The sequence below is a fragment of the Cricetulus griseus genome, chromosome 4 (assembly GCF_003668045.3).
Source record: "Cricetulus griseus strain 17A/GY chromosome 4, alternate assembly CriGri-PICRH-1.0, whole genome shotgun sequence".
NCBI lineage: Eukaryota > Metazoa > Chordata > Mammalia > Rodentia > Cricetidae > Cricetulus > Cricetulus griseus.
Window position 1 is genome coordinate 166,531,222 of NC_048597.1, and position 71,401 is coordinate 166,602,622.

Genomic DNA, 71,401 nt, shown 5'->3' on the forward strand with positions numbered 1-71,401 from the left:
CCACAGCGCTAAAGCAAGGTTTTGAAAAATGGTCAGCTTCCCACTGATTGGGAAAGATCATCCTGGGGTTAGGGTTTAGGGCAGTTGTAGGTCACATGCCTAGCAGGATCAAGGCCTTGTATTCAAACCCCCTGTGTTGCCTCCCCCAAAAGCCCCTATTCCCACTGTTAGTAGCAACCTAAGTGATTAATTAAAACGGCATTCAGGGCTGGAGAGATGTGTAGCATGATTAATAAAAACCCAGAGAAAGATATTGGGGTTCAAACTGAAGATCAGAAAAACGAAGCAGCCAACCACTGTAGAGTTCTTAACCACTACCAAGGCTCAGACCAAAGAGGGATGATCCCACAGACTGCAGACTGCAGACTGCAGATTGCAGTGCTCCCCACCAAATCTCAGACTCTCTAGTGTTGGGATTAAAGCCGTGTCATCCCAAGTACTGAGATCAAAGGTGTGAGCTGTTTCTTTTTTTTTAGACTGATTAATCTCATGTATCCCAGAAAGGGTGGCCTTGAACTCACAGAGATCAATCTGCCTCTGTCTCCCAAGTGCTGGGATTAAAGGTGTTCCATCCACTGCCTGTCTTCAGGCTAACTGGTGGTTCTGGGTGTGTGTTTGTGTCTGTGTCTGTGTGGCTTAGCTCTGCACTCTGATCTTCAGGCAAGCTTTATTAGATTACAAACAAAATTACACTACATTGATGGCTCAGAGATTAAAAGCATTGACAGTTCTTCAGAGGTCCTAAGTTCAGTTCCCAACAACCACAAGGTAGCTCACGCCATCTATAATAAGATCTGATGCTCTCTTCTGGTGTGTAGGCAGAACACTATATATAATAAATAATCTTGATATCCAAAGGCTAAAATGGTCACAATTTCAGATTCGAGGATAGTATTACAAAAGCAAATACCAACATAAGCACATCCTGATAGTTTGAGTATCCAGACTTCATGGAAACAACAGCCTTGGAGCACTTATCACTTGATACCAGTTGTGCTTCCTAATTACCAACCACTGCTAGTCTTGCTGTTTTGAGGAGAGTTGTTTGGATAAATTTTACAATCTAGACTGCACACTGGTGTTCAGGATATGTTTGGGCCACATATAACATTTCAGTCAATGACAGACCACATGTAACCAGTTCATAAAATGGCACCCAGTAGCCGTTTGAGTTTGTTTGATTACATTGACATTTGCACAATGAGGTCACCTAAGGATGCATTTCTCATAACATGTCCCATCAGTAGCATATTAGTACCTGAAAAATGAATCATCTGTTGCAAAAGCAGATGTATATGTATTCACTGTGTTGGCACTAAACTTTGCCTATTATGTAAAGGAAATACAAAACTGTAAGATTGCACCAGTGAGATGGCTCAGTGGGTAAAAGGTGCTTGTTGGAAAAGCCTAGTCACACAAGTTCTATCTCCAGAGCCATGCAAAGGTGAAGGAAAGAACTGACTCCACAAGATGCCTATGACCACCTAGTCCTAGAACATGCTTTGTAGACCAGGCTCTTCTCAAACTCAAAGAGATCCACCCCCCCACCCACCCACCCCCCCCCCGTCTTCCTAATGCTGGGATTAAAGTGTGTGCCATCATGCTCAGCTTTAATATATTTTTTAAACTACAAGATTATGTTTTCTAGAACACATTCTCTGTTGAACCCAAAGCGTTATACATGCGAAATACTGAGCTGTGACATTGAGTCAAACAATACAAAATCGTGTAATTCTACAAATTGTTTCTGTTTCACATTGGAGGTGTTTGTGTGTTATCACACACACACATGTATATTAAAATGTCCAGTGTTGAGGGAAAAATGGTTTGGCAGCATACATTAGGAATCTTAGAAGACTGAATAGTTCATCCTAAAGACACTTTGAAGTACACAAAAGTTGGGCAAGGTGGTGCATACCTATCAGAACTTGGAGGTGGCAACAGGAATCCAGCCTGGGCTACATGAGATTGTCTCAACCAAAATCTTAAGATGTACAAAAAGTGTATGTAATAAGATACCCTTAAAATGGGAAAATATCTACTTAAAGTGAAAATGGCAAGTTGCAGAAAGCATTTTTTTCCCCTGGTTTTTCTCCTCTACAACAGGGTTTCCTTATGTAGTCCAGGCTAGCTGCCCTCAGAATCCTGCCTCAAGCTCTCAGGTGCCATTACACACCCATCACTATACCAGGCTATGCTTTTCTGAAGAATATCCCAGGAGATGGCTCAGTTTAAGAGGCCTTGCTGTCCAAGTCTGAAGACCTGAGTTTGGATCCTCAGAACCCATGTAAACAGCCAGACATTACTGTGCATTTTTGCAACCCTCGTGCTGGGTCAGGGAGTGATGGGATGAAAGGATCACTGGAGCTTTCTGAGTGCCAGTCTAACTGAAAAAATAATGAGCTCTGGGTGAAAGACCCTTCCTCTGGGGAATAAGGCAAAGATCAGTTACCAGAAAGGCCTTCACATCCTTTTCATCAGTGTGTGTGCATGGAAACATGCATACCACATATGTACACACAAGCAAATGGAACATCCAAAGAATGGAAATGGCTACAAGCCAAAGAAGGTGATTGTGGATTCTGTTGCCCTGCGCCTTCAGTTCTCACAATTTTTATTTTCAATCCTCATTCCCATTTTTTTTTCATCCTATGAGAAAGAAAATGAACCAGTAAAAGTAGACTAGTGAGAGGTGGGAAGAATTCAGATATTGCAGAGGAACCTTAGAAAGCCCACAAGATTCCATTTCTGGTTACAGGAAATCCAAGCCAAAGTCACTGACATCCTAAAGTGCACAAAAACACCCTTGCTACTTGAAGATTAGAAATGAAACAGATAAGATCCATTTATCTAAAGGAGGGGAAACCTATTTCTCCTGACGGTTGGTGGGGATTGGGGAGAACATCCAAGTTAACAAGGAAATCAGAGTAACTATCAAACTCATGAGTGTGCCCTGACAGGGAAAAAGTGGGATGTGCATACACCAAAACTACATAAGGAGACCAAATTTGCAAACCCGAGTGACAGATGTACAGGACTCTTCCAGGAGAGTGCTCTGACCTATTAGGGAAGTCCCGCTTAGCTGGAGAAGGGCATCCGGTCTTGTGTCTTGTCCCAGAACCCCAGGCAAGCTCTTGAGCACTTTCCCGTTGACTTAACTACCCTACCTCGATAGGGATTCTAACCCAACTGCCAGCTCTGTTCCTCGGTATAAAAGACCTTCATCACCCCAGATCCGAACCGTGGTGCTTACAGCCCAGTTGACGTCGCTTTCTCTTCCTCCGCTGTACTGAGTTACACCTAGCTTGAAAACGGGTGCGCTGAGGCCGAGGTCCTGAACCACGGTCTGATTGCTCTGTGCACTGTAGACTTCGGTTTTCCCGCCAGCACAGACAGTGTAGGTCTGTTTATACAGTCGTTTCGGGTTGAAGCATTTCAGTACCTAGATAGCGAGCCGGTTCCCTTAGAGAGGGGGACTGACGCTTGCGGTTTCAGGACCAGGATTCCCTTCTAGGGAGAATGCAGCTCTGGCCGCACTTTATGAAGATGGCTTCCAGGATACGCGCTTCCAGAAAGATTGGGAAGGAGTAAGGAAAGAAAGCCAAAATGCGAACTCTCAGGAGGCAGCTTTCTGACAGACGTGCTCCAAGTATCTGCCGGGACTAAGCAGACCCGTTCAGAATTGACAGATGCCGCTCAAAGGCCCCAAAGCCTACTAAATGGCTACTCGAGGGCCAATCAGAAACAAGAGTTCCGAATCCTGACTAGAGAGCCGAAACTGACAGGTTCGTCGGGTTGCAGACAGCCAATCAGAAGCTGGGTCTCTGAATTCTGTTGGGGGCGGAGGAAGGGCTGGGTATGGGCGGTCAGTAGCGTGCGCTGATTGGTCGGCGGAATGTGGGCGTGGCCAATAGGAAGGTGGGGACAACGGCACGGTCTGGCCGCGTCCCCGACACCGCAGCGTCTTGCTTGCTGAGCGAGGAGAGCGGGTCGGTCGGTCGGCCTTGGGAGGTCCAGTCGCGGCGGGTGAGCCGAGATGGGGGAGGCTGAGATGAGCCCGGGGTCTCCGTGACGGGACGTCCCTGAGAGCGGGCGGCGGGCTCCTGCTGCCCTCGCGCTCCTCACACTCGCTGCTTGTTGACCTGGCAGCTGTCTGTCCAGCCCCAGGCGGGCTGGCATCTCAGAGCTCAATCTCGAGGGTCCCACCCTCCTTGGGCCTGCACGGTCCGGGGTGGAAGCCATCCCAAAGGCTCCCCTGGACCTAACCGGCACAAGGCCGGAACCCGGCTGTGGGTCACCTCCCTTCATCGCTGTCTTTTCTCTGCAGTTAGACCCACTGGAGCAGCGGGAAATGCTGCTTCCAGTCGCCCTTGGAAAACTTCTGTGTAGAGTCCCTGCAGCCTGTGAACTGTGTGAGTGGTGGCAACCACTGTCTCAGCGAACAGATGTAGGGAATACAAGTGCCTGCTTCACAGCCTTGGGAAGGCATAAACGGGTCCCTGAAGACCGACTTGGAAGAAGCACTAGGTCAGAGTTCACGAGACTTTGTAACACTTTAGGAGAGGATGAGAGGAAAGACTGGTTTCTAGGGTTTTGCTGTTTTTTTTTTTTGTTTTTTGTTTTTTTTTTTTTTTCTGGTGTACCTTGCACAAAGTGCGGAGTACAAGGTTCACTCCCTCTTCATTCCCCTTTCGTTCAGCAAAGATTATGGAGTATGGCGCCAACCTCCCTTACTGTTTGAGGGATTTTTTTCGGGAGATAAATATTGTTGAAAAGAAGTACACTAACACCTATATAGGATTTAGATTCGCCCTCCATCCTCTACACACTCGTTTGGTTATAATGGAAATCTCTGGAAAAAAAAAAACATTTCTTTGTGTGTATTTACTTTCAGTAGCAGGTTTCAGTGTGTGCCTTTTCTCTCGTGATGTGGAGTTCTTCGTGTGTACAATGAAAAGGCAAATATAAGCTAAAACAGGAACTTTTAACAGCTTAGAGACTGGTGCCAGAAGGGACTTTTAGAGATGGCGTGGCTGAACTCTTAGAGCCCATCTGGCTCTGGAACAACTGTCTGCAGCTCAGCACCTGGTTAGCACACCAGGTTGCTTTGTAACCAGACCTGCCAATAATACCTTGCCCTGCTTTAGCTCTGCAGAAGGATGCTTAACAAACCCCATTTAAGGTCATGGGAACGTTTTCTGGGGATCGACCTTCACTAATTGCCTTTAATAGTCTTTTCAAAAAAAAAAAAAAAGAACTTTTTCTTTTTGAGACAAGTCCACTGCCATAGCCGGGCTAGACTGGAACTCAGTAGGTATTCCAGACTGGACTTTAGTAAGCAGCAGTCTTTCTGTCCCTGTCTCTGGAATGATGAGACAACAGATGTGTGCCACCACACCCAGCTCCCTATCAAATTCCTATCAAGTTCAACACTATTTTAATACCCTTAAATACTTTTGGAGTTGAAAGGATTTCATCTTGGAGTTAAAGGGCTTCAGTTCACATTACATTATGAACACTGGTCTTATATATGTTCAGAAAGAATGTTTAAAATTCCTTGTAAAGTCTTAAGGCCAAAAGCAATGTGACAGAAGTTTCAGGTGCAAAGATTGTTTTGAAATCCTGTTTATTTAATCTTAGTGACAATATGTTTAGTGAACAAAACCTGAAGAGCTTAATTTGCTTTCTGAAAGCAAACACTAGAGTCAGAAGGTAAACATGAGAAGTGAGAAGGGATTGTCAAGAATACAATTTAAGCTGGGCGGTGGTGGCACATGCCTTTAATCCTAGCACTGGGGGGGGGGGTGCAAAGGCAGTCAGATATCTGTGAGTTTGAGACCAGCCTGGTCTGTCTGGTCTATAGAGCAAGTTCCAGGACAGGTTCCAAAGCTACACAGAGAAACTCTGTCCCGAAAAAACCAAAACAACAAAAACACAACTTAGCTGGAGACTTAGTTCACTTGGTAGGATTCTTGCCTAACATGTATAAGGCCCTGATTTTGATCCCCAGCACCAAATAAGCCAAACAGTGGTACATACTGTACTCTCAGCTTTTGGGAGGTAAAGGCAGGAGGATCAGAAGGTCAAGGCTATATGATGAGTTCAAGACTACCCTATGCTCCATGAAATTTGTCTCAAAAAACAAAATCATAAAAGAATGCAACAATTTAGAATTATAGGCACATACCACCAAACCTGGCTTTTTATGGTTGCTGTGGATGCAAACCTCATGCTCACATATTGGTCACTTTACCCTGTGAGCCACCTTCCAAGCCCCCTGAGCTGAGTTCTCAATGGAACTTAGTACTGGTTTTGGACACATCTCTTAATTTCTTTGGACCTACATTCCCATCTAAAGTTGGTCGACAAGAGGAAGGATTGAATTAGATGATAACAAAAATGCCTCTGTGACCTGTGTTTGTCCTTAGAACTTTACCTTCAATTTGGGAGGGAAATTTAAAAATGATTTATAACACAAGAATTCAATTGCCAACACATCTGTTTCTGTTTTGTTTTATTTGAGACAAGGTCTCCCTATATAGTCTGGCCACCCTAAAACTTGCTAGGTAGACCAAGCTGGTCTGGACTGAAAACAGTCCTACAGCCTCTGCCTTCCAAGTGCTGGGATTAGACACATGGGCCATTATGTCATGATAGAACATAAACTTGTTTTTCTTTTAAAGATTATTTTCATTTTAAATGTCTCTGCATAGCTATGGTGAACATGTAACTGCAGATGCCTACAGAATCTAGAAAGGGGTGTCAGATCCCCGTGGAGTCAGAGTTACGGGTGAATATGAGCCACTCACTGTGAGTGCTGGAGACCAAACTCAGATCTCCTCAAAGAGCAACGAGTGCTTTTAACTGTGGGGCCACCTCTCCAGCCCTGGGACATCTTCATGATCTTATTCAGTAATTTGATTTTTTAACTTTATAAATAAAAATCTAGAAGCATAGACTCACTATAGAGAGTCTGTCTTGAGTGGTCTGTCTTGAGAATAATGATTCAAATAAATATCCATCATTGTAATATGTCTCTCTTCTGGCTGTTATTTTTCCCCTAGACATAATGTCAAGTGGAGATGGCCTGCCGTCCCAGACTTCCAACAAGCCCACTTTTACTGAGATACAAGCCTCTGCACTGGTAGAATCAGTATTTGGGTTCAAAGTTTCTAAGATCCAGCCACTCCCTAGCTATGATGACCAAAACTTTCACGTTTGCATTTCAAGAACCAAAGACTCTACAGATGACCCCGTCGAGTATGTCCTCAAAATAAGCAACACAGAGTCTAGCCAAACTCCAGACCTGATTGAAATGCAGAACCATGTCATCATGTTTCTGAGAGCAGCTGGATTTCCAACACCCTCTGTGTGCCGAACTAAAGGGGACAACACAATCTCGCTCATGTCCATTGGTAAGAGATCCCTATACCATCATATTACTGCATTTTGGCTACAGGCTTGGAAATGATTTGAGTTGAGATCTAGTATAAATTCAAGTTTTCTGTTTATAAATGTCCTGATAAATAGTAACTGAGGGACCTGTGAAAATCAGGAGGACATGTTCTGTTCTTTCTTAACACAAAAAGATTGTATGTGTTGCTGGGGATCGAACCCAGATCCTTACATATGCAGGCTCTCATCTGTGCAACTCGAGCCTTTTTAAAATTTGTATTGCTCCTAAAGAATAGATAAACAAGAGAAAAGAAGATGGTGAAGACCTCACACTTTAAAAAAATCCCAAGAAACTGATCTCAAGCTGCTGCTTACTGAGGCACACCTCAGCACTCTTTAAAGGGAAAGGCTCAAGTCCCACAGATGAAAACCTGCAGCCTTGCGTTTAATGCTGTGCCTGAGGTCACATACATAGTAATGACAACCCAGCTTAAAATGCCTGGTTGCTTGCTTCATGTCCTTCCTACTACACCACAATACCAGCATATGCAACCAGTCTAATAAATAAAAACACATACTTGAGGCTGGAGAAGTGGTTTTGCCGAGTGCTTGCTTAGCATGTACTCTATTGTTTTTTCAAGAATGATTGACAGGATGCGTCATTTCTTCAATCCAGATAGTGGATCTGAAATCAAAAGCTACTTGGTGAGAATGCTCACTTACCTCCCAGGAAGACCCATAGCTGAGGTTGCCATCAGCCACCAGCAATTATATGAAATAGGAAGGCTAGCTGCCCAGTTGGATAAAACATTGGAGGTAAGATTTGGGGTCTTATTTTGTTTGTAAGGGATTTTTGTTTGTTTATGTTTTGTTTTGTTTTGTTTTGTTTTGTTTGCTTTGAGATAGAATCTCACTGGGTAGCCCTGGCTGGCCTGGAACTCACTATGTAGACCAAGCTGACCACAGAGATCTACCTGCCTCTGCCTTGAAAGTGCTGCGTTAAAATGCACCACCATGTCTGGCTAGCCATGAGAATCTAATGAACAATATGCTTTATTTATCTATATTCTTTGAGACAGGTCTCTTAAAGTACAGGGTGGCCTCAAACTCACTGTATAGCCAAAGATTACCTTGAACTTCTGATCCTCCTGCCTCTATCTCCTGAGTAATGGAATTATAGGCATGTACCACCACGCCTAGTTTATATGGTCCTGGGGATTGAGCTTCCTGCATGCTAGATAAGCACTCCACCAATTGTGCTGCCTCCCCAGCATATTTATCCATCTTTTATTCTTGAGGTCTAGCACTGTACATGTGACATCTTGGAAGACTTAATTGTTCAAAAGTAATACTTAACTGGTTCTAAAGTTAGGAGTGCATTGGTCAGAAAGAAAAGTAGGAAGGAGGACATTCCAGGTGAAGGACAGGGCACGTGAAGGACAATGAAGGGCTATATTCAGGAACCTCTGGGTAATTTATTGTGGCTGTGATATATAAGGGTTATAAATGAGGCAGACAAGAGATAAAATTGAAAATATAAGGTGGAGTCAGATAATAAGATATGCATTCTGTGATCGTAAGGAGTCGGTTTGTCCCTAACACTGGGAGTCTGATGCAAGAATCTCTTCAGTTTGTGCCACTTAGACTACATTGTAAGATCCTGCCCTCCCACCCTCCAAAGTAAGGACTGAACTGTATCTTACAGGCAGGAGGAATCCTTGGCAGGTTTTTATTAGTGTGAAAACTCTAATTATAGCACTCTGGGAGCCAGAAAGGTGGGGAACATCTAGGAGGCTAATTCAGCAGTCAGATAATCAGTAGTTAGTAAAAACTGATTAAGTACCTGAGTTAGGGAAAGGTTGGATGTGATGGTGCACACCTTCAATCCCAGCACTCAGGAGGCAGAAGCAAGAGGATCATCACAAAGCCAGTCTGGTCTACATAGTGGAGTTCCAGGTCAGGACTCTATAGCTAGACTCTGTCTCACAATAAACAAGCAAACAAACAATTTTAAGATTTCGAGAGGTTTAGAAATATTTGGTAGTTGTCTTAGTGTTAAATTCATGGCCGGGAAGACTTGAGCAAGGCATGGATTCTAATCTAGGCTTATTGTGATACAGTCCCATTCTAAAGCAAGAAGCAATTAAGTAAGAATTAAGAGAGGAAAGGGGTGGGCTCATTCTTTCATTCTCAGAAACATATTTGTAGTCTGCTAGAAAGTAGCAAACAGAAAACAGAATGCCGCTCTATGTGGTAATCATTATACTTGAAATGTTTCTCATAGGAAGAATTTTTAGGGTCTTATTTTTGTTTGTTTATTGTTGTTGTTGTTTGTTTTTTATGCAATCTGACTGTGTTTACAAGGCATGTGTATATCTGTAGTCCCAGCTCTTAGGAAGCTAAGGGAGGAGGATTGATGAAAATTCAAACCCAGCTTTGGCTATATTTTGACTCCCTGCTGAAAGAGAGAGAGAGAGAGAGAGAGAGAGAGAGAGAGAGAGAGAGAGAGAGAGAGAGAGAGAGACTGGGAGTCTTTGTCATTTAAGTGACATATTTAGGCTCTTTATTTTTTTCCCATTGGGGTATGAGTGACCATGCCCAGCTCCCACATGTTTCTTGTATTTGATACTTCCTGGAGTAGACACAGGTCGATTGAAAGCCATTTGACTCTTTTGTGTCTTACTTGTAGCCTCTCATAGGTGGAGTCAGGCCTGGGTTTACTCTAAGAATTATGTAATACAAAACCCCTTCTGAGTTCTCTGCCCAACATCCTATAAGCTGAATGTTTGCCGGAGTGGTCAATAGCCATGGACACTGCTCCCAACCTTGTGTATGTGCCCCGTCTAATCCCTTCCAGACCTTTCAGATGGTCCTTTCCTCAGAGTTAATATGTGGGTCATTTACTGGTGCATCAAATTCTCAAGGAGGACTTGGTGTTCTCTCTGCAGCTCTGACCTTGGGAGTCTGTCCTACAACCTCTAGCTGCCTTGGTCTTCCTGGACTCTCAGCTCTCTCTCTTCAACTTGATTGAGCATTCTGGGCTCTTCCTGGGTTTTCCCTCTGCACTGAGTCTTCTGTCAAAGTAGTGAGTGAAGACAAACTCATTTTACTTGTCTGTCTTCATTACTTAATGCTAATGATTTAAATTTTATTCAGTGGTTTAACTTTTATAACTGGGCAAACCAAGTTTGTTACTCCTCTTGGCCAGAAAGTCAAGGCCATGTGACCATCTAATTTACCCTGCTATTTCAAAATAGAAGCAACTAATTTCTTTTCTGGTTAAACAAAAACCCTTTAGTAACTCATTATTTAAGAAAAACCAGTAAAAATACAAAGAAAAATCAAAAGTAATCAGTAATCCCATCCTCTGGAATTGATGTTCAATAAGTGTTTATAAACTTTTTCTACTACACTCTGTTCATATCATATATTCAACAAATTGTATTGCCCATAACTTTGGGTAGTAAACATATTAAGCATTTTAGTCAGAACACTTTTAATTAAGTTTGAGCAAACCCATTTGTGGATGTTCATTAAAATGTTCATTTATGGGGCTACAAAGATGATTCCATTGGTACAAACACAAAGATGTGAATTAGGATCCCAGAAAAGAATGGCAGCATATCTCCTAGCACTGGGGAGGTGGAGACAGGAGATTCCCTGGGGCTTCTGGACAGCCACTCTAGCCAAATTGGGAAGTCCCAGGGTCAGTTAGAGACCTTGTCTTAAAAAATAAGATGGAGGATCTGGCAAAATGGCTAAGCAGTGAAGATTCTTGCCACCAAGCTTGAGACCCACATGGTGAAAGGAAAGACTTGACTCTCATAAGTTGTCCTCTGACCACCACACTCATGCCATGGCACACATACATACACAAATAATCTCATGTGTGGTATGTGTATGTGTAATGTACATCCATGCACACATGTGCATACACATACACATGTAAATAAATAATTTATAAAAGAAAAATAAAATGAAGAGAGCAACTGAGGAAGATGCCCAGTGCTGACCTCTGGCCTCCAGGTATACACATGTGCATGTGGACAGGTACAAAAACACACACAATATCCACTTACGAATATCAATATATTTGGAATTTAAGTTGTTATTTTACTTTTATTTGCTTATGACAGAGTCTTTTTGAAAAAAAAGATTTATTTATTATATGTGTATGAGCATTTTCCTGCATCTGTGTAAGTGTACTGCATGTGCCAGGTACCCAAGGATGCCAGAAAAGAGTATAGATCCCTGGGAATTAGAGTTGGTTGTGAACCAGTATGTGGATCCTGAGAACTGAACTCCAGTCTTCTGCAAGAACATCAAGTGTTCTTAACCACTGAGCCATCTCTCCAGTCACTGTTGCAGGGTCTTTATATCCCTGGCCGACCTGGAACTCACTGTGTAGACTGGGTTGGCCTTAAACTTGTGGTAATCCTCCTGCCTCTGCCTTCTGAATACTGGGATGACATGTAGGCCGCATACCTGGCTTAAGTGTATTTTTAGAAGATTTTTCTTCATGTGTTAATTTTATTCAGAAAAAAATCTTTGTAGTGGTTATAATACTCTGAATTATATCTATATTGTCTCTATGATATCTTCGAAATATCTCCCAAATATGCTGTTTCAGTAAGTGTCTCCTACATCTTTATCCTTTATCATTTAAAAATAAATGTAATGTGATATAATTAAGGTACACAACATGTTATAAGATACATATACTATGAAATAGCTGCTATAGTGCCTATTATCAGATCTCTGCACTGACAGAGCAATTTCCCAGTCCCTGGGATTGTTGAGGTTTTTTCCTATGCAGCTTTTAGATTGATATTATTCCATCTCTTTATTCTCTCTCTAGATATGATAGGTAAGAAACCATTGACAAGGCCATTGTCAAGGAGTTTTATAATTTCAAATCTTGGCATTTGGGTCTTTTGTCTATTTTGGGGTTGGTTTTTGTATACAGTATAAGATAAATGTGCAATATCAGTGCTTTTCATGTTGAAAGCCAGTTTTCCCAGAACCATGTTAAAGACCCTTATCCTTCCCCTAGTCTGGTGACACTTATTTAATCCTGTGTTTCAGCCCTTTTCTCCCATGTCTCACTTAGCAAAAATGCTGGCTGAGGACATTAGCAGCCTTGGTATTCCTGTTGTTAGATCATTCAAATTGTTAGTATTAAACATTTACTACTTTGTGCTCTCATTTCTCTCCAGAGGCTGTAAAAGTTTGCCTTTTGCTAAATATTTGCTACCATGTAAACTTTGACCTACACATACCCCTCTTTAAAAAAAAAAAAAAAAAAAAAAAAAAACTTGGCTACCTGGCTACTATAACTACAGTGAATATAATAGTAAAGTTTTTTTTCTAGATAGGGTTTTTTGTTTTGTTTTGGGGGATTGTGTGTGTGTGTGTGTGTGTGTGTGTGTGTGTGTGTGTGTGTAGTCCTGGAACTAGCTCTGTAAACCAGGCTGACCTCAAGCTCACCTACATCTGCCTGCCTCTACCTCCTGAGTACTGAGATTAAAGATGAGCACCACCATTGCTGGACTAGTACAAATATTTTTTATGAGGTTTTAACTTCATTTCCCTTAGGTATGTGCCCCAAAAAGGTTGAACTGAGGGGGTCACATGGTAGTTCTGGCTTTAATTACTTTAATAACTTTCCATGCTGTGTTCTATAGTGACTGTACATTCTTGTCAACATATACACAGGTTCTCTTTCTCTATACCCTCCCAACACAACTCATATTTCTGATAGTATCTGTCTTCACCGGTGTGAAGTGATATCTCATTATTGTTTGTAATTTTTTTTTTACTCCTTTTACTCTTTAGCCTTTTTGGTCTTTTGAGTAACCCCCCCCAACCAATTTCCCAAATAAATCACACATCTTATTATTACTTATAAATGCCTGGCTTTAGCTTGGCTTGTTGCTAGCCAGCTTTTCTTAAATTATCCTGTCTACCTTTTCCCTCTGGGCTTTATCTTTCTTCTGTATATCTTTCTCTCCTTCTTACTCCATGGCTGTCTGGGTGGCTGCCCTTGATGTCCTCCTCCTCTCCTTGTTTTCTTGCTCCTCTCTCCTTCCCTGTTTCTTCTTGTATTTATCCTCTCTGCCTGCCAGCCCCACCTATGCTTGCTCCTGCCTTGCTATTGGTCGTTCAGCTATTTATTAGGACCATCAGGTGTTTTAGACAGGCAAAGAATCATAGCTTCACAGAGTTAAAAAAAAAAGGCAGCATAAACAAAAGTCACACACCTTAAAAATAATATTCTACCACATCTCTTGGTGCTTCCAGTTTCTATTTCCCTGGGGGTTGTTGATGGTGATCACCTTTTTGTGTGCCCATTGAACATTTTTTTGTATTGTCTTTGGAAAAAATATCTGTTCTAGTCTTTTGTTCATTTTTTAAATTGTTATACTGTTTTTCTTGTTATTGAGTTTACTAATTCTTTACAAATCTTGCATACTAGCTTTTTCTCTGTATCTTTCTCCTGAACTATTGATTGAGATTAAAACTGCTTGTTAGACATCCCCCCCCCCCGGAAAACTCAGGCCTCCAGGGTCTCAGCCCACGACCGGGGTCACCCCAATCACCAGGCGGATTCGAAAGCTTGCTGCAAACTGCATGAGGCTTTATTGTTGTTTAACGAGCTAACCCCATGTTAGCTCGGGTCTTTCACCCTCCTGCCATGGCAGATGGCTAGCAAAGACAGCTCGAAGGGGCTGCATAGAGATCTTGTAGGGCAGCGTAAGGGGAGTGTCTAGGGGTACCAACAGGCTCAGGATTGGTGTGCCTCCAGGCTTGGAGGGCTTGCCCTGTGTTGATTGGCCAACTGGTTGTTATGGCCCATAGGCCCTCCCAGGGTGGTTGCTATGCTCTGCGTGTCATTGCTGTCCGCTTGTCCGTAAAGCACACCCAGAGCCGTAAAGCATAGCACCACCAGCTAACTTCTGATTGGTTCCTTGCCACGAGGCAGGGATCTGACTTTCTAGTGACTAGGACAAGGTCAGACAAGCACGTGTTACTGTCATGGCTGCCGAAATGGGGAGCTGGTCCCTTCATGCCGAGTTTGTGTGTGAATATATTCATGCATGTACATGTTGTGTGGGTACTGGCAAGTGCTTGTCAAGGGGAGAGGTTGACGTCAGTGTCTTCCTTGATTGCTCTCCATCTTTTTTCTTAGTATTTAAATTTTCCCATTAATTTAGAGTGTGTGCAGGAACCATTTCTCTCCTTCTGCCACACTGGTTCCGGGAATCAAACTCGAGTCATCAGGCTTGGCACATTCTTTTCCTGGTAAGCCATCTCATGAGTCCTCCACCTTATTCTTTGAGACAGGTCTCTCACTAAGCCTGGAACTTTCCAATTGGCCTCACTGGCTGGCCAGCAAGCCCTAGGGATCTTCCTGTCTCCATGTCTCAGTGTTACAGGCTGTGCCTACATCAGATCACTGCACTGACTGAGCCATTTCCCCAGCCCCAGGGCATTGTTGAGTGTTTTTCTAGGCTGAAGCTTTTAGGTTGATACAATCCCATCTGTTTATATTTTCTCTGGATATGACAGGCAAGAAACCATTGACACAATCATTGTCAAGGAGTTTTATGATCTTGACATTTGGGTCTTTTGTCTATCTGGGGTTGATTTTTGTATGGTGCAGGCCTATTCAAATGCTTAGTTCTGTAGAGATGCAAACTAGGAGGCATTCTCCACTGAGGCTATGCCATTCAATAGCTGATTAGCTAGCATCTGCAGTACAATTGTAGACCAAGCTCCCGGTTACTGGAACCCGAGGTTTGGACCTTCAGAAATCCTCTAATGGAATTTTCCTGGCTCCCGACAGAGGAGACATTTCCACATGACAAGTACTCAGCTATTCAAACTGGTCACCTGCAGCTGTGCTGTGCCACTGTCTTAAGTTGTCATGTGGAGAACAGGGGAGCTCTGGGGGACACAGAGAATGACTCTCTGCTTGGTATTACAGTGCCTTCTGACATACTTTATCCCCACTGCCCATGCCCCCACTGACTTCCCACCATGCTATGACAGGCGGAGTCCCTTGACCTTCCTACATGTACTGAGCTACAGTGTCTATGACACTGCTAAAGTGTGCTGTGTCAGTCCTGTCCCTGTGGAGGGTGTCGTTGGGCCACTGAAGATTCCAGCATCTTCCAGGCCTAGGGGATCCAGAGTAGACAGCAGCCCTGATATCATAGGGACCAAAACTGAGACATTCATAAGTCATAGGACCAAATAATACTGGAATTCGTTTGCAGCTTGATTGACAGATGGTTTGGGGATTGGGCTCAGGAGATTCCAGTATGGAATCCCGTGAATATGATTGTGATGTGAGTTCTGTACTAGAGGAAGCAAAGTTCTTAGGAAATGGGAGCTCTGGTGAGGGAGAGACTGAGGATGATAACTGGGAGGTAGGCTGACATGAATCAATTAACTGCCACCAATTCAGGTTAGTATGCAAGGAGCCAAAAGGAAAGAAAGGCCAGAGAAGTCAGGGTGATTAGGTGCAAAATTCATGTTTTTGAATATTCAAACTTTTGGACTGTGGACATAACTCAGAGATAGAGTGCTTGTGCAATGTGTGGAAGGCCTGGGTTATCTCCAGCACCACAAAACAAGCAAACTAAAAACAAGGCATGTGTGGAGCCCCAACATGTAGAGGGTTGTTTTTCCTGGCTCAGTCAATCCATGAATGGCTGATATCTTGATTTTCCTGCTGGGGAAATGAAGATCTGAGATGTTCCGTGGCCTGTTTGTAAGTAGAAGAGGGAGTTGGAACTATGATCTGTGTGGCTCAGTCCAGTGTTCTTTCCACTGTTGCCATGAGAGCTGAGATACTGTCATGTGGGTGTGGGGGACGACAGTGCCAGCATTGTAGTAGCTCACCCTAAGCCTTACCTGAGTTAATGAATGAAGGAGCTTTGTAACCTGTGAGATTAAGATATCCTTTATTAGAAAAACACCAGCCAAATGGCAAACCAGAGTGTGCCAGGGCCAGCAAGGCAGGGAGGCCAGAGAAAAGGGGCTCCCATGTGCCTTGTCTGTCCCTATCACGAGTCATCCTGACCTCACCTTGACCACACCCTGACAGGCATGGTTAGGCATACCTGTAGCCAGCTTCTAGCAGGTGTGGCTTATACTGTCCCCTACAATTCCCCATTTAGTCTAAAAGAGGATTAAAGCTTAACAGTGTAAAGTATTCAAAATTAACAATCATAAAGGTGAAATATAAGAAGATACAATAATCCACTGTGACACATCCTAACTATGTCTACATCAGCTAAATCCTAAAGTTATCTGAAAAAAGGGTTCCAAGACAGAATACCTCCTTCCAATCCCAACCATAAACAATAGTAAGCTATCCCTAACTAGGCTTACACTACCTAATAGACAATAATGGGGGACAGGGGTGTAGCATCCTCCAAGTTACTTCCTGCTGAAATGGGACGGTGGTAGCCTCGTGGGGTCCTGTAGGAAGAAAATGTTAGTATAGTGAAAGTCTCTAATGGATTATATCCAGTTCATTTTAGATGGAATTTGCTTGATTGAAGATCTAGGTTGAAATCCCCAACTTGATTGAAGTCAGTACCTGAAGCTCTGGTCGGAGTGTCAGTTGAAACAGAGGGAGTTGTATCCAGTGCAGTCTAGGCCTAATTTCCTTCCAGAGCATCCAGGGATTGCTGTCAGGCAGGTCTTCATTGGCTGTGTAGGACTCAAACATAAGTGTTAGCAGAGAAATATGTATATGCATGCTGGGAAAGGCAACCATGGAAAAATAATGATTATGAGATGGTGTACACCTTGAAGGAAAGAGCTGAGAAAAGACACAAGACAGTCCTCAAATTCTTCTTTTATTCTGTATTACATAACTTGGCTTCTTGATACAATACAGAAACTCGAAAGTTTAGTTAAACAACGTACTTGGATTTTAGAGGAGGAAAGCCAAATCCAACTCTAAATCCAGCATTGATTTAATTGAACAGGGACTAGGAAAATAAAGAGCAATAGAGTTCTTTGAGAGACAGCTGTAAAGTTTACTGTATGGAACATTCTTTTTGTTTGATGGTTTTAGCTGTCTTCTCTTCCTAAGTATCTACCCATGCAGTGTTCTTGGACTTCTGGAGATGAGTTTTCCTGTGAAGATAGAAGCAAAACACTTCCCTCTCCTTTGGGAGGTTTCTATTTAGTTTACGAGATATGCCTAGTAAAATACCTGTCAATAGTCCTTGTCAAGAGGTTTGTCTTTTTCAGCTGGAATCTTGATGAACTTTGATGGTATCCAAAGTTTTTCTTCTCCTGTGGAAACAAATGCAAAACCCCTACCCCAACGTAACACATGTCCCGGCTTCCATATAGAGAGTTAGTACATCTTTGAAGTATACTGGCTGATTCAGTTAAGAAGTTTTTTTTTCCATAGTCCAGTGTCTTTCTGCAGCTGTTTGTCCTTTTTCATTGGCATTAAGAAAGTTTAGTGTTGGGCTGGAGAGATGGCTCAGTGGTTAAGAGCACTGACTGTTCTTCCAGAGGTCCTGAGTTCAATTCCCAGCAACTACATGGTGGCTCACAACCACCTTGAATGAGATCTAGTGCCCTCTGCTGGCATGCAGGCAGAAGACTGTATATGTAATAAATAAATAAAATCTTAAAAAAAAAAGAAAGTTTAGTGTCAATAAAGCATTATACAATCTATGTTTTGGGGGGATTTGTCTTCCCAGCCTGTCTATGGAGCATCTCCTTAAGTGTTCTATTAGATCTCTCAACCACTGCTTGTCCTATAGGATTGTGTGGTATACCAGTGACATGCTTTTCTGGGGCAATCTGTAACCCCCATCTAGGCAGAACTTCCTTCACCATGTCAAACATATGTTCCAGAGTTTCCTTATTGGAATCTGATAAAAGAATATCATCCATGTAATGATAAACGAGGGATTGTGAAAATTTCTTATGAATTATTTCCGAAGGTTGTTGTACGAAGTGTTGACATAAAGTAGGACTATTTAGCATCCCTTGTGGCAAAACCTCCCACTGATACCTTCGAACTGGCTGTGAATTATTAAGAGTTGGTACAGCAAATGCAAATTTTTCTGTATCACTTTCTTGTAATGGTATAGTGAAAAAACAGTCTTTCAGGTCAATTACTATGATCGGCCATCCTTTAGGTATTAAGGAAGGCAATGGCATTCCAAGCTGTAGAGAGCCCATTGGCTGAATTACCTTATTTATGGCTCTCAGGCCTGTCAGCATTCTCCAGTTACCTGACTTCTTTTTGATAACAAATACAGGAGAATTCCAAGGGCTGGTAGACTCCTCTATGTGTCCAGCCTCTAGCTGTTCCTGTACTAACTTTTCTAAAGCCTCTAGCTTCTCAGAGGTCAAAGGCCATTTTCCTACCCAGACAGGTTCATCTGTAAGCCATTTTAATGGCAGGACCTTTGGCTCCTCTGAAGGTCTATAATTTGTATTTAATTTCTGTACAGCCTGGATGGTTGGTAACCGTTTCTCATAACATCTTACCAGGTCTTTTCTACTATCCAGAGATTATACATAAATCATATCTGACACTGGAGGGATATTAATCTGAGTATTCCATTGCTGTAAGAGATCACGAGCCCAGAGATTTATAGCTATATTTGCCAAATATGGTTTCAGTCTCCCTTTCTGTCCTTCCGGTCCAATGCAGACCGCCAAGTGAGCACTCTATTGAACTCTAGATTCAAATATACAATTCCCAAAAATTGTATATTTGCCTCCCTAAGTGGCCACTTCTGGGGCCAGGATTTTTGTGTAATAATAGTTACATTCTTGCCTGTGTTAACAATAAATCTTTCCGCCAAAGCTGCCCGAGCCCCACCACCACGTGGGCGGTCTCTGCCAGCCGCCTGAGTTCTGCCTGCCACATGGATGGACAAAATAATACAGAGACATATTAGGTACAAAGCTGCTTGGCCAATGACTAGGATTATCATCTGTTAGCTCAGTCTTAATTATCATAAATCTATATATTTTATAAGACTTATCTTATAGAGGATGCCTTTTGCTGGCGCCCCTCTTGCCGGTGGCTCACATCTCACCGCTGGAGGAGGCGAAGGGGAAAAATAACACTTCCTGTTTCTCCTTTCTTAAATATGAGTCTCCTTGCTATGTCACTTCCTGCCTGGAACATCATTTCTCTGCTACATTTCCCAGAATCCTCTTTGACTCCTAGTCCTGCCTAACTTGCTGCCTCATTGGCCAAACAGTATTTTATTTATCATCCAGTAAGACAAACGCACAGAAGCACTTCCCCCATCATCTCCTCTTTTCTGTCTAAATAAAAAGAAGTGTAACTTATCTTTTCTAATAACTGAAGAAAACTATAACCATAACTATCTGTCTTCAACTCTATCAAAGACCACAGAAGGATAATATATAAACTCTAGAATTGACAGAGACATCTCGCTACCTGGACAGTCACCCAAAGTTCCTCTGTAACGTTGGGACAGCCATCTTCAGCCCATAGGCCACAGTGTGTTTGGCACACTTCTCCATTCAACAGGAACCCTTCAGTACTGTCTTGTTTTGTAAGTTCAGCAGTCACTTTCTTGTGGGTCCTGCCTGTCTAGTTTATACAGCAACAAACAGTCCAGGCAAGAGCAGTTTCTTGCCCAAATGGCTAATCTTGCCATGTTGAAAGCAAACACCATAACGAGTTTCTTCGATGCCCATCCTCCTTTCTGACATAATTGGTGTGCCAGGAGCAGTTGTGTCTCACTGCCAAGAAAAACCCTAAACCATTTAAATGCCATATTTCTGTAGGTCCTTGAAAGGTTTGCAGAATACCTATCCATCTCAAATACATCTCTGTATATCTAGAAAACCTAACTAACCTAATTATAAGTTCTAACTATCATAGGTGATTATATAATCTGTATTTAATTATGCATATCATTTTAAAAGATCTGTATAAACACAATACCTAACAAGAGGAGACATATACATATCACAAAATGGACCTTAAAGTTGTATCAATAAATGAAAATCCATACCAATGTAAAGTATTCATTCCTATATCCTATTCCCCCTTTTTTTCTTAAAAAAGAGATTGACTATGCTCATTATTATTTATAACCAACCCTATTTAAATGAAAACAAACATTTATAAACAATATTTGGGAATTTGGGCTTCCTGCTGCTTGGGGGCGATGTTCATACCATTGGGATCATGATAAAACATAGAAATCTGACCAAGTACTCATTTTTTGTAGTCTGTAAGGCTGTATCATCTCAGCTTCAGGGGTTCTTGCTTGATCAAACTATATTAGTCTGGAAGGAATCCACAACTTTCCATTTTCTGTGGAAACACAAGCAGAAATTCTATTTCCTAGTAACCTGTTAGACTTAAATTTTGAAGTCAAAGCATTTTTAAAATGTATAAGTTGGATTAATTTAGCAGCATTTATAATCAAATGTATTTTAGCAGCAGTAAATCTTTCCTTGGCAATCAAACAATTTAAAGACAACAATATGGCATATAGTATCCAGATTCTCTGTGTATTTTCCATCTTTATGTGGCTTTTTTATTACTTTATTTTTACTTTCTTTTTTCCCAAGACAGGGTTTCTCTGTGGAAATCCACCTGCCTCTGCTTCCTTCAGCAAATCCTACCAGCATGCGCCACCACAACCGGCTACTCTATTTCCTCCTGTTATTTTTCTCTGACAAGCCTACATATATTTTTAAATACAGTGTAGACCTTTAGAGGTTTTTCTTTATCTGGATCTGTCTTTACTGTAAATCTTTACCTTTTTCTGGCCACCAGTCTTTTAGCTATTAAACAACATCGCCAAAATTAAAGTGGCGGCTTTCTTAGCCGCTGTCTTTGTTTTTTTTTCTGCTTTTGCTGAATCAGGAAATTTCTCTTAAAGCAACCACTCAAGTCTCTGCTTGTCTCTTGCAAAACTGAGACCACCCCAAAAAATGCTGCTAACAAGAAGTCGTGCTTGTCTCTGATCTTTTGGTGCTAAAATCCCTTTTTAAGCTTTTGTAAAGTTTACATGGAAGTTCGTAACACTACCTCCAGCTGCCCAGGTTCTGCTGCTGTTTGACTAGTCTCCGGAAGGCAGGAAGGCAGCTTGTGGCAGTGAGAGCTCAGAATCCTAACCCTAGAACCCTCAAGGGCTGCAGGCTGTCTCAGGGGTGCCGGAGTCCAAACCCCAAAAGTGCCAGGACTGCGAGAGCATATGGAAGCTGCTCCAATGCCTCTCAGCAGCCCGAAAGGGCAGGCTGTGGCAGCAGGTTTCCCTCTTCCTCTGGGAACCTTGGGGCATGGGGTCATCCTGGTCACTGACACCATTCGCCTGTGTCTAAAATTCCATTAATAATCTTATTATTGATTCTTACTTTTAAATGAGGCCTTTTATCTTTGATGGAGGTCTGCCAAAATATTTGCTTTTCGTCTTGTCCAGTCTTATCTGATTCTTCATTGCTAGTCAAACTACGATCTATAGCAGTGTCATCTTTCACAATAGACAAAGAACTATCTATTCGTCCTGTGAGAGATTGTCTTCCACTGGTACTGGAAATGACCAGACCTTTCTCGATGTGGGGACCTCAAGGAGTTTCCTGGCCTTAACAGGTTCCCTTGCATTTCCCTGGTGGATCTACACTCATTAGTCCAGTGTCTGCCCTTACCACATCTCCTACACAATCCAGAAGGCAGTGGCCTTTCGTGTGAGGGATCGTTAGAATTTCTTTGCCTACAATTTCTCTTTATATGTCCCATTCTACCACAGCTGAAACATCTAGTTTCCTGACGTTTTCATGGTCTCCTGGAGAGGGCTCTTCCTACCAGAGGTTCTGGTTCATAGTAGTGATGAACCCTGGCCTCTTGGTACCTATATCCATCCCTGTAAGGTGTTTCTCATTCCCAAGCCCTTCTGTCATCACCTCTGGAACTCTTAATCTCCTGTTGCCTTTTGAAACCTCTTGGGATAGCTTCTCCTGCCCAGACTCCAACATCTTGCACACTAAAGTCAATATGGGCTGTATGAAAAACCCTTTCTTCTAGCAGAGCTGATCTGATCTTTAAAGGCAAAAGTGTTCTTTTGCATATTGGGTTTGCATTGTCATAAGCTATTGAATATACAATCAAATGTCTTACTGCCGGATCTGTTACTTGTAATTCTACTGCCCTGGTTAACTTTTGTAAGAAGTCCTGGAATTGTTCTGTTGGTCCCTGTTCTATTCTGGTATAAGCTTCCAGTAATTCTCCTGGCTCACCTTAACCCAGGCGTTTAATGCTGCTTTCCTGCATAGGGACAATATATGGTCGTCATATTCAGTCTGAGCCTGTGGGTCAGCATAAATACCCTCACCAAGAATCTTATCCAGGGGGCTTCATAATCTTCTTTTATGCCCTGATGGTCAAGGAGTTTCCTCTCCTCTCTGACCAATGCCTTCCACTGGATTTGGCATAAATTCTCAAGTACAGCTGACACCAATCTTTTCCAATCTGAGGGTATGACGCTGTTAAAGGTTGCCCATGAATGTAATTCTGTTTTACGTATGGGCTATGAAGACCATATGAGACAACTGATTCTTTAATATGCTTAAGATCCTTCAGTTGTATAGGTTGCCATACATAAGCCACCTGTCCCTGGGGGTGTTTTTTAGTTGGTGGCTTCTCTACCATTGCTGCTAGGTAGACTAATGGTGTACTCGTAATGTCTTTAGAATGATCAAGATACTTGGGTGGAGTAGGTGCATCGGATTGAAGTGATTCTGTCTCCGAGTCATCCCAACAATCCTTGAATCTAGTAATGATATCCTCATGAAAAGTTTCAATTTCCTTAATCATAAAAGATTCTAGGCATGTCAGCGAATCTGTAAATTGCTGTAACTGCTCTTCCACACAGTTTCCTAGGTGTTTGATACATTTGTCTCTAGCCAGCATCTGGGTGGCATGGAAATTGCCTTCCAGGAATTGGAGTCTAGACTTTAGGTCATGATTTGCCTCAGCAATCTACCTGATGGACCTGTCTAATCTGTCAGCCCTGTTCTGTGAGTTATTTTCCAAACATTGAAATCTAGATTCAACTCTATGTTCTATTATCTTGGATGTTTCAGTCATTGATTTAATGGCATTATCCAATTGTTTAACCCTATCCTGGGTATCTTACACCTTAGTATCCAGATTACAGGACAGAGAGCCTATCTGAGTTTCCAGTTGATTACATATATTCTTTAGTTCATCACAGTCCTCTGACAGCCTAGCCTCTAATGCCTCCGAAATGGAGCATCTCTCTACGTTTATCTTCTCATAAATGCGCTGCATGTCAACTTGGGTAACAGAAAGCTCTGCCTGTATCTTATAGAACATAAAGCAAAGTCAATCATCTAACTTCTGTTCTATGTGCTGTACAATAGTATCATGGGTCAGTCTGTTCTCCAAAACCTCATTACATAAAGCTTGTATGTCCTGTAGGCAGGTGGTGAAATTAACTTTATCCCTGTTCCTGAGGAATCTGGCTAGTGATAATGTGTGCATTAGCACTCTAACAGCTAGTAAGGTATACAGACCAATTATTGGCAGATCACCACCTTCCTTGAACATTGAATTTACGTAAGAAGTGAAAATGTTATCAATTGAGGCAAACGATAAATATTCAGCCATATTTACCAGTTAGCTTCTACTCCAGATACAGTAAGAGGTTTTTCAGCTAGATGAATCAGGCTGCTTCCACTCCAGATGCAGTAACCACTTTTGACCAGCAGGTGGTGCAGGTGTTCAGTTGCGGTTGTTTTGAGTTGGACCTGAAATTTCCTGAAAAACCCTTACAGAGCATGTTAAGAATGGATTGGGGGTGTGTGTACTAGGTATGGGAAAAACCTTTGAATAGTACCGGGCAGGAACCAAGCACAGCTTCGGGAACGGGAGCTGGGAGTGTTAGGGCGGTTGGGGAACGAAGGAATGGGTGGCACAGAGGACTGCGGTTTTTCTGCTAGCGCCTTCAAGCAACAGAAGGTGCGGCAGTAGTGCTGCAGAAAGGAAAACTGTTCCGGTTTGGTGAGGCAGGATAAAATGGGACAAACCTGCTTTGCTCGCAGCTCAGGGCCCCTGGCGCACACACGTGGCTAGCACTAAATGAGAGCACGCAGCTGGAAGTGGCAGTGGTATTCCCTGCTGTTCTCTGTAGTCAGTTTGTGCGCAGACCGCAGCGGTAGCTAGCTCAGTCGGTAGAGCATGAGACTTTTAATCACAGTGTCGTGGCTTCGAGCCCCACGTTGGGCGCCAACTAATGAATGAAGGAGCTCTGTAACCTGTGAGATTAAGATATCCTTTATTGGGCTGGAGAGATGGCTCAGAGGTTAAGAGGACCAACTGCTCCTCCAGAGGTCCTGAGTTCAATTCCCAGCAACCACATGGTGGCTCACAACCATCCATTATGAGATCTGGTGTCCCCTTTCTGGTGTGCAGTACACATAAGCAGAATATTGTATACATAATCTTAAAAAAATCCTTTATTAGAAAAACACAAGCCAGAGCATGCCAGGGGCAGCAAGGCGGGGAGGCCAGAGAGAAGGGGCTCCCATGTGCCTTATCTATCCCTTTAAACCCTATCACTCATCATCCTGACTTTACCTCGCCATCAGTGCGTGGTCAGGCACACCTGTAGCCAGCTTCTAGCAGGCTTGGCTTACACTGTCCCCTACACACTGTAGTTGGAAAACCAACAAGAGTGTTATATTTTATTTATTTTAAGCACTTTTTTAAAAAAGGTGAGAGTGCTCTGTCTGCATGTACACCTGCAGGCCTGAAGAGGGTATCAGATCCCATTATAGATGGTGGTGGAATTGAACTCACAACCTCTGAAAGAACAGTCAGGCTCTTAACTGGTGAGCTATCTCGCCAGCTCTAAGCACTTTTTTTTTTAAAGACAAGGTCTCACTATATAGCTCTGACTGTCCTAGAACTCACTATGTAAATCAGACTGTCCTGGAATACATGTAGATCCACCTGCCTCTGTCCCAAAAGTGCTAGGATTAAAAGCATGTGCCATCACACCTGGCTTTGTTATATTTTCTTTTAAAAAAATTGGAGAGATGGCTCAGTGCTTAAGGACATATATTGTTCCAGAGGACCCAAGTTCAGTTTCCAATACCCATATGAGTGGTTCACAACTGCCTGTGGGCACCTGCATTCACATGCACACACATACAGAGAGACAATTAAAAAGAAGAAAAGAGGCTGTAAAGAGTTTAGTAAGTGAAGTACTATTCCATGTTTCATACAGAACATGAAGACCTGAGTTGTGTCTCCAGAACTCACATAAAAATACCAGGCAAGGTGGCAGGCTTATAATCCTGGTGCTCTGGAGGGAGAGGCAGGAGGGTGTCTGGAGCTTTGGCTTAGCCTGATTGACACTTTTATGTGACACTTTGTCTCATAAAACAAAGTGGATAGCTCCTGAGGAATGACACGTGAAGTTGACATCTGGCCTCTACAAACCAGTGCACACATAGATGTATACCCATAAGTCCACACACTCACATAAGCACACACCTGCCCACCCCATGCACACCAAATAAAAATAAAAGTAAAATATGAGTTTTAAAAGGAGTCAAGTATCATTGGACAGCCTGAAATGATAGCCTCCCTTCCACTATTATCTCTATTCTGAGTCAGTCCATCTCCAAAGCCATGGCTCCTGGTGTTTCGGTGCTAACCCTCTGTTTTTTGTGCTAACCCTCTGTTTTTGTCATCAGCAAAGGGTAAGGAGGTTGAAAATGGTCTCAGGAGGAAGAACTGAAAGAACTAGAGGGGCTTCATCTGCCAAAGAGATGCTGGGGGCACAGGTATGCTGTCCTCAAAGCAGCTTGCAGGCCTGGGGGATGCAGAGCAGAAATGTGCCCTGCTACAGACGGACCCACAGGATGGGCACCAATGGAGAGACAGATGTTAGCTTAGTGAAGGGACAAGCCATCTTTAGGCAGTACATCCATGCATACATGCCCATAGAGAGGGCTGTGAAACACTGATGAAGGGGATGGAATTTTAAGTGCAGTGGTCAGGAAGTCTGTACAAAGGTACTTTTTTGCCTCCTGGAACTGAGACTCTAATGTCACTGTGGAAAGGGCATCCTGGAAGAGAGAAACAGCATATACCAAGAATGTGAGTTTCCAGGGAGGCCAGAGTGATGGGACTGAGGAAAAGATGTAGTAAAAACTGACAGGGGCCAGACTTGTCTGGCGAGTGGATGAAAACAGATATTTTGATTTGGTTGTTTAACAAAAATATTTATTCTCTCTCTCTCTCCCTCTCTCTCCCTCTCTCTCCCTCTCTCTCCCTCTCTCCCTCCCTCCCTCTCTCTCTCTCTCTCTCTCTCTCTCCCTCTCTCTCTCTCTCTCTCCTCTCTCCTCTCTCTCTGTGTGTGTGTGTGGTGGGTGTGTGTGCGTGTGCGTGCGTGCGTGCGTGTGCGTGTGTGTGTGTGTGTGTGTGTGTGTGTGTGTGTGTGTGTGCTATATGTCACAGTGCAAGTGTAGAAGGCAGATGACGATTCTCTAGAGTCAGTTCTCTCCTACCTGGTGGGATCGAGGGATCAAAACTCAGGTCATTGGATCTATTAACAAGCACTGGACCCACCTAGCCATTTACTGGTCCGGTTTTTGTTTTTGTTTTTGTTTTTGAGATGGACTTTCACACTGTAGCCCAAGCTGGCCTGGAACTCCCTGTAGTCCACTGTCTTAGTTGGGGTTCTGTTGCTGTGAAAAGATACTGTGACCACAGCAACTCTTATAAAGGAAAACATGTTACTGGGGCTGGCTTACAGTTCATAGGTTTAGTCCATTATTGTCATTGTGGGAAGCATGGTGGCATACAGGCAGACATGGTGCCGGAGAGGGAGCCAAGAGTTCTGCATCTGGATCCGCAGGCAGCAGGAAGAGACAGGGAGTCACTAGACCTGGCTTGAGCTTCTGAAACCTCAAAGCCCACTCCCCAGTGACACACTTCCACCAACAAGGCCACACCTCCTAAAAGAGCCACTCCCTATGGACCTATGGGTGGCATTTTTATTTAAACCACCACACTGCTGGCCTTGAACTTGCAGTGATCCTCTTATCTCAGCCTCCTGAATACAAGGATTGCAGATGTAAACTACCATGCTTTTAAGAACAGCCTCCAGTTCCTTTTGCAAGCACTAGTTAGCAATCCCTGTCCATGAGCCTGATACAGTGACATATACTTCTAATTCTAGCACATTTAGGAGGCAAGGGCAGGAGGATCAGGAGTTCAAAGTTATCATTGTATACATACGGAGTTCAAGGCCAGAGTGGACAATGTAGGACCCTGTCTCAAAAAACTTAAAAGAAGAAAAAAATTTCCTGTCTTCACACCAATGAAGATCAAGTAAGATGAGACTGTAAGACCCCCGGAAAGCTCAGGCTTTCAGGATCTTAGCCCAGGACCGGGGCCACCCCAGGCAGAGGTGAAAGCTTGTTGCAAACTGCATGAGGCTTTATTGTTGTTTAATGAGCTAACCCCATGTTAGCTCGGGTCTTTCATCCACCCACCAAGGCAGATGTCTAGCAAAGACAGTTCAAAGCAGCTGCATAGAGATCTTATAGGGCAGCATAAGGGGAGTGTCTAGGGGTATGCACAGGCTCAGGATTGGTGTGCCTCCAGGCTTGGAGGCTTTGCCCTGTGTTGATTGGTCAACTGGTAGTTATGGCCCATAGGCCCGCCCAAGGTGGTTGCTATGCTCTGTGCGTCATTGCTGTGCACTTGTCCATAAAGCACACCCAGAGCCGTAAAGCATAGCACAACCAGCTAACTTCTGATTGGTTCCTTGCCATGAGGCAGGCATCTAACCTCTAGTGACCAATTCAAGGTCAGAAAAGCACGTGTCTGGCTGTTATAGCTGCCAAAATGGGGAGCTGGTCCCTTCAAGACTATGCTCCCAAACTTCTAAGGCGTTGATCAAATAAAAAGCGACTTACGCCAGGTGTTGGTGGCACACGCCTTTAATCCCAGTACTCGGGAGGCAGAGGCAGGCGGATCTCTGTGAGTTTGAGGCCAGCCTGATCTCCAGAGCGAGTGCCAGGATAGGCTCCAAAGCTACACAGAGAAACCCTGTCTCGAAAAAAAAAAAGTGACTTGTAATTTTTGTGGCTTTTTAAAGAAAGAGAGACACTGGCCTTGAAGGAAAGACCCTCTTACCTCAGCCTTCCAAGGGCTGGATATTCAGACATGAACTTTATCCATCATGCTTTATGGGTTACCATAAATGAGGCAAAACAGTTGCCATAAGAAAGTTCGAGTGCCATCTGCCTCCTCATAGAGATAGAGGGTGTCAAGAGGCTGTTTCTTGCTTTTAAAAATTATATTATTATTATTATTATTATTATTATTATTATTATTTTAGTTTTTGAGGCAAGCCCAGACTCACTATGTAGCCAAAGATGATTTTGAGCTACTACTTTTTTTTTTCAAGACAGGGTTTCTTTGTCTAGCCTTGGCTGTTCTAGAACTAACTCTGTAGATTGGGCTGGCCTCAAACTCCCAGAGATCTGCCTGCCTCCTAAGTGCTGGGATTAAAGGTGTGTGCCACCTCTGCCTGGCCTGATTTTGAACTTCTGATCTGCCTGTATTCACCTCTCAAGTGCTGGGCTTATAGACATATGGTGCCATTTCTAGCTTTATCACTGGAATCAAGGATAGGGCATTGCGCATGCTAAGTATTCTACTGTTTCTTGCTTTTCATTTAGGAATTCCATCATCCAAAGTTAAATCTTCTTCATCGGGAGAACTTCATATGGAATCTGAAAAACGTTCCTCTTCTAGAGAAATACATAGGTGCCCTAAGCCAGAATCGAAACCGGGAGATTGTTGAACAGGTCATTCAGCTGTTCAAGGAAGAAGTAATGACCAAATTAAGCCATTTTCGAGAATGTGAGTATTTTCCCAACCCAATATCAGTTTAGTTAACATCCCTGCTCCATTCTTCCTGATGCCCTTTCCCCTCCTGCTTCCATGAAACATGAATCCCATTACCCTCTCTTTCCACATATACTCTTCTTAAGATCTCTTCTTCCCTTTCTTGGGTTTTCTTCTAGATTCATGTCCTGCACCAAATACATACACACACAAATTAAATATAGAGTCTGCATATGAGAGAAAACATGCAGTATTGTCTTTTTGAGTCTTGTTTATTTCAGTTTAACAGAATAATCTCTAGTGGATTCATTTCCTAGCAAATATCATGATTACATGGTTTATTTCACTTTAACAGAATAATCTCCAGTGGATTCATTTCCTAGCAAATATCATGATTACATTTTTATTTATGGACAAATAAAATTCTATTATGCATGTGCACCATTTTTATTTATCCATTTTCTCTGTTAATGGATATCCATGGTGGTCCCATTTCCTAGCTATTTGAATAGTTCAGCAATAGACACGGAGTGTACCTTTGTGTACACTGGTTTTGAAGTTTCTACTTTAAAGTAACAATCATTTATATTCACATGTTAATAAATAAGAAAGATCACAAACCTTACTACCTCTTTTTTTAAAGCGTATTCTTAGATCGGAGAACTTGTGAGTGCCCTAAGTTATTATTAATTATATTAATATTAATTTCTTGACCTTTAGTTTTTGAATAGAATAGAACATATCTTCCCATCTTGTTCTTTTATATGAGTCTTAACTGCCAAATGTGGAGGCAGAGGCAGGTAGATCTCTGAGTTTGAAGTCAGCTTTGTCTACAGAGCTAGTTCCAGAACTGCCAGGGTACACAGAAAAACCCTATCTCAAAAAACAAAACAAAACAAGAATATTGACTATTTTTCTCTTTGCATTTCCATATTAGTTTTAGGATCAGCAAACCATAGGTTTAAAAAAGTCTGTTGACACTTTGGATTTCAATTGTTTTGTAGTTAAACTTGAAGAAAATGGTTATTACAGTATGTTTATATTTATAAAACTAGTATAATCTATGAACAAATTTTACATATACCCATAAGAAATCTTTATCCCTAAGATGTAGATAGACAAGTAACACACAGACATTGGGTTTTACATATGTCCCTAATGAGGAATTACACAATAAACATTTTAAATTTTATTATTTATTTTGGGATGCCAAGCTGTAGCACATATGTGGAAGTCAGAGGACAACTCGAAGGGTTTTTCTCTCCTACTTTTGAGTCCCTGGGTTGAACTCAGCTTGTCAGGCGTGGCACCAAGCGTCTTTACCAGTTGGGTTACCTCACTGGCCCGGTATGTATTTTTTGACAGTGCTGCAGATCAGTTACAGGACTTTGCACATGCTGAACAAGTACTCTACCACTCCTGTATCTCAAGCCTATGCTACAATACTTTTTTCTTCATTTAATATGTTTGATTTAAGAAATACTTATATTTTATTTCATGTTCCACTTTTTGTTTGTTGCTGATATTTCAAAGCGATACTTTATTGCATACGTGAGGGGCTCTCCTCAGGTGTTGGGTAGGGAAATGAGCCAAGACAGGTGAGAATGAAAACTCAGTTCAGAGCTGGGTGGTGGTGGTGCACCTTAATCCCAGCACTTGGGAGGCAGAGACAGGCAGATCTCTGTGAATTCAAGGCCAATCTGATCTACAGAGTGAGTTCCAGAACTGGCTCCAAAGCTACAGAGAAACCTTGTCTTGGAAAACAAAAAAATCAAAAGAAAAAAAGAAGGAAGGAAGGAAGGAAGGAAGGAAGGAAGGAAGGAAGAAAGAAAGAAAGAAAGAAAGAAAGAAAGAAAGAAAGAAAGAAAGAAAGAAAGAAAACTCAACCTGCATCAAACCTAAGAGAGTCTGATGCCATAAAGTTTATTGTCAGTATATTTAAACACAGTATAATTTGGGAAAAAAGTTTCCTGGTGTAATACTATCCCTGGTGACAAGGAAGCATAATTACTTCAAAACTCAACTCAGGGTACATGTCATTTCTTCTAAGAAGATAGGTTCTAGAGATAGGCTACCTGTACTAGCTTAAGGGCCTAAGGAAGGCTCTGGTCTGGTCTCAGTCATACAGATAGCATAGAAGTCATTTGGGTCATTAGCCAGCCACCTCTGGTGCTGGTTGTGAGAGCCTGGGGGAGCCTCTGGTTATACAGATAATATAATTATTAGGTAATGTAATATGTTAGATATCTCTGGTCCCGATTGTAGGAGCTCAGTATTGCAGAGGTGAGATGGCTGTAAGGCTCATTTAGATTACTAGCCACCTCGAGTCCTGTTTGATATGGCCTGGGCCAACAGATAACATAGATCACCTGGCTAGTAAACACTTCAATTCCCAGCCTTCTGGATGGAAGAACAGGTTTTATATCTTTCCCATTGGAAAAGCAATCCTGCATGCTTAACATTCCTGGTTTCTCTGGAGATCTATGGGCACAAGGGTTTTTGTGATGTGCTCCCAACACATCCATACATTTTATTTTACATTTTGTGTGTGTGTGTGTGTGTGTGTGTGTGTGTGTGTGTGTGTGTGTGTGTGTGTGTAAGCCACATTCAGGTACACATGGAGGCCATACAAGGGAATTAGACCCCCTGTAGATAGAGTACCTACTCCATATGGATACTGGGAACCGAACTCAGTTCCCGTGGAAGAGCAGGAAGTGCTTTTAACCACTAATCTATCTCTCAAGTGCTCAAATTCAAACACACCATTTAAGTAATTTATCTCAAAATGATTCAGAGCTTATATATGCAGAACAAAATCATCTGAAATGTTCTATAAAGGAAGAAATGTTGTTGTTTTTTTTCTCAAGTACAGTTTTTCCATATAGACCAGCCTGGTCTTGAACCCACATTCCTCATAGTTCAACCTACCAAACTCAGGTTACAAGTATGTAAAACCAGGCCAGGTGAGACAGACTTGTATTTGTTTTATCTCACCAAGCTTTCTTTCATATCTAACCAAGGAAACTCTTTCAGTGTTCAATTATGTATTTGTTGTGGATGTGCGTGCGTGCGCGCGTTCGGACATGCATGTGCTGGAGTATGTTGAGTGGAAGTCATAGGACAACTTTTGAGAGTGATCTGTCCTTCCAGAACTCAGGGTATCAGGACTGCACAGCAAGCACTTTTACCCAGTTAGCCTTCTTGTCAACCCCCAGTGTTTAACTATTGACTGTGATAGCCAGGCATTAGCACACACCTTTAATCCTAGCGCTCAGGAAGCAGAGGTAGAAGGACTTCTATGGGTTTGAGGCTAGCCTGGTCTGCACAATAAATTGCAGGACAGCCAGGGCTACATAGGGAGACTGTTAACTGTGATGTTGCTTTAGTTTGTTGTTATTGTTAACATCTTTTATATGGTTAAGGATGCTTCCCTGTATTCCTGGCTCACTAAGAATTCATATAAAAATGAATGCTTATTTCTCCTTACATCTCTAAGTATGTCAAATTATTTTAGTTGTCTCTAACATTCAATCAACATTGTATGCCTAGGGTCATTGTATTGTTTCCATTTCTCTTTATTATAATTATCTTTTTCATTTTGCTAAAGTTTTATTGTGGCTTACATCTACATTCCTAAGAAACATCTCCTTACAGTTTTCCCTTTAAAATATCTTTGTATGAGCTTAGACTTATAAAATTATTTAAGGAGTTTTTCTATCTTAGTGATTATAACATTAGAGTAGGGCTGGCAAGATGGCTCAGCTATTAAGAGCACTTGCTGCTCTGCCAGAGGACTGGAGTTTGGTTCTTAGCACCCGTGATAGGTGCCTCACACCTTGTTACCCAAGCTCCAGGAGATCCAATGCCCTCTTCCGGTCTATGCATTCACCTATACATACGTGGCATACACACTCTCAAATACAAATTTACAATATATACATATTGTAAATATATATATATACATATACATATATATATATGACATATATATATGACAACATTTTCTTTTCATACTACTTAGAGTAATTTCCCACTGGGTCAATTTAGTACTGTATCTTTCTTTAGGGAAGTATTAAAATTAGCAAACTGAGCATGATGGCACCCACCTGCGATCCCAGCACTTGGGAGGTGAAGACAGAAGGATATGGCTTCAGCTACATATCTAGTTCAAGACCAGCTTAGCTACATAAGTCCCTGTCTCAAACAAAAAGCCCAAGAAATTATTAAAATTAGCAGATTGATTCCTTTAATATATATAGGACTATCTAGGTTTTTGCCATATTTAATGAGTTGTATTTTTATAGAAATTTATCTAATTCATCTAATTCATCTAATTTATCTAATTCACCTAAACTATAAGCTTTTAACACACCTTTTAAAACTGCATTTATCATTTATTATTACCTACCTTTTTGAGATTTTATTTTTACTTTATATGTATGAGTGTTTTGCTTACATGTATGTCTGTGTACTACATGCATGCAGTACCCAAGAAAACCAGAAGAATCCTCTGGAATTGGAGTTATAGCCAGTTGGGAGCCACCATGTGGGTGCTGGGAATGGAACCTGGGGTCACTGAAAGAGCAGCCAGTGCCCTTGACCCCTGAGCCATTTTTCCAGACTACTTACTTATTTTCTAATACCAATCAGGTCTTTAGTGACATCTGTCCCTTTGTTCTGAATGCAGACTACTGGCCCCTCTTGGATTTTCCCAGTAGTTCTTATCACAGATCCATCCTTTGGGGAAGGGCATTTTCAAGGCCCTCTTTATTGCATCTTAAATTACTCATATTATTATCTGTTTTTTCTAAATGTTTCCTGTTTGCCTTAAAAAAAACTTCTTAAATTGCTGCTTAACTCACAATATTTTTGTGTTCTTTTTCTTTGCCCTTATTTGGACTACAGACAAAATTAATTAAGCATAAGTCTTGATTTGTAATTGCTTGCACCCATTTTTATCTCAAACATGTATACTGTTTTCCTTAGCTTCTCTTCCTCCTCCCTGCTTTGTGTGTGTGTGTGTGTGTGTGTGTGTGTGTGTGTGTGTGTGTGTGTGTGAGTGTGTTGAGTCTTGCTATATAACCTTGGCTGGAACTTATTGTGTAGACCAAGCTGGCCTCAAGCTCATAGAGACCCATCTGCCTCTGTGTCCTAGGGCTCCACCATGCCCAGCTGTTTTTTTCTGATATTCCAACTTAAAGTTTGTTTGTTTGGGAAAAGGTGCTATTTGACTTAAGATTTTATAAAAACCTATTCCAACTAGGGATAGTAGGGCACGGCACAATCCCAGCCCTTGGAAGGCTGAGACAGGAAGAATTTGAGGCCAGCCTGGGATACATGGCAAGAGCATGTTTCACAAAGCAAAGCAAAGGAAAAAAACCCAAAAAACAAAACAAAAAAACAAAACAACAAAAAAAGCAAAGCAAAATTTATTCTATTCTCAGATATTTATTATTTATCAGAGAATATGTTTAGTCTTTTTAAATTGAAGATAATATATCCCATTATTCTTTTTACAGCTTAATTAGGATATAATTCACAGAAGACACAATGTATCCATTGACTTTGACAATTCCATGATTTTATATATCCATTGGGTTATGCAGGCATTGAATATCTAATTTTAGAACATTTCATTTCCTCAGTGAAGAACCTTGTACCCTGTAGCAGTCAGTTCTATTGCTTTTAAATTAGAAAATGTGGGAGTCAGTTTTTGTTTGGCTCATTTTCTGTCCAAGCAGGGAGGTGATATTAGATTATTCCTCCTGCTTTGTCTCTTATTGTTTCTGTTTGTTTTATGTTGTTACCATTATGTGTTCTCCATTATTGCTGAACCTCTTTTCATCAGCTTGCCTAGATGTCTTAGCCAGCTACCATTCAAAGCACTGTTTTTGGAAATATAGCTACCTACAGCTACAAGAGAAACTGTGCACACCAAGTCCTAATACAAATTTTCATTTAGTTTTAGATATTTTGTAACTCATTTTAGAATATCTTTTTTCATCATAATATATATATATATGTATATGTATATTATTTCCTCCATAATATGAGGAACTTTTTAGTTATCATTTCACTGCTGAGTTCTGCTGTAATTGTGTTTTGGTTAAGAAACATACATTAGCCAGGCATGGTGGCACACACCTTTAATCTGAGCACTTGGGAGGCAAAGGCAGGAGGATCTATGTGAGTTTGAGGACAGCCTGATCAACATAGGGAATTCTAGGACAGCAAGGACTACATAGAGAGAGACTCTGTTCCAAACAAACAACAAAAAATGAAACATACTCTTTATCACTGTTGTCCAATAGGATTCCATCAAGTAAATGTTGTGTATCTGTATTTTCCAGTGAAACAGTCATCATGTGGCTAGTCAATACTTGAAATATGCCTTGTGCAACAAAGGAACTGGGCCATTCCATGTTATTTAATCTTTTTTAAATGATTTATTTGGTTTTATTTCATGTGCATTGGTATTGTCTGCGTATATGTCTGTATGAGAGTATTAGATCTCCTGAAACTGAAGTTACAGTTATGAGCTGCCATGTGGGTGCTGGAAATTGAACCCAGGTCCTCAGGAAGAGCAATCAGTACTCTTAACTGCTGAGCCATCTCTCCAGCCTCAAATCTTAATGAATTGGAATGGCTACCTATGGTTAGTGGCTATGAATTTGAACAGGACAGGTCTATATGATCTCAGTCATTGACATTTATTTTATAATACTCAAATCTTTATGATGTGATGTTTGTTACATTTTTGTAAAAATTCCACGTTTTATTAAAGTAAAAATATATCTGTAATTTGGGGGGATGTATGCCCATTAGGTCAAGTTTGTCAAACATGTTATTGAAATTTTCCATATCTCTTAGTGATCACTTTTGTCTGTTTGTTCTAACTGTGTAAAACATATTGCATTGTGTGTTTTCTGTTTTTTCCTTGTATTTCTGTCTAATTTTGCTATATATATTTTGAATTAATTCTATGCTACATTCCTGTTTCAGAAATGTATAATTTAAAATGTATGATTTACAATAATGTTCATTGGTATCACTCACTGCGGTACAAGTTAACTAAGCATAATTTAGAAAAACCTAATCATATATAAGTTAAGCTGAGCATGGTGGCTCACACTTCTACTCCCCGCACATGGGAGACTGAGGCAGAAAGATTGTCATGAGATATAGATCAGTTTGGACTACAGAGTCAGATCCTGCTTCAAGAATAAATTTATAAGTTAAAAAGACATGTTCTGTACCACCTAGTGACTCTCAGTGGTTTGTTGCTTGTGAAAAAAATAATAGTGTCTGAATTCTAGATTGTAGCTTAAATCAATATTTTTCAAATTGCCCATGACAAAGACATGGGGTTTTCTTTTCAACCAACCTATTACAATTTGATGTATGGTTCTACTGGGCATGCTTGGGTCATAGCTTATACCACATGCAGCTAACTACACTAGACATAACTCCAATTGGATTATACTCTGACCAACCAGGCAAGGCCATGTATCATGCTCTTGGATGTCAAGTTGCTATAACATTTTCTTTTTTTTGTTTGTTTAAAGAATTGCTTGTTTGTTTTTAAGATTTATTTATTTATTATGTATACAGTGTTCGGCATGCAGGGCAAAAGAGGGCACCAGGTCTCATTACCGATGTTATGAGCCACCATGTGGTTGCTGGGAATTGAACTCAGGACCTCTGGAAGATCAGCCAGTGCTCTTAACCACTGAGCCATCTCTCCAGCCTGCTATAATATTTACTAAACCCTCTCAGTTTCTGGTTTAGTTTTGGTTTTGAGACAGAGTCCCTCTCTCTCTCTCTCTCTCTCTCTCTCTCTCTCTCTCTCTCTCTCTCTCTCTCTCCAGCCCTGGAATTCTCTATGTAGATCAGGCTGGTCTTGAACTCAGAGATTTGTCCGCCTCTGCCTCCCGAGTCTAGGATAAAAGGTGTGCCTCATCACACCAGGCCTATCAGAACTTGTTAAGCCTAGATATTAATAAAGGTACATATGTTCCATGTAAGACTCTGCTTCCTATAATGATATGAATGTGATTCTGTTCCTTTTGAATATCCCTGGCTTTGAGCAGTTCTCCAGTTTGGGTGTTTGTGAGTACTACAGTCTCCACCTTAGCCTCTGCACTGGTGAGAAGCAAGAGCAAAGGAGCCAAAACTCTGCCAGTGTCCTTTCCAGGGGAAATGGCTTTAAGAAAATAGTTTGTTCTTTTATCTCTTATTTGTGCTTACCAAATTATTTAGATGTGTTTGCTTTAGACAGAAAGAGAATGAGTTGCTATTTTAAATAACTTAGTAACATGATTTTTCTAATTTCAGGTATCAATCATGGTGATCTTAACGACCATAACATCTTAGTAGACAGCAAGTCAGCCTCTGGAGATGCTGTGTACCAAGTGTCTGGGATTTTAGACTTTGGTGACATGAGCTATGGCTACTATGTGTTTGAAGTGGCAATCACCATCATGTACATGATGATCGAAAGCACGAATCCTATACAAGTAGGAGGTCACATCCTTGCAGGGTTTGAAAGTGTGATCCCTCTGACCGCTGTAGAAAGGAGTGCTTTGTTTGTGCTTGTGTGCAGTCGCTTTAGTCAGTCACTTGTCATGGCTGCATATTCCTGCCAGCTGTACCCAGACAACAAAGAGTACCTCATGATCACAGCGAAAACTGGATGGCAGCATCTACAGCAGCTGTTTGACATGGGCCAGAAGGCCGTAGAGGAAATCTGGTTTGAAACCGCCAAGTCCTATGAGTCTAGGATCTCTGTGTGACCAGAGAAAAGTTTGTATTTCCTTGGTAATCAAAACTCAGTTAGGTTCAGATCAAATTCACGGAGAATTTTCCTGCAGATTAAAAGTGAAATGGTAAAACATATCCGTTCTAAATACAAAGAGGCAAAGACAGGTTTAGTTTTTACAGCCATATTTGGGCTACATTTTACACTTAAGAAAGTACTATATTAAGAACACTTTCCTAGTGTGCAAAGCCCTGGGCTCAACCTCAGCACTACAGAAAAGAAAAACACATGCGCAAGTACATGTCTTTCTGCAGCTCTTCTTTGTCTTTTATATGAACCACATATGATGATATGATTTGTAATCAATCTCTCAAAGTCTATTCCAGTCCTTAAATCAATAAGTTTTAAACTGTGAAAAGAATACATGTGTATAGCTATATTCACATATTTTAAATAATCCATATATTTTAACCACCTAGCCTACACAACACTAATTCTATGTACTCTTCTCCGACCTCACCTCTCTAGAATCCATTGCATTCTTTTCCATGGCATTTCACTGTCTTACCTGCTTATGGTTGTGCAGTTATGTAGCCTGTAAATTTGACCATGGCAGAGACCATGAGAAACATGTCTGTGTGTCTCTTCTTGCACCTGTGATAGTGCCTTTCCCATAGAAAAGTCTTTGAACACATTTATAAAATGAATGCATGCAAAAGGAAAGATGTTGTGGTGCCCTAGGGGAAAACACGGGTAGGAATCATGAGAAGAACATGGAGAGAGTAGCTCAGTTGGAACTCCAGAGACAGACATTAGACAACAGTGGAACTGCATGGAAGCAAGTGCAGACATTCAGGCAAGGCCATTAACCCTGATATCAGCAAGGTTCTCCAGCAGGTAGGAGCTCACTATACTGCTCGCGCTGGTCTTCAACTCCTTGGTCCCCACAGTCCTCCTGTTCAGCCTCCCAGTGTGGAGCCATAGCCCTATACTAGATGTTCTTCATTCTCTATACCTGATTGTCTTTTTATAGCAATCTGTGAAGTTAGTGAAATGAAGCCCCATTGCATATTTATCTTAAGTTTTACCTCAGTATTTACTTATTTCTTTTCATGTCTCTTTAAGTAGCTATTTACTTATTCTTGTAGGGTGGGCTTTTTTTTTTCTGTTTTGATACTAGATTCCACTGTGTTGTCTGTACTGGAATCAAGCAGGCAAACTCCTGGGCTCAAGTGATAATCATGCCTCATGCAACCAAGTAGCTGGGACAGTAGGCATGTGCATCACACTTGGTCCATTCTTGTGGTTTAGCCACACACTTTCTACAAATGGCTCAGGTCTAGAACCCTGGTCATTCACTCACCTTGTCAGTATTCTAGGTGATAGGCCCTGATACCATAACTGCTTGTCTGTCTATCTGCCTGTCTGCCTGTCTATCTACCTGCCTAAATTTCCCAAACTAGGCATTTCTCTGAGTTTACTTGTAGAATTCATTTTTAACTTCTCTGTGTCTCGATTTCCTTTGAAAAAGGAAAAATCTTGTAAAATCAAGATAATGGTTGTACCTATCCCAGAAAATCAAGTGTGAGGGTTTCATAAGAGAACATGGCAACCTCTTAGCATGGACTCTGGCACATAGTGGAGGCACAACAAATTGTTACTAAATAATGGGTCATATTCCAGGTTACCCAAGCTAGAAATAATGGTGTGACAGCTGCTTGTTTTTCTCATATTCAGTCAGTGAGCCCTGCTGCTTTAACAAATCAAGATTTTAGGTCAGCAATCTGGAGAAGTCCTGTCTTTCCTGCTTCATTAATTTTTTAGTAGCATATACTTTAATTCAGAACAGACTCATATAAATATTCTGATTATTAACTTCCATCTTTAGATAAATAAATAGAGCCTTAGCCCTGTGGTGTCACATGCCTTTAATCCCAGCACTTGGGAAGCAGAGGCAGGCATAACTCAGTGAGTTCGAGGCCAGCGGGATCTACAAAGCAAGTAAAGCCAGGGCTGTTACACAGAGAAATCCTGTCTTTGAAAAAAGAAAAAAAAGAAAAAGAAAAAGAAAGGAAGGGCCGGGCGTTGGTGGCACATGCCTTTAATCCCAGGAGGCAGAGGCAGGTGGATCTCTGAGAGTTTGAGGCCAGCCTGGTCTCCAGAGCAGTGCCAGGATAGGCTCCAAAGCTTACTCAGAGAAACCCTGTCTCGGGAAAAAAAAAAAAGGAAGGAAGGAAGGAAGGAAGAAATAGAGCCTTTAAAAGCTCAATTAATTGACTCAGAAGAGAGCTTGGGCTTAGATTTTAAGTTAGGTCTTTGGGCTGTGACCCCTGCTCCTAATCACTATAAAGCCACAGGAAACCCTGTCTCAAAAAACCAAAAACCAAACCAAAACAAAACAAAACAAATCCCATACTACTTCTTCTGCCTCTTCTTTCTTTTTCTTATACACACAAATACACACACCAAATGAGATCATTCACATGTGAAACACTTAAGATTCTCACATTTAAGATTTTTGTTTAACTTGGCTAATCAGGAAACTAGGGACCAGAAAAATGGACTAAACCTTCAGTTTCACTCCAGACCAGTGTTCCTCCTGTTATATAGTGGAACGCTTCAGGCTTCTCTTTTGATTGTTCTTGCTAACAGGGATTCCCTTCACTAAATTCCTAATGCAAATATTGCTGATTTCTGTTATGATATTAAATATATACTACATTGTATGAATATTTTACTATCTAGTTTTTGTTTTGTTTCTCTCATTTTTGAGACAGTCTCCCTATGTTGCCTTGGCTGGCTTGGAATTCACAGGGCAAACCAGCTTGGCCCTGAACTTCCAAGAACACTCCCTCCCCTACCTCCTGAGTACTGGTCAGGGCCAGCCTACATGTCACTAATTTCTAAGCTTCCCCCTTTAAAAAACCCAGATCCAAGTGGGCTGAGATGACTACATACAATATTAAACCAGGCACAGTCAACCCACTAGTTCTTCAAACCCCAACACAGGCACACAAACCAGGTAAAATAAGAAAGAAGAGATGGATGAAGAGGAATTCTCCCAACCAAAGAGCTGGATCTGAGGAAGGGAAAAATGAGGCTAAAGGGAAGCACGAAGGAATGAATAACTGTTAAGGGGCACGGCTGGAATAGTAAGCGATTTGGCTCTGTCTACAGTCACTACTCTGGGCTTCGTTAGAATGGTACAGAAGAGAAAGTGAAAGTGGAACGCAAAGTGTACCAGGAATCTGTTCCACTTTCCGCAGAACAGGATCGCCCCTCCTCTAACACCAACCCTAGCCTAAACCCAGGTTGTGCGTCTCCACCGTCCACGTGGGCGGACGGTCCCCGCCCCCCGACCAGGAGGACTTCCGCGTCCCCGCCGTCCCGCCCCCTGGCTGTTCTGCGCACGCTCGGGAGCCATATTTGTCGCGGGTGCTTGGCGGTCCTGGTTGGTTCTTCTCCGGCTGAGTAAAGCGGCGCTGATCTGCACCCCTCACTGTCTTTTCCTCCGGTGAGGCTCAGTCCCCGAGGGCCCGCGGAAGCAAGGTCGCTGTCTCCTGGGCGGGGGCCACCTGCGTGGAGACCACGGCCCAGGCCCGCGGCCGCCGCCGAGGAGCCGTGGGTACGATGACTTTGCACCCGCCTCCTCGGTGACCGGCCTGCCAGGGACTGGCCCCCGGCGGCCGCCGTCGGGCATCCCGGCGCGGCCTGGACGGCGGGCCCGGGCTCTGGGACCCACCGGGTCGATACGAAGGGTGGGGGCGGCTTGCTGCGGGGAAAGTCCAAAGCGTGTGGCGCCGGCGCCAGGCGTGGAGGAAGCTGTGCTCACGGTCTAATCCGAAACCCGCCGTGGCCTGGCTGCTCTGCGCAGGGCCGCCTTTCTGTTTCTCCTACATGTTGGAGTCGACTCCCGGCAGGTTAGCTTGCCCGCAGCCTCCCTCCGACCTGACGGTTTTGAAATGTCAACCAATCAGTTCTGTGGTCCTTGCGCCCAGTCATTCGATGGAGCCGTAGTGAATGAGAGATAAAGTTCACTTTCCACCCGAGCACGCAGCCCCTTCAGATGTCTGTTTAGCTTTCCAGCCTCATACCCCATTATCTGGCAATATAGGCATTGAACTCTGGGGTGTCATTTTTTTTTTTTTTTCACTAAGACATAGCTTCTATTACTCTCTTTCGAAGAAATGAGGCCCAGGTTTACCACCTGCCCTTACACCTAGGACCATATCAGCTTAAGCAATGTGTCCCTTGTCTGTTGAATTCTCCACTTTATTAACCTTTCTCATTCCTGCTCTACTTGGAATGTCCTTCCCTTCACTCTTTCCCAATTTTTCTTCTACGACTTGAGGCTTTTCAACTTATTTTTGCCTTGCCCATCTGATTTACTCTCATTCTCTGTATTTGTTCCTCAAAAACTTACTTGTTGTCCATCCCTTTCTCCCACCCCACACTCGGCGCCTCTTCCAGTTACTTTATAATCTCTGCCCCTCTCCTCCAGCTGCTAGATTCCGAGTTCTTAAGACAGACTTGGCTTTCACCTTTATTGTGGTGTTCTGGCATCTAATATATATATATAGTTCCTGGTTCATAGTGTTAGTTGAATGATGGTGTGGAACAAACGGCTTAAAAGTTAGAAGATATTTCTTAAATTATGATTATTTATTTTAATGATCCTATTTTCTTTTCACAGGAGTTACATAAAGTTCAGAAGCCATGGTGAGTTCATGACACATTTCATTTAACTTTTGCCTGTTGAACGCCATGACTTGTTCGAAGCTAGCAGACTGACTTGAGAAGTGAAGCAGAGGCAGGTGGGGGCGTAGAATGCTGTTTCCCACCCCCAACTAAGCACCAGGAGACAGCTGTGGATCTGTGGGCTTCCAGAATTTGGCTTACTTCAACCATAGGCATCATCTCTATGTTTTTCCTTTGCAGTCTCGAAGATATGACTCCAGGACCACAATATTTTCTCCAGAAGGTAAATTAGAAAATTTAACCTGCGCCAAAGAGATTTTCTTTTTGCTTATTTTTTAAATGTTATACTTTTAGTGTGGGGGGAGCCTCGCATGTATTTTGGTGTTCATTCTTTCTGTACTTTGAAATAACTGTTCTCACTAAGTTGATTACAGCATATATCATTGAATGGTAAAAGTAGGGCTGTTGACTGTACCCTGCTAGTGTCTGCTGGTTTCTCTCGGATTGGTGCTATAAGAACACAGAGGAATGTTGGTGTTTCACTGTTTTGTAGGTCGTTTGTACCAAGTGGAGTATGCCATGGAAGCTATTGGACATGCGGGCACCTGTTTGGGGATTTTAGCCAATGATGGAGTTCTGCTTGCAGCAGAGAGGCGCAACATCCACAAACTTCTTGACGAAGTCTTTTTTTCTGAAAAAATTTATAAACTTAATGAGTAAGTGAGATCTTAGGGAAGTGTTTGAACTATTTCAGTTTTCAACATAAGTGGGATTTGCATATAGGGAAAGGAGTCTTCTATGTGAGATACTAGAATTGAAGAGAGGGGTTTTATTTTTTTTCTTGTGAAAATTTGTGTATTTGTTTTATTTTTCTTGAAACCTCCTTGAAGCGCATTTATTGTATTGTGTCTCAGTATGTCCAGTATGAATGTGTTCACTTTGAGTGCAAAGCTAAACAGTGCAAAGTAGCGTTGTGCAGTAATAAAGGCATGAACTTACTGGTCACACGGATTTGGTTTAAAATTCAAAGTCAGTCAATATAAAATGTGATGTCACACCAGTTATTTAACTTCTTGGGGACTCAGAGTGGTTGTAGAAATCTGATAGAACAAAGTAAATGAGTGAGATAAACTAACGAAATGCCTAGCACAAAGCAGGCCCTAAAGGCATTGGTTAGAATGACTATGTAGGAATTTTGTAGAATTATACTGACTCTTTACCAAAGAACAATTCAGCCACACAGTACAGTCTAGTTTCTGTTCAGTTTGAGTTCTTGGAACTTTGTTGTTAGTGGAAGATTGCCTGTGCTACATAGAGACTTTGCCTTGTGGGGTAGGCCTGATGAATACTTGTTACTGGGGCCTATCTAATTATTTAATACAATTTTGAACACATACACCATGCATTCTGACCACTCTCACATCCTATCCCTGCCATTCCTGTCTCCCTTTGCCTTCCCCACAAATCTCTTTCTTACATATATGTCTGTCTGTTTTGATTCGCTGACATTACCACGGCCATCTGTGTGACCATGGTTTGAGAACAATCTGTTAGAGTCTGGTGGGCTCAGCAGTGGGTATATAACCAAGGACAGTGATTCTTCCTTTCCCAGAATCTACAAATAACCATGAGTTCCAACATAAAGGTAGGGTCCTATGAGCCCCTTCTTGACTGATTATTTGTAAGGTTGTGAGTCTTTTTCTGCCCTGCCAGCCAGGTTGCAAATAATGACACGGAAACTTCTTATTAATTATGAAAGCTTGTCCTATAGCTTAGGCTTGTTCTTTCCCTCTTACATTGGTCTTTTTTTTTTCTTTCAAGGGACATGGCTTGCAGTGTGGCAGGCATCACGTCGGATGCTAATGTTCTGACTAACGAACTAAGGCTCATTGCTCAAAGGTATGGATGGAAATAGTGTAACACACAGCACATGAGTCAGATGTCTCCAAGGAAAGCTTGCTTTTGCAGAATTTAAAGTTTTGAAAATCCATTAATTGAACAGTATATTCTACCTAATCAAACGTATAAAATACTGTGTAGATTGGAGAATACTAGGATGCTGATGTTTTTGCCTCCTTCCTCTTCAAATTATAAGTGACTGCTGCATTTACCCCCATTATATATATGTCTTTTCAGAGGGCATTTCCCTGCATTGTATATATTTTTGAGAAGCCTGTTAATTTGTCAATCTCTTTACCTTAGGTATTTATTACAGTACCAGGAGCCAATTCCGTGTGAGCAGTTGGTTACAGCGTTGTGCGATATCAAACAGGCTTATACACAGTTTGGAGGTACTGAGTTTCTTTGGAAATACTCTGAAAACTTAAAACATTTTGTGGGGGATAAAATAAACTTTTTGCTTTTTTATTTTTGTTCTGTGTTGAGGTTTTTTGAGGTTGTTATTTTGTTTTTGTTAGGTTTCTTTTTGGTTTGGAGGTTCTAAAATACATTTTTTAAATATTTTTATTCTCTGAGAATCTCATACAGTGAATTTTGAAAGTATTCACCCACCATTTCCTTCCACATCTAACCCTCACCTCTCAACCCACCCAATTTGATGTTCTTTTTCCTCCCTGCTTCCCTCTTTTAAACCCTGCAGTCCTGTTTGCTCTAAACAAATACTCTTTAATTTGGGGCCTGCACTGTCACTCTACCAAGGGTCATGCCCATAAAAAAAAACTCGCTTACCCTCCCAGAAGCTACCAACTGCTAGGAACTCATCAGCTGGAGGTGGGACGTCATGTCTACCTCCCCTCTCTGCTGGGGTTCCGTCTGCAGGGGGAGGACTTGGGCATGTTGTCACATCTGCTGGGAGTTCATATTTGTGACTGCCCTGTTGTATCTGGAAAGACTCTCCTGTCACCCACCACCTGTAGCTCTTACAGTAGCTCTGTTTCTTCCATGATCCCTGGGTGTTGGAGGAGTGATATAGCTGTCCCATTTAGGGCTGAGCACTCTGAAGTCTCTTATTTTCCACAGTTGGTTTTGTTTGTGAGACATCACCCAGTGTAGTCTAGACTTACTGGAGCTCACTGCCATCCTTCTGCTACAGCCTCCTGAACACTGGGGTACAGATAACATCTGCTCAATGAACAAATCTGCTTCCACGCATAACAATAGGATGCTGCATGGCCAAAGTAACATTTTCAAGACTGGAAACAGATTCTTTTCACATAGTAATGAAATTCAGCTCTGGCCTTTCTGTGTCCTCATTTCCCTCGCAGCCGGAGTCCAGCTCCTAGAAACAGAAGGTGGCATTTTTGAATGAGCTTATCTGTGGTGGCCAAAACACAAAGCAACTTATGCATGCTTAGCTTCACAGACAGGCTTGGGCCACATCCACTGACAGCTCTAAATTGAGATTGTTGGTTTTTAAATTGAGGTTGGTTTTTTTTCTTTGTTAAAGGAAAGCGCCCCTTTGGTGTTTCTTTGCTGTACATTGGCTGGGATAAGCACTATGGCTTTCAGCTGTATCAGAGTGACCCAAGTGGAAATTATGGGGGATGGAAAGCCACATGTATTGGAAACAACAGTGCTGTGAGTATTTTTGTGACACTGTAAATTGCAGTGAAAGGGTAAGAAGACCTGTAATTTTAAAATACCGATGAGTGTAAGAGTGTTTAACATAGCATTTAATAAAATAATTTCACAACAGACTCAACATGAAGGAAAACACCTGTGATTTCTGTATATGCTGGAGTTTGTTGATGATATTTGTAGCTAAGTGCTAGCTTTCAATTATAAGTTGTAGAAACATACTTTTTTTTTCTCATGTGTTAATTCACACCTGAACTCTTAAGGATGATTCTCTTGGCACCGAGGCCCCATGGTAAGGATCCTTCCCCATCTTGTGTCAGCCTTCCCTGCTGTCAAGATTGTTGCATAATGGTTGCAATGTCAATATGAATTCAGGCAATTGGACTTCTAGACCAATTTATATTCTCCCTCCAAATGCACAGATTGGAAGGAAACTCTGTGTTGATTTTCCCTCCCCCTTAGGCAGCCGTGTCAATGTTGAAACAAGACTACAAAGAAGGAGAAATGACTTTGAAATCAGCACTTGCTCTTGCTATTAAGGTGCTAAATAAGACAATGGATGTCAGTAAGCTGTCAGCTGAGAAAGGTAATCCCTGTCCTCCTCCTGGTTTGTCAAATCAAGTGAGGGGATTCATTGAGTAGCTACAGCCTTAGGTATTTAATGTGTTTTAGTTCATTGTAGCAGCCACCTTAGGGGACACTGGGGACTCCATACTGTTAATGACTAAGATCAGCCTTGATGAATTGTAGAGCCAGAGGCCTACACCATAGCTCGGACTTAAGGATATGAGCCTGAATGTAACTCCTAGTTTGTAACTCCTGTACTTCTGGCTGGCCTTGACCTCACTGTTAGACCAAAGCTAGCCTCAAGCTAGCAGTGATACCTGCCTCTTCCTCCAGAGTGCTGGGATTCAGGTATGCACTGCCTTGTCTGATGGAAGCTGCTTTTAGGTCAGTGTTTTAAAAAGAAATTAGAAAGACCATTGAAAATTGTTATTCGTTTGAATATCCTGGCTTGTTCCTTTTGATCAGCACAGCTTGTGAGTCAGAAGAACTGTTGACCTAGCTTCACTGAGTGACACAAATGGTTGCTAAGAAAGTTACTGGGTAAAGAAAAGATCTTTAGGTAAAACAGTAGTGAGGGTATCACAAGATGAAAGGTATTCTGGTCCCATAAAAATTTGAGTGTATCATTAAGAGTAAAACATGGGGAAGCAAGACAAAGTCCAAGACTAGGGGAAAGAGCTGATGTCTTTTTGCCGAGTGCTTCTGCCTCTGACACCAATGTATGTTTGTGTTTCTAGTGGAAATCGCCACACTAACAAGAGAGAATGGAAAGACCATGATCAGAGTCCTCAAGCAGAAGGAAGTAGAACAGTTGATCAAAAAACATGAGGAGGAAGAAGCTAAAGCTGAGCGGGAGAAGAAGGAAAAAGAACAGAAGGAGAAGGACAAATAGACAACATCATGGATTTTATAGCTCCTTAGAGGCACCACTTCAGGAAGCTGTCCTGGCCTTCCACCCCGGAAAGGTTTTTTGTTGTTTTTTCTTCTCTAACTTGATCATCGGGGAAATAGGACTGAATTGGGTCCTTGTCGTGTCTGTCCAGTTGGATACTTTATTGTAATGATGGACATCTTTATAGACATCTTAATCTCAACACATAATTTTTTGGAATAAAACTTGGAAAGATTGGTTATGGTGAAGGAAAAATTTCTCTGTAGCAATAATTGTTGAAGAAACCACAGTTGTGGCTGGAGAGAGATAGCTCAGTCATTTATAATGCACACACTGCTCTTACAGAAGACCTGTTCCCAGCATCCATATTCATCTCCTGGGGGCGACTGCACTCATGCACATACCCACACACAGACACACATAACTAAAAATGAGTAAACAAAAGGACATCAGGGTTGCTAGGGTGATTATTGCTTTCTTTTTGTGAGGTATATATACCTGGATTTCACAAAGTGTACAGGTTACTTGCTGTCTCCAGGGATTGGTTTAAGACTGAACAGTCGATTGAGCAAGGCCAGAATTGGGTGTGACAATGCGTCTGTAAGCATTGCTGAGAGTCCGCCCACAGACAGCAGCTCCAACCTCATAGAAGATGGTGTGGGAGGAGATACAGTCTGAGAAGTGGGACCAGCAAGGAAGAGCAGCTCCAGAGAGAGGCTGAAGGTAGCTGCATTGCTAGGTGTGGCTCAATCTGTCCACTTGGGGTTCTGTGACTTGGCAGAAGTAATGCCAGTTGTTAAAAACATGGTTCCTGGACTACCAGCAAGAATAGAATTACAGGAATAAAAATTGGGGTATTATACCCCAGACTTCTAAATTCAAATCTCTGAAGTTGAAGCCCAGTCCCACCCTGTTGTCCACGTACTTGCATCCACCTTCCACCCCAGAGTACTGGACCTGGAGTCTTGGGCGTGGCGAGCATCCCGCCTGGTTTAACAAGCCATAGATTGGGATTCTTGTGCTTGCTAAAGTTGGAGAGGTAAGTTTTGCACACTAGAATCACCTGGATGGCTTTTCGAACTTGGGCACAAGCTGGGCTCTATAAACATTAGCTCAACATTTGGCAGGGGACCCAGATGTAGGCATGGCTTTAAAAACGTGGGTTATTCCATGGCAGCAGGGTGAGAGCCAATTTCCTTAGCTAGCTGGTATCTATCAGATACAGTGTTTTGGTTTTTGTTTGGTTTTTGTTTTTTTGTTTGTTTTTGTTTTTTGGGTTTTTTTGCATAGGAGTTTTTTTGTATCCCTGGCTGTCCTGCAGTGTGCTCTGTAGACCAGGCTGACCTCGATCTCAGAGATCTACCTGCTTCTGCCTCCCGAGTGCTGGGATTAAAGTTGTGCACCACCACTGCCCAGCAGGATCCCAGTTTTAGACCTCTGAAGTAAATTGAAGTAATAGAATTTCTTGCAGGGTGTTACTTTAATTTATATATGTGTGTGTGAGTACACAAAGGTCAGGCATCCAGACCCCCTGAGATGGAGTTACAGGGGGTTGTGAGCACTTGGATGCTAGGAACTGAACTCTGTTCCTCTGCAAGAAAGTTATACTGTCTTAGCAGCTGAGCCATCTGGCCAATCCCCAAGTTGTCTTAATGACTTTCATAAAACATTTACTGTGTTGTTCATATAGGTAATTATCACATTGGGGCCTGTCAGCTAAAATCAAATTGTGTGTGTGTGTGTGTGTGTGTGTGTGTGTGTGTGTGTGTGTGTGTGTGTGTAGTATTCATCTGTTCATACCTATTTTATACATGTTTCTACTTAAAAGACGCCTTTTTTTGTTTCTTTTTTTGTTTGTTTGTTTTGTTTTGTTTTGAGTCTTTGTAGCTCAGGTTGGCCTGGAGCTCACAGCAATCCTGCTTCAGTTTTCTACATGCTGAGATAGTAATAGGTGTGTGCACTATACACAGCTGTAAGAGGCCCAACCAACTGCATTGGTGGGAGTAAATGCTTTTCCTCAAGGCACATGATAACCTTGTGCTTAGGAATGGTGATGAGCAAGCACAATGCCTGAAGATTATTTTCAACCAAAAATCAGCAACAGCACTTGTGCATCAAAACATGATGGAAGATGGATAGTAAGCTCAATATGAGAACTGATGTGAGAGGGTCAAGGGTCACCTTGTTAGACCTCACCTAGAACATACCCCTCAGACTACAAAAAGCAGGCTATACAAACAGCAGTGAAAACATTGTGTCTTAGTTAGGTTTGTATTTGATGATAAAACACCATGACAGGAAGCAGCTTGGGGTGGAAAGGTTTTATTTTATCTTATACTTTCAGGTAACAGACCATCATTGAGGGAAGTCGGCAGGAACTCGGGGTGGGAGCTGATGCAGAGGCCATGGAGGGGTGCTGCCTACTGGCTTGTTCCCCATGGGTTTCTCATTGATTTTCTTACAGAACACAGGACCAGCAGTCCAGGGTACCACCACCCACAATGGACTGGTTCCTCCCACATCAATTACTAAGAAGATGCCAAACAGGTCTGCTTACAGCCTGATCTTATGGTAGCAATTTTTTCTATTTGAAAGGTTTCCCCCATTTCAAATGACTCTAGCTTGTGTCAAGTTGATAGAAAACTAGGTAGCATACTGGGATCATAAATACAAATTTGTGAGTTGACCAGCCCCCAAATCTTAATAGGATTGGCTATATATCTTAAATGATCAGTTTCAATCTTGTTACACTTGAAAGAGTGGGTAGAAAAGTGAATTCATAAATTGTCTTGGCTGTATCTCCAGCTTATGCTCAGAATCCAACTAGTTAGCACTGTAGGGATCCCCAAGGGTCTGGGCTGAAACACCATGATCTCTCACTTGGATTTCATCAGTCCTCAACTGGTTTTCCTTTCCCCATAGTCAGCTGCCTCTAGAAGTCCAGTTCTTTACACTGTTCTCTGGCCTCTCTGCTGCCTTCTCCCTGTGTCCCCCTCCGCATCCATCCGAATGGTCTCCTGGCAGTCCTTGGACACATCAAGCCTCATCTAATTGCTCATGTATTTGCCAATTCCTCTGCCTTGGGAACACTGCCTTCCTCCATTATCTGTCTGCTCCCTCATCTCTAAATGTCTTTTTATTTGGTGCCTGCAGAAGAGTAGTCTGCTGTCTGTTCTCTAAGCCCCTTGCCCTGCTGAGTTTTTCTCCATAACACTCTTCACCAGTTATAATATTTGTTGTTCATCTCCTGGAATACATTTCCAAAGGACTTTGTTTTCTTGAAGTAGCCATATGCATAAACAGGAACTGCACATTCAAAGCAAGAAATAAACACTGATGAATGGATAAATAGTGCCCCTTCTTAGAATGCTGTACAACATTCTGAAAACTTTTTCCATTTATGTAGTAGAACCGGTGGGTTTTCCATGTTCTCACCACCCCTGTCACACCCCAGAGGGACACCTCAGAGACTAGCATATAAGAGAGCCCAGGGTACTTTGCCATTCACTACCTTAGGAGCTAGTCTTCAGAGTTTGGGGAAGACAATGGCAGTTTTCAGTGCACTCTTTCTTGATGAGTTTAGATGGGAAGCTAAAGGTGCTAGGGTCAGCTGAGGCCGCTCTATAACTGAGTTGCTTTTCCCTACTTTGGGATTAGTTAGCCTAGAATCTCACCCAGCCTCCTTTTCAGCTGCTCTATGGCATATTTTTATCCCAGTTGCAGGGCTTTCTGGTTCTAGGGTGTTGCTTGATGCATCCCAATTGTAGCCTTAGCTGCCCTCATCCTAATGGACATCCTTCACCAATAGCAACCATTGAATTCTCTCATCTGTGCAGAACTGGATAGTTCTCACAGGGCACCTCTATCTACCTCAGCAGCCCTCTGAGACAATTAGGAACCCAAAGGGAGCTCAGGTTTAAATTCTAAGTCAAACTTTCAAATCAAAAATCTTGACTTCACTTTAGAGAGTTTCAGATCATGCTTTTAAAAATAGCCATGCGGTGGAAAATTGTGTGCTCCTGTGTATAAATTTCACTTCTGGTGTTTTCTCAATCAGAAACAAGTCTCTAGAATTTCTACAGTCTAGCACTTTGAAAGTTCCATCCATGAAAGCATTTGTTTTTAGCAGGGAAAAGCAAGAAAAAGAAATTGAGAGAGAAAAATCCCTCTGGTCTGGAGAGGTGATGGTTCAGTGGTTAAGAGTACTTCTTGCTCTTGCAGAAGAGAACCCAGGTTCAATTCCCAGCACCCACTTGGGTGGCTTATAACTATCCATAACTCTAGTTCTATGAGCTCTGACTCCTGGTTTCCATAGCCACAGCACACACATGGCTCATGTACATACACTCATGCACATATCCACATAAAATAAAAAATAAATCTTTTTTTAAAAGGTCTCACACTGAGGGAAACTAAATAATTGAACAAGTACATTTCTGGTTAATTTTCAGTAACAGGTTATATGTGCATGAGTAGTAAATAGGCCCTCAGTCTTAGTTTGCAGTCTCAGAAATGGCACACATGCACCTGCATCTAAATTCTACATATGAGAAAAAAATACTGAATGTGTTGTTCTGAATCTGGTTTATTTTGCTTAGCCTGATAAGCTAGTTCCATTCCATCCATTTCTTGCATATGTCATGATTCCATTTTCCATTATGGCTGAAAATCCTTTGTGAATATGGAGCACATTTCCCATATGGAAGTATGTAAGGCTTGATGGATTTGCATGTCATCCTTGGGCAGGGCCATGCTAATCTTCTGTCTATCATGCCAGCTGTAGAATGCCTGCTACTGAAGTGAGCACCATTTGCAAGTTCTTTTAAGGATACCCCCTTGTCATCTGTGTTACAACTATTTCCCTATTTTAGCTTTTGCATTTTAACTTTATATGCTGTTATACTGGATTTTGTTTGCTCATATAGGCAACACTGTCAATCATTTGAATTTTTTTAAATTATGTTTTGACAGTTTCACACACATTGTTTTAGGGTTTTTATTGTTATGATGAAACACCATGACCAAAAAGCAAGTTGAGGAGGACAGGGTTTATTTGGCTTACACTTCCATGTCACTGTTCATCGTCAAAGGAAATCAGGACAGGAACTCACACAGGGCAGGAACCTGGAGGCAGGAGCTGATGTAGAGGCCATGGAGGGTGCTGCTTTTACTGACTGTTCTTCATGTCTTGCTTAGCCTGCTTCCTTATAGAACCCAGGACCACCAGCCCAGGGGTAGAACCATCCACAATAGACTGACCCTCCCCAGTCAATTACTAATTAAGAAAATGTCCTACAGGTTTGCCTACAGCCCTCTTACTGAGGTTTTTTTTTTTTTTGGTTTTTCCAGACAGGGTTTCTCTGTGGCTTTGGAGCCTATCCTGGATCTAGCTCTTGTAAACCAGGCTGGTCTCGAACTCACAGAGATACGCCTGCCTCTGCCTCCCAAGTGCTGAGATTAAAGGCGTTCACCACCAACACCCAGCCGGGAGATATTTTCTTAATTGAGGTTCCCTCCTCTCAGATGACGTTAGCTTTTGTCAAGTTGAACACACACACACACACACACACACACACACACACACACACACACACACACTCACTGACTCACTGAGTTTTAGTCATTTGCACTCTCATTGCCTCTCTTTCTCCATTTGCTCTGATACTATTCTTTTTTTCTGAGAAGTGCTCTTCCTACTTTCATGGCTCTTTTATGTGTGTGACCCACTCAGTTTGAGGTGGTTTGAATGAGAACGGCCCCCATTGCTTATATGTTTGAATACTTGGTCCTAAATTGGTGGAGCTGTTTGGGAAGGATTAGGAAATGTGGACTTGTTAGAGGAAGTGTGTTATTGATGGGCTTTGAAGTTTCAAAGACTTACCCCATGCCTAGTGTGTTCGCTCTGCCTCGTGCTTGCAGATCAAGATGTAAGATCTTGAAAGACCCCCGAAGAGGTACTTTCGTAGAAGGAGACCCGCACCCAGGAATCAGCGAGACCACGAACTTGGATGCAAAAGCAAGAGGCTTTATTGAAGATACGGGTACCCGGGCGACTTAGCTTCTGTGAGGCCAAGCGCGCCGAGCCAAGGGAAAGGGGTCCTTATATAGGGAAAAAGGCGCAAGCTAGAAGCAGGGATTCTATTGGATAATTCTAATGAGGCATTGTACAGAGCTATTCCCATTGGTCAATGTAAATGAGGCGCTATACAGGGTTATTCAAATGAGGCGAAGTATAGAGTCATTCAAATGAGGTGAAACACAGAGTCTTTCAAATGAGGCGAAATACAGAATCATTTCTATTGGATGGTTCAAATGAGACACAGAGCCATTCCAGATCAGCATATTCTCAAGGTCTGGTGTCTGGTACAACAGACTCAATTCCCCCCCCCCTCGTCCAGATGGCTGACCTTGGGGGCGGAGACCTTGGGACAGAGTGTTTCTCATCGGGCGGGGGCTCAGGGGCAGGGCCCCAGGCCGGCTCACTTGGTGTTCGCTCTCGTGCCGGCCCACCTGGTGCTCGTTGCTCGGCCCCAGCCCCGAGGCGCGGTGCCAGGCGGGGCGGGCCGGGGGCGCGAGCCCTGCCGGGGTGAAGGCTTGGGAGGCCCCGGCAGCTCCGCGGCCCCCGTGTCCTTGGCCTTGGAGGCGGCTCCCCGCTCGCAGCTCCTGGACAAGCAGCACCGCTGCTCTCCCAGCTCAAGTTCCCCTTCCAGGCGCCGCCCGCTGCATTCTCCAGCCCCTGGCCGAACCCTGGCCCTGCCCTGCTAGTCCCCGCCGCGCTGCCCTCGGTCAACTGCTCCTCCCGCCTGCTCCAGAGAGAACACCCAGCACCGACACAGGCGGGAAAGACAGAGGGGCGGGGGGCATGCAGAAGCATTCCGAGCGGGTCTTTCAATCTCAGCTGTTCCTGTCACCATGGGATGCTTTCTGAATCTATAAGACCCAAATTAGATACTTTCTTTTATAAGTTGCCTTGGTCATGGTGTCTTCACAGCAATAGAATAGTAACCATGATAGAAGCTGATACCAGGGATTGGACTATTGCTGTGGCAGACTTGGCCATGCTGGGTTTTTTTTTTCTCCCTTCCTCCCTCCCTCCCTCCCTCCCTCCCCCCTTCCTAGTGTGGCCTTATAGGAGGTGTATCACTGGGGATAGGCTTTAAGCGTTCCCGTTCCCAGTGTGCTCCATTCCCAGTGTGGCAGTGTGCTCTCTGACTCCTGATTGCAGGTCAAGATGTGATCTCTCAGCTGTTCCTGTCATCGTGACTTTGCTTTATCATCATGGATTCTAACCCTGTGTAAACATAAGCCCAATCAAATGCTTTCTTTTATAAGTTGCTTTGGTCATGGCATTTTAACACAGCAATAGAAAAGTAACTAAGACATGGTTTAATTAGAGTTACTTGCACAAGCATGTGTGGCAATCATGTTTTTATTTGTTTAAGATATATTTTATTTTATTGATAGTTTGCCTGATTGTATGTATGTGGGCCATGTGTGTGCCTGGTGCCCTAGGAGGTCATAAGAGGGTATTGAATCCCTTTGAACTTGAGTGACAACTGGTTGTGAGTCACCATGTGGGTGCTGGGAACTGAATCCAGGTCCTCTGAGAGAAACAAGTGCTCTTAACCTCTGAGCCATCTCTGGCTGTTCTGGAACTCACCATATAGACCAGGCTGGCCTCCAACTCACAGAGATCTGCCTGTCTCTGCTTCTCAGGTGCCGGGATTAAAGGTGTGTGCCACCACACCCAGTTACAATCTTATTTCTTTTTAATTATGTATCAGTGTGTAAACACATTTGTCACCAAGCCTGACCCCTGAATCCTACATGATGGAAGCAGAGAACTGACTCTCACAAGTTCTCCTATGACCTCTGTACACATGGTGTGCACATGTATACAAATAAATGTAAAACATATCTAATTGTACATTTTGGCTGGAGATATAGATCAGATGGTTTGCTAAGCACAGTCAAAACCCTGGGTTCGATTCCAGCACTGAATAACATTGAGAGTTGTGCACACAACTAAAATTCCAGCATTTGGGAGTTAGAGGTAGGAGGACCAGAAGCTCACTGTTATCCTACACCACATACGGAATTCAAGGTCACTGGATATATGAAACCCTGACTTTTAAAAGTGTGCACTTTGATCACTTCTGATATATTCACAGAATTGAATACCTATTACCATAGCCAACTTCGGAATGTTTTCCTTACTGAAGAAAGAAACCTTGTGCCCAGTGTCTCAAGTCCCTGCCCACCGTGAGCAAATACTAATCTACTAATCAACAAATGTGTCTGTTATAGATATTTCATATAAATGGAATAATTTACAAGTTTTTATGTGGACATATATTTCATTTATCTAGGAGAATATTCCTAGAGGGAATTTGGGGTCATATCTTGATATTACTAATACTTTTATTACATTTTAATTTATATTGTGTGTATTTGACACATGTGCATAGTGTCACCATAGTGTCACTCAGAGGACAACTTGTAGGAGTCACTCTCTCCTTCTGCCATGTGAGTTCCAGAGATTTAAGTCAAGTCATAAGGCTTGGTGACAGCATCTTTACATGGTGAGCCATCTCACAGGCCCATCTTGGTTTATTGCTTTATTTTTATTATTTATTTATTCCAGACAGAGTCTCTCAACATAGCCCTGTCTGTCCTGGATCTCACTCTGTAGACCAAGCTGGCCTTGAACTCACCTATCACCCAAGTGTTGGGATTAAAGGCCGCTACCGCCATGCCCAGCTTGTCTTGGTTTATTTTTAATCTACACTATACTCATATTAGGAATACAGTTTATAAAACGAGTTTGTGTTCCCCTATTGTTTCTACAATAGCTAGTAAAAATGGGGAATGGCCTGGTTGTTTGTCTAAGTTTTGTCAGTTTTTGAGTAGTTCTCAGAGCTGGAGAGGATTCGCACTTCCTTTCACACTGGCAGGAGGATCCTTTCTCCAGGTTCCTCTCTACCTGGCGCTAGAGGAAGCCAAGTGTTTGACTCTGCACTGAAGAACCTCGTGTAGCTGGGGGTGTTGTTCAGTAGCAGAACCTTATGTAATGACATTCACTGAAAATTTCAGAATCACACAGCTGGGAGAACCCAAGGGAATGTGTCTCCTAAGTCCTGAAGAACAGAATAATTAACTTTTTTCCAACAGAATATTTTTATTGATTATTTGGGAATTTCACATAGTGCACCCCATCACACTCACTTCCCAGTCCTCCACTCTTGTGACCTCCAAGAAGGAGGAGGAGGAGGAAGGATGAGGAGGAAGAAGAGGAAAAAAGAAGGAAAGTTCAATTTGTGTTGCATATTCTCACTGGAGCATGATCAAACTCTCAATGGCCAGCCCCTTAAAGAAAACTGAGTCCGTCCCCACCTCCACCAGAAGCTGTCAGCTGTGGAGATCTACACTTCAGCATCCCTATTACAATTTTTAACACTTCTCTTCAATTTGCTTCCTGTCTAGACTGTTTCTTTATGTGATAGGGAGTGGTGGGGGCCAGGGTATCACAGAAGTCTTCTATGTCTCTCTCAACTGTTAGTCTGTGGTCATCAATACTACTGCAAAAGAAGCCTTCTTGCCCTTTACAGTCAGTGGCAGCGTAGATCATGGACTTCCACATGGTTTCTGGCAGCAGCACAGATCACAGACATCAATGTGGCCTCTGACAGCAGCATGGCCCATGGACATCAACATTGCTTCAGGTGGCAGCACAGACCACAGACATCCTTGCTGCCCTTGGCTGCAGCAGGATCATGGACATCAACATGGTCTCAGGTGGCAGCATAGGCCACACACTTCAACATGGCCCTCTGTGACAACACAAACCACAGTCACTAACATGGCCCAAGAAGGCAACACAAGCCATGGACATCAACGTGACCTCAGGGGGCAGCACCGACATCCACATAGACCTTTGGCATCAATGTGGCTTAGGGAGGCAGCATGTCCTCCTACAGTAGCATGGACCATGGATATCAACATTGCCTCTGAGGCAGCATGGGCCATGAAGGTCTTTTGAGGAGGTCCAATCTAGAAAATGAACCATTCTCCATCTTGGCCAGCCTGTCATTACTGAGAGCCAGGGTGATCATGTGCTGAATAGCATGTTTGAGGGCAGAGCCTGAGTGGACTCCAGGCTGCTGCATACCACTCTACTGTCCCTACTTGGCAACAACATGCTCTCCCATACACCACAGCCTTCTTCCACACCTCTCATGATTGCATCTCTAATGTTGCCTCTCTCCATCTCACACCCACCACTCCGTTACTCCATCTTTTCCACCTCTCCGTTGCATATTTGTTCATCAAAGTAGCATTGTAAACTGTAGCATGTCACATGGTGTATTCCTTTACCCAAACAGCTTTACATGAAAATACTTATTGAAATGAGTCATTGGTCTGGTTCAAGGTTTCTTGTTTCTGAAGCACCATAAATACTAGACCATCACCAAGACATCTCAGATATCCTGTGTTGTGGAATATTAGTTTAAGATGTAACACATTTGCCAGGTGGTGGTGGCACATACCTTTAATCCCAGCACTTGGGAGGCAGAGGCAGGTAGTTCTGTATGGGTTTGAAGCCAGCGTGGTTTACAGAGTGAGTGCCAGGACATCCAGGACTGTTTCACAGAGAAACCCTGTTGTGAAACAAAACAAAACACCCCCCCCAAAAAAATAAAAACGAAAGAAAGAAAGAAAATGTGGTACATTCATCATTCATTTATGCTGTGAAATATTTGTTTAATGATACAAAAATGTGTTGCATTCTTTTATGTTGCATTTGTTTAACTCTGAGAAGCTGTGTTACTTTGCCTGTCTAAAGAACCTGATTGGTCTAATAAAGACTGAACAGCCAATAGTGAGACAGGAGAAAGGATAGGTGGAGCTGTCAGGCAGAGAGTATAAATAGGAGAAAAAAGAGAAGAGGGAGGAGCAAGAAAAGGAGGAGAGGAGAGCTCCAGGGGCCAGCCACACAGGAGTAAGGATAAAAGAAAGATATATAGAATAAAGAAAGGTAGAAAGCTCAGAGGAAAAAAAATGTAAAGAGAAAGAGGATAATTTAAGTTAGAAAAGCTGGCTAGAAATAAGCCAAGCTAAGGCCAGTTATTCATAAGTAAAAATAAGTCTCTGTGCATTTATTTGGGAACTGGGTGGCAGGTCCCCAAAGAGAAAACAAAACAAAAACCAACTGCAATCCTGCTGTTGCCCAGAGTCAGGGTCATCTTGCAACTAGGCAGGGCATCCTGGGGCAGGTTCTTTGAGAGCTCTAGGCTACTGCACACCTCCCTGCCCTCGATGCCAGCTGCCTCTTTACTTGCTGGCATGACATTTGTGCTTGCAGCCCGTGAGCAGTCCTGCTACCCAGAGCTCCCCCGAAACCATCAGGACAAACAAAAAGGGCTGAATTTGTGGCACCTCCATGCTTGAGGTGGCTGGAATAATTAACTTTCTGATTATAACAAGAAGATATGATCATTTTGGAAAATACAAAATGAGTAACATTTGAATCACCCATCACATCTTGCCTCGGGATACCCATTGTTAACTTATCTCACTGGTCGAGTTTCTTTCCATGCTAAGTAATTATCCTGGCAACCTTCAGCTAACTGTAGGCAAGTTATTTCACTGTCTTTCATTATGTAGCCCTGGCTGGCCTGAAACTCATTATGTAGACCAACCTAACCTTGAACTCTGCCTCCAGAGTGCTAGTGTTAAGGTGTGTGTGTGCCACCATTCCTGGCCCTAAAGATAGTCTTGAAGGAGAATTTAAGTATGTTTTCTCTTTCTTACTGCTCTTTGCTTAGGCTTCCTTAGAAAGCCCTGTTTCTCCACACAACAGTGCAGAAGCTGTCATTTTCTGGGTAAACAACATGTGTCAGTTACTTCAAAATATTTAGTGCACATTCTCACCCCGCCTTGTAAAATGGAGTTAAAATTGCAGCATTCAGTTACTGCAGCCTTCTGAATGCTCAGTGTGTCCCTACAATTCTGTCTTGCAGCTGAGAAACCAAAGTTCAAAAAGGTTCAGTGATTTATGACAAGCTGTGCTACTCCTGGAACGCCATTTCCGTGAAAGCCATCACAATTACTCCTAGATTTCATACTCATTCTCTACCCCAATTTTTAGTTTTTATTTTTATATTTAATTATTTGGCTTTTCTAGACAGGGTTTCTCTGTGGCTTTGGAGCCTGTCCTGGAACTCGCTCTGTAGACCAGGCTGGCCTCGAACTCATAGATCTATCTGCCTTTGCCTCCTGACTACCTCATTCTTTAACTGCTAGAAGGATGGTCTCAGTACACAAACCAGAACATATAAACACATCTTAAACACTGCACTGGCCTTCCATTAGAAAACTGAGCATATTTACTGTGATAATGATACTGAAGCTTCAAACCCTTTGCTCAGCCCCTTTCATAGCCTGGAAAGAACACTAAAGTGTATTCTTATGCCCATCTACTTTTCATGAATTTTGCAGAAGTAAAATTGTCTGAGTCTAGTGTGGTGGTGCACACCAGTCCAAACTCTTGAATCTGGAGGTACTCTCGAACCCAGAAGTTCAAGACCAACCTGGACAATATAGTGAAAAGTCACTGCTTTAAGAATAAAACATTTTTAAGATTTATTTTTAATTATATATCTGGGGGTATGTGAGGGTATGTGAATGCAAGACTTCAGGTGCCTGTGGAGTCCAGAAGAAGGGGTCAGATCCCTTAGAACTAGAGTTAGAGGCAATTGTGAGCCACCCAACAAAGGGTGCTGGGAACTGAACTTGAGTCCTCTGCAAGAGCAGTATGAAGCAAACCACTGAGCCATCATTTCTTCAGGCCCTGAAATAAAACTTTTAACTATAATTAATAAATGAACTGTTTTTGTTCAAACTTGTCCTTTAGGAAGAATCTAGAGTAGTCATTGTGAAGTGGGATATATTTATTTATAGTTGTTTTTGCATTTAATGAGGTTATTGTTATGCATCTCCATGTAAAATTGGCTCCCAGGATGCCAACCTCCCTCACACCCTTGGTGACTGTAACAAGAAGATGCAAGGATTGAGGTTGTGTCATAGAGGGCAGCCAAATGGATCCCATCTCTGGAACCTATACAAAATTTATCCTCTGATTGACACACACACACACCAATATTAGAAGAAATTTACACTGTCTTTGTTTGGGTTTCTACTGCTGTGAATAGACACCATGACTATGGCAACTCTTATTAAGGAAAAACATTTATTGGGGTGGCTCGCTTACGGTTCAGAGGTTTAGTCATCATGGCAGGAAGCAAGGTGGCATGCAGGCAGACACAGTGCTTGAACTCAGAGAATCCTTACATCTTGATCCAAAAGCAACAGGAAGTGAACTGTCTCACTGGGCGTGGCTGCAGCATATATGAGACCTCAAAGCACACCTCCACAGTGACACACTTCATCCAACAAGGCCACATCTCCTACTAGTCCCTTTGGGGCCATTTTCTTTCAAACCACCACACACACATACCACACACACACACTAACAAGTATATAGTAAAGAAAAGAAAGCTATGTCACCACATGAACACCATCTCTGGGCCCCATCATTGGACATTTATGAATGGTGGAAGAGAACAAAGCTGGACATGGATGGAGTTGGAATCAAGGTTGTGGTAGGTGGGTAAAACTGTAACCCAAGAATTCAGTCTCATCAATGCCAAGAAAATTAGGGGGCAGGTGAGGAAAGGCTCCATGGTGTGTCAGACCATTAGTCAAACTTTAATTTCCTAGATGTTATGTTTGCCAGTATTTTAAATTTTTCTAATTTTTTTGCTGGGTATGGTGGTCTATGCCTTTAGTCTTAGCACTTGGAAGGTAGAGGCTGGGAGATCTCTGAGTTGAAGGCCAGCATGGTCTACATAGTGAGTTCCAGGACAGACAGGGTATATATATATTGACACCCTGTCTTTATAAAAACAAAATAAGAACAACAAAACAAGATTGTCTAATTTGTTGAGTTCTTTTTATTCTATATAAGTATCCAGTTTCACATGAACTTTCCTATTTGTATTGTTGTATTTCATTTAAGGAGGATGTGATGGTTTGTCTTGTCGTCTCCATAGGTATTGCTTTGGTCACAAGAACAAGGCAAACACCAAGGACCCCCCCCCCCAAATAATACAATCTTCCATGTAAACCTGAACCCAATTGTCCTTGGACTAGAGTTCATTCTCTTCATTCTGACTTGAACCTGGAACCATATATCACCAGATTCCTGTCTCTGCTTCCTCCTATCAAGTTTCTTCCTTTCCCTCTGTCTGGATTCTGTATGGCCAGCACTTCCTCTGGCTATAGTTCTAGTTCAGGTCACCTTGTCAGAAGGGCATTTTTTTTAAATTGCTATCTCTGGTAGACTCCTCACCCTACCCCACACATGCACCATTCTCTCTTCAGTATTTTCCATGCATTTCCCCAGTACTTTTCAGATTTGGATACTATAGTGTTTGTTTTCCTCTAGGCAATAAATCCTATGAAGACAGAATCATTTTCTGTTTTGCTTTTGTGTCATCCATGGAATTTGTTATGTAGTTCATCCTCAAATGTTTATTGAATGAATGAATAGCTAGAAAGTGAAAGAGTGAAGATTCTCAGATGTATCTAACATCAGAGTAAAGACTGAACAGTTCCTAATGCTCCAAGAAAATTCTGTATTTTCTGATATATTATCCAAGAGTATTGGAAAGATGGATGGATGGATAGATAGATAGATAGATAGATAGATAGATAGATAGTGTGGGGTGGGGTGGGTATGTGGGTGTGAAGCAATTTTTACTCTGTTTTACCAACAACTGGGAAGACCAAATAAAAGCAAAGATTAAAATAGCCTTCTCCCTACAGGTGACTTCAAGAAATGTTCAGTTTTCAAAAAGAGTCTGTCTTCCATGAGGCAGCTGTGGGACTGGGAATTACCAAATAATTTCCAATTTTAAGATCGTTGGATCAGGTGGCTGAATTAGATGAAAGATAATCAATTCACCGGAACGATTAATGCCCTCCATTACTCTAACCTTCCAAGGGAGCTTTTGCTTTTTGATGTTAATTACTATTCCACAGGAAATGAAGCTAGATAGGAAGGGAACCCTGGCTAAATCGATTAGAAGAGTGGATAAGAGCAGAGTCAAGCACATTAGGAAGGGAAACAGTACATCTGGGTTTTGTTGTCTCTTGACTTCCCTGGAAGTGTTACAGTGTGATGTGATAGTAACTCTTCATCAGCCTGACCAGATTTATAACGCCCCCTCCCCACCAAGAGACATCTCTGACAGTGTTTGTGTGAGCATTTCCAGAGACATTTAACTAAGGACTCACCCTAAACGTGGCTGGCACCATTCCAGAAACTGGAGGCCAGGAACAGGATACAGTAGAGAAAAGGAAAAATCGTGATGGGCTATCTCCAGCATTCGGCGCTCTCTTTGTTTCTGACCTGCTGAAATATGAGTGGGTGAGCATTTTCAGTGATGGGTTCTCACTATGTACGGCTGCCTGCAGCCATGCTTTCCCTGTGGTTCTGGACTATGTATCTCATGGATGGACATAATTGCAGTTGGTCCTTTTCTGTATCTGGTAAGAGCAACAAAGAGAGTAATTGATACAGATAGTTTACAAAATTACACATGTAAATGAAATCATTTTAATTTTAACTTTGTGGCCTTCTAAAGATCAGATTTTAGGGCCAGGGAGATAGCTTAGCTAGTTAAAGTGCCAACCACCAAGCCTGGCAACCTGAGTTCAATTCCCCCAAACCCACATAAAAAGCCAGATTCAGTGGTGTGTATTGCAAATCCAGCAACTCCTAGGCAAGATGGGAGATGGAAACAGGAGAATCAAGCATTGCTGAAGAAGCAAGAGAGACCCAGCGTCAAAAAGGGTGGGAGGAGAGAGCTGCTCCATACATGTGCTGTGGTGGCACATGAATGCCCACACTCGCACGAACACCAACAAACACAAGTAAATATTAAACAATAAGTAAAGAAGTAAGTAAATAAATAATACGGGGATAGCCTGGGAACAACTAAATTGGCAAGCAGCCAATCGAATTCATTTAAAATTCTTGCTTATTACTGTTTGGGGGTCCATGTGTGCCAGTGGCACGTAGAAGTCAGAGGAGAGCTTTGAGGAGGCAGTTCTCTGGGTCTGATTCCATATGGGTGTGGCTCCTGGGGTCAAAGTTGGCTTCCCAGGCTTGTGCCCTTACCTATTAAGCCATCTTGCAGGCAGTCTTTCATTTTGGACAGGGTGTCATGTAGCCCAGGCTACCCTGAAACATCGTGGGTGACCCTTGAGCCCTTAATCTTCTTGCCTACCACACACTAGGATTGCAGGCATGCACCGCCATGCCTGGTTCAATGAGTTACATCCTGAGATGGCGGTTCTGGTGTGCAACTGCAAACACCCGGAGTATCTGTGCTCAAACCTGCAGTATAATAGCTGCTTTGGATTCATTCACTCTTCACATACAAAGAAGTAGCTATAGATAAATGTTCTACCTAAAAAAGAAAGTGACAGGGTATACACTTGGTAAGAGTATTTGAATTCTATCCTTTGAACAGACTTGATATTTACAATTGCCTCTTATACAGATTAAAATAATGGCCTGATGTCTTTGTGTAAATTTACACCAGTATCATTGATGGAGGACCACCACTCAACAAAAAATATTTGTAATAAATTGCCTTTATGAATCATAAACGTCTAGCTCTTACATACTGAACACATTCCTACCTGAGTAAATCAGTGTCTAAGTTTACAAGGGACTTCACATGTGACATGTTAATCCCTCATGATAACATCAGTTAATGGTGTCATGGCGGCCTTTGTTTGTGAAAGCACACTTTATGATGCTCACACAATAAGGAAGTCACCTAACAGCAAGCTTCTGGGAACAGCTTTCTGTGGTTAAGCAGTGCATGGCTGTGACTGCAGATCTGCTAAGAGACTTCAGCTACAGAAATCCAGATTGGTCTTAAAAGAAAAAATATTGGTCTTTCATAATGTGATTCATCACTTCCAATGTAAAGGATTTTAACACTTAAGGATATTGGAATATTATACCCTCCTAATGTGGGAATAATATCTTCATTAATTTGTGCATGTGTGTGTGTGTGTGTGTGTGTGTGTGTGTGTGTGTGTGTGTGTGTGCGCGTGTGTTTTATGTGTGTGCCCATCTGTGTGTGGGTGTGCTCACTATATAGTACAGGCCAGAGGTTCATGTCAGGTCTCTTTCCTCTATCTCTCTCCAACTTCTTTTTTGCAGACTGTCTGGCTAGTGATCTGGGGTCTCTACTCTAGGGATGATCTGCGTGTCTCTACCTGTCCAGCACAGGACTTAGAGATGTGTGCTGCCATGTTCAGCTTCTTGTGTGGGGGCATGTTGGGAGCCAAATCTCAGGGCTTGGCATGAGATCCTAGGCCATGCTTGGACGGTCACATAGTTAACCTTTACATAGCAGCTCCTGAGAACCTCAGCTCAAGAAAAGAAACAACTTGACCCAGTCCTCCACCCACAGGCTCAGTCACCAAACAACCCTTCCTGGACCTCTTATCCATAAACTCTTTACCCTGCCAAACATCCTCTCTTTGTGGCTTCCTAATATCCCACCTACACTAACACCTGGTGCACAACACAACCCATTCTACCCCTCCCCATATCCTGCTCTACTGACTATATAAGCTAGCCTGATGAAGTTTGCCACTTGATCAGAATCCTGTCTTGTGGTCGTTCTTTCTGTGTCTCTTGTCCCCATTCCCTATTCCTGACTCTCTTGCCCTAGGTTGATGTCCTGCAGGTCGGGACAGGGCCAGAGAGCCTAAACTCAGCTCCTTATTCTTACATAGTGGAGGCTCTACCCACCTGGCTACCTTCCCAGCCCCAATGTCTTCATTGTAAACAAGAGCTGATTTTTGGTCAGGATACATTATAACTTACTGTTTTGTAGGTGGATTACCATTTGCTTGTTAACGCTTGTTTTTCCAATGGCAATCAAATCTATGGCATTATGCTACATTATGTGATTATTTTAGTAGGATATCTGAATTTTATGAATGGTTTATATATAATGCATATCTAAATATATTTATGTAATATATATTTATCACATAAATATACAACATATTTATATATCATTTAATTAAACATAATTGAATATAAGTATTTCAATCTAATAAAAGTATAAGTTTGATCCCTAGGACCCACATATTGGAAAGAGAGAACTGACAATTTGTCCTCTGACTTCCTTGGTGAACACACATGTACACCAAGGATAAATATAATAAAACCAAGAAGTCTACATGACTCTATGTTTAGAATTTAACATTTTGATTATGATATTGAGATAACCCTTGTATTTGCTTCTTACAGCATTTGTTTTGGGGGTTTGAATTTTAATATCCTATCAATTTTTGCTTTTCTTTCCTCTAATCTGTGGCAACTCATTTACTTTCAGCAATAAAGTTGACAGTATCCATTTTTATCTTTAATTAACTTTTCAGCTTGACTCTCATTTTAGAGGCTCACAGCAAAATTTATCACCAAGCTGTAATGAAAGCGATGAATGGAAGATTTGAGGACACTGCTTAGCTCTGAATTTAACTCAGTTGACCCCATTACAGAGAGGAAAAACCAACAATATTATCAATATAAAAGACAACTCATTAGGTCATACCAGTTGCAGATGACAATGTTTATTTTTGACTTCTTTATGTTGAAATTCTTTTTACCTCTTAATTTCCTTTTCATTCACTGTGTTTTAACTCCAAAGCATCAAATTCCCTTTGCTTGGGGTTTTGGTTAAGTGTAAAAGCACATCTGCAAATAATCATCACATAAATGACTACAACTACTCTCCATGGAGCTCCTGGGTGCTGTGCTACAGACTTTATTTCCCATTGAGCATGGTTTAAGGGGCTGATAAAGATTATTAACAGGGATTAAGGGGAGAGAGATCAAGTTCACTTCAGCAAACTGTGAAGTCTTTGAAGTCAGGTCACCAGAATCAGAATCGCTACTCAGCCTTCTAGTTCACCAGCTCTGAAATAGTGGATTAACCAATTAGCATTCATTTATTCATCCAATGAACATTTGGAACATCTAGTATGCGTTCAATATGCTGGGCATAAGCTGGCGACAAAGCCAGGCACAGCTGCTCCCTATCAGGAGAAATCAACAGAAATCAGACACTCAAGAGTTTAGAGAATTACAAAATTGTAACAAATGTTGTCACAGTTTGGGTCCTAAATGTCCCCCAAACACTCTTGAAAGCTTGGTCCCTACCTGATGGTGCTCTTGGGAGGTGTGGGCCTTCTCAGAAAGGGAGCCTAATTAAAGGAAGCTAATTGAGGGTGTTCTATTGTGGAGGGTGTTGGGAACCTGGCCCCTTCCTCTCTTTCTGTTTGCTGGCAGCCACAAGAACTCAGCATCTTTCTTCCACCATCCGCTCCCATTGTGGTGTGCTATGCTGCCACAGACCCAAAGCAGCATGGCCAAGTGGCCACGGTCAAGGCCTCTGAAACCCTGAGCCAAAAGGAATCTCTCTTCCTTTCAAGTTAGCCTTCTTTTCTCCTTCCTCCCTCCTCCCCTCCCCTTCCTCCCTCCCTCCCTTCTTTCTTCTCTCCCTCCCTTCTTTCTTTCCTTCCTCCCACAAGGGTGGCAGTCTGACTCACACAGCAGTGAAGGATGGAAAATGGGACCATGATGGAGACTAACAGCCAGAGGGAGCAAAGGACTCAACTTAGACAGGCTGGCTTGTCTTCAAGAGTGACAGAAATGCCCAGGCTGACACTGGACTAGGAATTAGACAAAGCAGGGAACAGGAAGAATGAGAGGAAAGAGGTCCAGGCAGAGTTACCAGCATGTGTGAAAGTCCCCTGTTAGCATCGGGATTGCTTCTTCTGGCAACTGAAGGAGTCAGTGTGGCTGAGACTTAGAACAGGGGAGAGGTGGTGAAGCAGAGTTATCAAAGGCAGCAGGACTTTCCCAAAAGTCATGGCAAGACTTTAGGATTTAGTTTCTCAGATATTCCTGGTGCATTTAAGGTTGAGAGTAACTCAGTAAGTGAAGCGGGAGGAGGGAGAGGGTGAGTTCCAGATTTTGAGTGTGAGCAGTTAGTTGGACAGTAATGGGGAGGCTAAGTGTGGGATATAGTAAGTGATGTTTAACATTAATGATTCAGTATATTGTCAGGCTTTATTTTTTCCCCTACAGTTTATATATTCCAGCAAAATCTTTCAAGCAGAATAAAAATTACAATGTGGTTACAATCTATTTTTTAAGTAAATGATTACGCCGGGCGTTGGTGGCGCACACTTTAATCCCAGCACTCGGGAGGCAGAGGCAGGCAGATCTCTGTTAGTTCCAGGCTAGCCTGGTCTCCAGAGCGAGTGCCAGGATAGGCTCCAAAGCTACACAGAGAAACCCTGTCTCGAAAAACAAAAACAAAAACAAAGTAAATGATTACAAGTTAAAAAAAAAACAGCATGTTTTCCATATCCCTTAAATGATTAAACATTTTACATATTACAGGTGAAAAACAAATTATCTCCAAGAAGCCACATACATTCATGTCCAAGCAACTTGTTATAGATAAACAGAGTATAAGCAAACAAGGCATCTTTCTCATCCAATTCTTTTACTGGAAGGCTGCATTTTGCAGCTACAACAAAAAGATCAATCACTTCATTATTTAATCTCAAAAGGTAATCTTATAAAAATCTTAAAAGAATCACAATTCTAAACTTTTATATATGAAAAACAACCAGTCAGCTATATTTTAATCCTCAGTGTGCATACTCACTCATCAACTGTTTTTTATATCAGGAAGCTGAGGGCAGAAATGGATACAAGGAATTAGTCATCCTATTGATCACCTATCCATCCTAGCAAGAAAGGATGTCAGCCAGCAAAGCCAGGCTACCATTGTTCCTGTTCCCTGACCTCAACGAGTCCCTTGTTCAACTATTAAAAGTGTATCTTTCTAAACTTTAAATTGTTCCCCAAGATTTGTTATCTCAAAGCCATTAACAAAAACATCTTAACCTATCCTTATTAACAATTCTGCATGTCTGTATTCTTTCTTAGGGTCGTGGTTGAATCATTAATCTGCTCCAGCATCAATGCTTGGAAAAAGTCAATCACTATTATTGTAAGTACCAGTGACACTGTCCAGTGAAAGGCTACAAACCCCTGAGAGTTTTCATACAGTCCATAGGTTATGAGGGACGTGGGGACCATGAAGGCAACAATCAGAGCTAAGCTCAATAACAGCATGAGGTCCTCAGGACATGTAGTCCTCAGGGCTTTGCCTCTCCAAGGCTCACTCACGGATGCCTTTATCAACCCAGCAGCCGTGTTCCATGAGTTCCAATGCTGCCTGTTGGTCCCCTCACATCCCCCCCTACACCAATGGGCTTCTAAAAGGGAGGAGCATGAGAGGGGATGAAGAGCGAATCAAGACAAAGTGGGGGTAATAAAAGTGCCTCCCTAGTATTTTTGCTTGAGAATAAATTAACTTGTATTTTTTAAAATACTAATTACATCTCCATACTTAGCTAGGTCAATATGATAATTATTAAACTCTATGTCTTTTCTGGGGTGTGGGTATATGCATATGAATATATGTGTGAATGCTTGAAGGTTCAGAAGCCAGAGAAAGATATCCTGCTCTATCACTCTGTGCTTTTCCTTTGAGACAGAGTCTCTCACTGAACCTAGAGTTAAGCTAGAGTCCAGAAAGCCTCAGCAACTCTCCTGTCTCCATGCCACATAGTACCAGGATTCTAGGAGTGTCCATGCAGCCACATCCAGCTTTTTATGATGGTTCTGGGATCCAAGCTCAGGTCTTAAGAGCACTTGCTATTCTTCCAGAGGACTAGAGTTCAACAGCAGCCAAACCCATTCCCAGCTTACAACTGCTTGTAACTCCAGCCCTAAGGGACCCAACACCCTCTTTTGGCCTCCTCCAGCATCCATATGCACAATGGAATACCCACACAGAGACATAAACATAAATAAAATGAAAGCATTACAAAATAAAAATGAACTGTATGATAGTTCCTTTAGCTACATCCTAGAAATTTACTGGGTAGATGCTATGTCAGCACTTTGGTGGTGGCTGTGGCAACACCAGCAGCTTTTATTGTCATTTGATCAGCCAGAGTCTCCTAGCAGTGTGGAGATGCCTGTCAACAATTAAGTGCAGCCACACACCTGGCAAGTGTGAAGAATTGGCACACCATCCTAGAGGGGAAACCATCCAAGACAAATGCATTATGTCCTGTGATTATTGGCCTGGGTTTTCAAGTGCCCAAGACATTACACGCCACACTGTTGTTTCAGCTGACAATGGTGTGTTACAGAGATAATGTAGATAACTGTCTTCTTATGATTATGGATGTAACACTTTGGCTGGGCCCAGAAGTTCCAATTATGCTCACTGTGGCTGAGCTAATAACCATTTAATCCCAGTTTTGCCACTGACAGGTATTGTGACCTTCAGCAGTTATTCAACTTCTGTCTCCAAATCCCTTAGCTGTAAAAGTAGAACCAACACTTTAGAGTCATCCAAGCACTAGCTAGGACAAATTGCCCAAGTGGCTGTAAGTCCCATACATTCTTCCAAGTATAAATGTGCAGTGTAGGGGGTTAAGCACTGTCTCTACCCTGTGCAGAGGTGTAATTACTGACTGGCCATGTTAGCACCATACACATCTTTTATTTTATTTTCTGGCTCCTTCATTGATCTGCTTAAACAGACTAGCTCCTTTGGATATCGTTTCCACTTCCCTGGTTACACTTGTACACAGGGAAAAAAGTCTTAAATGGATTTTGCCTTTGAGATTCTTTGCAACCAGATCTCACTTTTAACAGACTTAGGCAGGCTGAAGCTTAGAGTGAGATTTCTGCCTATAATGAATTGTAGAGGTGCCAAGTCCATAATTTTCTGTGAAAAATCTGGCACGCTCTGCCACCGAAGTTTAAAGATAATTTGCCTGAATCTCTTCAAACAAATGAAGCTTTCTAATCAATTATCAACAGAAGCAATGAGGTACAGTGTAAGGGTCTGGAGGGATCTGAGACACAGTCGGCATAGATCTCCATCAAAGTTGCTAGGAGGCTATGGCAGTCGAAGGTACTAATATTTACAATCCTAAGTGACGGCAACATGGGCAGCATGCCCTACTCTGGAAGCGACTGCCTATTATTTCATTGGATGACTTGAACGAATGTCAGAGCTGTCAGTCACAGCTGTCCTTCAGAGAACTCTATAATTATCCCTCTAATTTAAAAGGAAGGGGGAAATAGACCCATAAGGAAGGATGATTTGACCGGGGTGGCCTTGCAGATCACTTAGATTCTACAACAGGGGCACAAGAGGCAGAAGTAGGGGCGGTCTTGGTGGCTCACGAGGAAATCCAGCGTTCTGCAGACTGCTGCAAGAGGGTGACCGTGGGTTCGAAGTCTGACTGAGCTACAGTACAAAACGAAACAAAACAACGCCAAAAGTAAGGACAGCCTTCACACCTGTCAGAATTCGCGCCAAGAAGTGGGTACCGGTTGACAAAACAGAGCCAGGTGTGG

At 42.3% G+C, this 71,401-nt stretch overlaps 2 protein-coding genes, 1 non-coding gene and 1 pseudogene across 6 annotated transcripts; 2 read left to right on the forward strand and 2 right to left on the reverse strand.

The window, feature by feature from the left end:
- The first annotated feature begins 3,900 nt into the window (after nucleotides 1-3,900).
- On the forward strand, nucleotides 3,901-40,097 carry Hykk (hydroxylysine kinase). Of its 2 annotated transcripts, XM_027415052.2 has the most exons (6): nucleotides 3,920-4,026; nucleotides 4,328-4,527; nucleotides 7,065-7,415; nucleotides 8,072-8,211; nucleotides 29,161-29,344; nucleotides 37,664-40,097. In XM_027415052.2, exons 3-6 carry the CDS (start codon nucleotides 7,070-7,072, stop codon nucleotides 38,119-38,121), a joined length of 1,128 nt encoding a protein of 375 aa, XP_027270853.1. In that variant the 5' UTR covers nucleotides 3,920-4,026; nucleotides 4,328-4,527; nucleotides 7,065-7,069; the 3' UTR covers nucleotides 38,122-40,097. The 2 variants fall into 2 exon arrangements, with proteins under 2 accessions (XP_027270852.1, XP_027270853.1); XM_027415051.2 differs by lacking the exon at nucleotides 4,328-4,527 and having other exon boundaries at nucleotides 3,901-4,026.
- A 446-nt stretch (nucleotides 40,098-40,543) lies between these two features.
- On the reverse strand, nucleotides 40,544-41,915 carry LOC113835554 (annotated as a pseudogene).
- Psma4 (proteasome 20S subunit alpha 4) lies at nucleotides 41,488-48,022 on the forward strand. 3 transcript variants are annotated; one of them, XM_027415049.2, is made up of 9 exons: nucleotides 41,488-41,601; nucleotides 42,781-42,806; nucleotides 43,026-43,068; nucleotides 43,339-43,501; nucleotides 44,607-44,684; nucleotides 44,988-45,076; nucleotides 46,192-46,322; nucleotides 46,785-46,908; nucleotides 47,627-48,020. In XM_027415049.2, the coding sequence occupies exons 2-9, from the start codon at nucleotides 42,804-42,806 to the stop codon at nucleotides 47,779-47,781; spliced, it is 786 nt and encodes a 261-aa protein (XP_027270850.1). In that variant the 5' UTR covers nucleotides 41,488-41,601; nucleotides 42,781-42,803; the 3' UTR covers nucleotides 47,782-48,020. The 3 variants fall into 3 exon arrangements, with proteins under 3 accessions (XP_027270850.1, XP_027270851.1, XP_035299603.1); XM_027415050.1 differs by lacking the exon at nucleotides 41,488-41,601 and adding an exon at nucleotides 41,692-41,712 and having other exon boundaries at nucleotides 47,627-48,022; XM_035443712.1 differs by lacking the exon at nucleotides 41,488-41,601 and adding an exon at nucleotides 41,988-42,007 and having other exon boundaries at nucleotides 47,627-48,022.
- A 4,460-nt stretch (nucleotides 48,023-52,482) lies between these two features.
- Nucleotides 52,483-52,588, reverse strand: LOC113834373. The gene has a single exon (XR_003485204.1). It is a non-coding gene; the product is annotated as a U6 spliceosomal RNA (small nuclear RNA).
- Between the last annotated feature and the right edge of the window lie 18,813 nt (nucleotides 52,589-71,401).

Bases quoted from the DNA above. Each gene is read 5' to 3' on its own strand.
- Psma4 (XM_027415049.2), top strand. The intron at 45,077-46,191 runs GTACTGAGTTTC...TCTTTGTTAAAG, and splicing joins GGCTTATACACAGTTTGGAG to GAAAGCGCCCCTTTGGTGTT. The intron at 46,323-46,784 runs GTGAGTATTTTT...CCTCCCCCTTAG, and splicing joins GTATTGGAAACAACAGTGCT to GCAGCCGTGTCAATGTTGAA.
- Hykk (XM_027415051.2), top strand. From the start codon at position 7,070: ATGTCAAGTGGAGATGGCCTGCCGTCCCAGACTTCCAACAAGCCCACT. The intron at 7,416-8,071 runs GTAAGAGATCCC...TCTTCAATCCAG, and splicing joins AATCTCGCTCATGTCCATTG to ATAGTGGATCTGAAATCAAA. The intron at 8,212-29,160 runs GTAAGATTTGGG...CTTTTCATTTAG, and splicing joins AGTTGGATAAAACATTGGAG to GAATTCCATCATCCAAAGTT.